General features: G+C 34.4%; 2 protein-coding genes across 4 annotated transcripts; one reads left to right on the forward strand and one right to left on the reverse strand.

Moving 5' to 3' along the window:
* Positions 1-5,198: 5,198 nt before the first annotated feature.
* Positions 5,199-29,768, reverse strand: LOC118197538 (uncharacterized). Of its 3 annotated transcripts, none has more exons than XM_035369059.2 (3): positions 27,311-29,768; positions 21,522-21,633; positions 5,199-5,762 (listed from the first exon to the last, which is right to left on the reverse strand). In XM_035369059.2, exon 1 carries the CDS (start codon positions 29,342-29,344, stop codon positions 27,644-27,646), a length of 1,701 nt encoding a protein of 566 aa, XP_035224950.1. In that variant the 5' UTR covers positions 29,345-29,768; the 3' UTR covers positions 5,199-5,762; positions 21,522-21,633; positions 27,311-27,643. The 3 variants fall into 3 exon arrangements, with proteins under 3 accessions (XP_035224950.1, XP_085666568.1, XP_035224949.1); XM_085810442.1 differs by having other exon boundaries at positions 5,199-7,297; XM_035369058.2 differs by having other exon boundaries at positions 5,199-9,262.
* Positions 29,769-30,313: 545 nt separating this feature from the next.
* Positions 30,314-47,557, forward strand: LOC118197540 (uncharacterized). Its single transcript, XM_085810443.1, has one exon. It carries the CDS (start codon positions 31,202-31,204, stop codon positions 32,252-32,254), a length of 1,053 nt encoding a protein of 350 aa, XP_085666569.1. The 5' UTR covers positions 30,314-31,201; the 3' UTR covers positions 32,255-47,557.
* The last annotated feature ends 24,532 nt before the right edge of the window (positions 47,558-72,089 follow it).

Raw genomic sequence — 72,089 nt, forward strand, 5'->3', positions numbered from 1 at the left:
TCCATCGTTAATATCTCCAATAGGAATCTTTCGGAGGATCAGTTAAAAGTATTAAAATATAATTTCAACTTTTCAAAGACATCTAAACCTTCAATTCCTCAAATCATCGCCCCTATAGAGAAAGCCTTTAAATTCTCCAAAATTTCGGAAACGCAGAAGGATACAATCCGCCACCTAATTACTCATAACGTTAATTTTAGCAATAAATCTTTGGGTTCTAATCTTAGCAAAAAGGAAAATGAGATCTTACGTGAAATTAATTCTGATACTAATATCATTATCTCTAAAGCTGATAAGGGCGGACAGATCGTTGTTATGGACAAACACACATATATTACTGGAGTCTCTAAATTGATAAATGAAGGCCCATACTGCTCGATCCCTAAAGATCCTTCAACTTCGGACCTCATGAAAGTAAAAAGTGCTATTAAATCTTCCCACATTCTGCCAACTCAGTTGAAGAAATCACTTATTCCGCCTATTACTAATTGCGCTAGATTTTATGCTCTTCCAAAAGTTCACAAAACCGGTATTCCTTTTCGACCAATTGTTTCCAACATAGGTACTGCTTCATATCCTTTGGCCAAATATTTAGTTTCCAGATTTTCTCCTCTACTTGATAACAATATTCACACTGTAAAAAATTCTGTTGAAGTCATTGATAAACTTAAAAATATTTCCCCACTTCGTTCCATTATGGTTTCATTTGATGTCAAATCATTGTTTACTAATGTTCCGGTCGAAAGAGCACTAAATTGTCTTGAAACTAGGCTTCGGGAATTTCACTTCACACATACTGAAATTAATGAGTTGGTTTCGCTTACTAAAGTTTCTCTAAGTCAAACCCACTTTGTTTTCCAAAATGCATATTTTCGTCAAGTTGAAGGATTGGCTATGGGTAATCCTCTCAGTCCGGTACTTGCTGACATTTATATGCACTATTTTGAGATGAAATTATTTGATAAATTATCTTTTCGTCTTTGGATTCGGTATGTTGACGACACTTTCGCACTTTTTGACGGTTATAAAGAGGATTTATCCGAGATTCTATCTATTATGAATTCAATTGATCCAGCCATCCAATTCACTCTTGAAATTGAATCCAACAATTCCCTCCCCTTCCTCGATATTCTTATAATCCGCAATGAAACCGATTTTAGCACCACTGTGTACCGTAAACCCTTTGCAGTTTGTTTACCACCCCATGCCAAGTCATGCCACCCTGTTAAGCAAAAAATGGCTTCTTTTTACTATTATGTTTTCCGCGCGCTAAAAGTTTGTTCCTCTGAATCTTTGCTTACCAATGAACTTAATTATTTGAGAGCAGTTGCGATTGACCGTGGATTTTCTCCCGTGATTATTGATAAAGCCGTCAAAAAATTTTCAGATTCCCATCAAAGAAGACATAGAACACTGTTAGAAATAATATCAATGACCTTGTCGTGCTTCCATTTTATCCTTCTGTTAGCTATAAAATTGCACGGATTCTCCAGAAATTCAATTTTCAAGTCGGTTTCTCCCCTATTAATAAAATTCACCCTTCGATTCTAAAAGATTGCGTTTCTGTCTTGAATTCTTGGGGAATTTATAGTATATCATGTCAGTGTGGTTTAAGATATATTGGCCAAACAAAAAGAGCGTTGAAATTTCGTATCAAGGAACATGAATCTTATGTCAAAAAAGGGGAAATTAACAAGTCTTCAATAGCGTATCATAGCTGGACTTTTAACCATAATTTTGATTTTGGGTCTGCAAAAATCATCCAAAAGGCTTCTTCCATAGGCGAATTGGATTTTCTTGAGGCTTTTCACATTCACAAAGATTTAGAAAGTTTAGTTAATGATTTGAAGTCCAATCCAGTCCTTCCTAATGCCTTTAAAATTCTACTGTCTTAATTCAATTATTTTTGCCGATAGATGGCGCTACCTCCTCGCACTTGGTACTACCAGAGGGTATAAAAATCCGTTCAGTGGTTGCTTTCCATTATTTGAAGTTCAGATTTTGAGCGTAATGTGCATTTGCCCCTCGCTCCCTATTTTAACTTCGCTAATATTTCTTTATGCTTGATCAGACAGACTGGCTCAGTAAAAGTAGGCGGCCAGTGCAACTCTGATTAAAAATCTAGTTATAACGACGTGCAGTGCTGATAAGCACCACGTGTTTCTGTGATTCCTATTTTCTTCTTTCTATGTATTTCTTTCTCCTGATGAGGAGGGACCTTTAGCTGCCCTCGAAATCGATTGAGTGTTTCATTATACCTACGCTAAATATAAGGTTGTTTTTCACGGTTTTGATACAAATAGAAGTTAATCATAATTCAGCTTTATGTCCTCTGTCTCCCGTCAAGGCATGACAGATGAAACTCAAGGTCAGTTTCGTTCATTGATTGGAGGAACATGTAAACAAGGTGTTCATACTATACTAATGGAAACAGACCTGTCATGTTTGGAGACTTTTGATGATTTTCCACCAAATTTGGCAACAAAAATTAGTCGCCAAAACCATCGCCAGCTTGGAATTCTTTTACAAATAAAATAATTTAAATTATAATGAATAATTTAAAAATCGCTTTTACACCACATCTGCTTTTTCTTGAGTATCTGAATACTGTCTTCATCATTTCTCGACTTTATAAGGGGAAAACAAATTCTCCAAACAAAATTTTTTGTTGGTTGCGCTCATGTGCGACTACTAAATTATTCCGGATGTTGAAAATTTGACTTGCCGATTTTACTCAGAAATAGCTATGTAATGACATTATTCCGAATAAGAAAGAAAAATGAATATGGAACCAGTAATTTTTCCTTGAAGAATTTTCAGTTATTGTCGAAATGTTAATTTTTTAGCAGAGGTGCTGTTAGTCTCAAACCTGACTTTTTTGGTCCATATCGCTTTTTAAATGTTGCCACCAAATGTTATTACCATGTATTATTTTTAAAGATACTGCACAGCGAATATATAAAAAAATAGATTTTTTATTTTAAACGAATGTTCTCCTCATTTGTAAAGAAATAAACAAATATTTTAAAAAATGTATGGTAACATTGAACACTTTATCAGGAATTCTAAAGATATCTGATATAAAACCCTCACGGACTGGAGGTAACGGCGTTCACCAAAGTCCTCATCTCCTTTCTTCTTGCTTAAAAGCAAGATTGCTAAAGATATAAAATATTTTAAGCATACATGCACTAGTTTGTTGGCATTTGGTGAACTGTAAGATATATAATTTTCCTTTTAATCTGCCTGTTACTAATGAACAAACTAAGTGATTTAAAATCAATAAATGCAGTTTTTTATATTTTTTATTAATTAACAGCTGGACCTGTGACATTACACTAGCTAGATTTATTAAAAGAATTGCAGTCAAAAGTCGTTAATCCGGACTCGTCGGGACTTCGGCGATTCCGGATTATAGATCATCAGTTTAAATCTGGTAAGATGGCATGCAGAAATTATAAAATTAAAAATATGAAACCGTAATTTATGAAATAAAGAACAATTATGATCTAAAGGGTATCAAAATTTCCAAAAAAATAAATAAAAAAAAAAAAAAAAGCTTAATATTTATTTGTTTACTTTATTAAACATTTCTTTCAATGTAAGTTGTTTAAGTTGCTTCGTTTTTATGTGATAATACTTTCTCTTTAATTCTATAAACAGACATAATTTCTTGTTCAATTACAAAGTTCCGCTGTTCAAGTCCTATAATTGCTGTGTAGAGAATACCGACTAATTTGTCAATCGAAATTTCTTCGTTTTCAATAAACTCTGTGTCACTTTCTTCGCTATCGGAAGCGAATTATAATGACGAGGAATCTGATTTAAATCATATCAAAGACGCAGTACATCTAGATGAAATACTACATTTAGAAAGGAATTATAAGCCAAATAAAATAAAAACATCTGCCCTGAAGATAAGGATAGTGCTGACAGATCAACTTCCAGTTCATTGCGCGCCGCTACGTTCCCCCCCCCCCCACACACAGACGCAGAGCAGCGTGAAATTGATAAACAGATTTCGGAATGGTTAGATAAACAAAGGATATGCCTTTATCCATTTTTTGCAGCAATTCCACTTTTTGTTTAATGGACTTCGAAACATACTTTCGCTTCGTAGATCCTTTACATATTAGTAAATATATATCAGAAATTCTATTTGACATAATCGAAAGTTCAAGCTTACTTTTATAAAATTGCTCTAACAGTCTGCAAAAAATAATAAGCCGGATCCAATTCGAAGATTAAGGAACAACGCAATCTGCAACATTAACTGAATTAGATAATTTTAGCTTAGCTTATACTGTACGTTATACATTAAACGCGCATTCGTAAACGTATTTTGCGCATGCGCACACGCATATTCGCAGCCGTAAAGTTCTTACGCGCATGCGTGCGCAGAAATTTTGTAGCTTTGAGGTTCGGATTATAGATCATTCCGGATTATGGGTGTCCGAATTAACGACTTTTGACTGTATGTATATTTTTCTTTTTTATAGTATTATTTTAAAGACTGATTAAACCAGCGACTAGTTATTTGAAAAGTGAAATGGACAACAAAAGTGAGGTTCAAGAATAATGGCTCTTCTGGTCTAAAATAATATGTGGCAACACTTAATGTGTCAGACATTTTACAGGTATACTGTTTTAAAAATGTTATGATTTTTGTTATTGAATTTTATGTGGCATAAGTGCAAAGAAAGTGATGATTAATGATAAAACAAAATAAAAAAACCGCATCAGCAGAAGTAAATTCAAGAGTAAGATAAAATGAGAGCATTAAAAACCTTAACAAATACTCTGGTGCGACATTAAAATTTGAATCTTTTCAGATTTTGTTTTGTTCTCCTCTTCTTTTTAAATTCATAAAAGATCAGTATAAGTTACAAGATTTGGTATTAATTTAGAAGTCAAACAACAAAAATCAGTGTTTGGTACTTTTCCAACAGAGCCATATCAGTTTGCAGTTTTTTGCTTGGGGTATTGGCTAAAGTGAAGTATAAGGGGCATGTCAAATTTGGCAATTTTTTTTGTTAGATTAGGATTTTAATTTGGTAACCTTATTCACTGAAGCCAGGCTTATTCATTTCTTTGATATTTTTTAAGCAAAAACAGATGGTGTATATGAGGAGCAAAGCAGTATTGTATCATAATATATATATATATAATGTTTAATAAGTGCAATGCCAAACTAATGCAATTATCTTTTTATTATTATTATTATTATTATTATTTTACGAAATCAGATTGCTATATACATTTGGATAATAACATTTATACAACATATAAATAATACAGTATGTGTAATGTTTAATATATCATACAATACTTATTTAACAATTCAGATCTGGATTTGAAGCTGAACATTTGTTTTCTTTTGATATATTGCCGATATTTACCGAGTTATGACGATTATCAGTAATTTGTTGATTGTTGACAAATTTGCAGTGATTTCTTCAGACATATTTAAAACCATAATTAACTATATTATATTATGACAAACCATTATTTTAACATGCTTCATAAAACTAACCTTCTACACTGAAATTTGTGCAAAATAATGATTTTTTTAACATTCTTGATATAATTACAAACAATTCAATTTTAATTTAAATAATAAAACTATTAAATTAATGATTATGATAAAATTTTTGGCAGCACTGTTCATCACGTGTAAAGGAAAATACCAGATTTCATCTTATTTGCACCACTATCTGGAATTGCAACATATCTTTAGGGGCCCCAGAAGTTGCATGAAAAAGCTAAATGGAAAGAGAATTAAAAAAATTTAAACATAACAATGTATGTGAGAAATGAAAGTAAGTTATAAAGAAGGAAATGACCTTCTGCAACTACCCCAATTATGTTTTCATTGCTCCATAAGTGTGCATTTTGAGAATCTGTGTAGCTGAATAGGTGGAACCATGTCTCATGACTGAATAAAGTGTTCTCCAATATTCCGTAATAAATTGCTGAAACCAATCATAGTCAGTTCCATTAAATTCATGAACAACTGTAAACTAGTAGTGATAACTTTCTTCACAGATCTTTGATATATACTTCATGATATTCCATTTTCCTGCAGGAAAAGTCAAAGGTCTTTGGGAGGAGAGACAAAAAATAAGTTTCTTACATTACACACTTTTTATACTGACAGTTGTGAGTGTCTCCTGCAGTTCTGATCGAATGCTGTTCCACTGGTCTCTAACTTCCTAACTAAATTTTATAAGCCACGTTTAGATGGTCTTTGTCGGCTACTACTGTTCCAAAAATATTCATTGACATGTCTTAATGGAACTACAAATACAGTATTATCTCACAAGATGCAGAGTAAAAAACCTCCCCCCCCTTTTTTTTCCTTTCTTCAAATCTGGCAGCTATGCCTTAACCATAGTTAAAAATGTGTAATGAATCAAAAGCAAATTCTCTTGCATCCAAACCTTAAAATTAGAGGTATCAAATTGATTTCTGTGTCAGAACATCTGTAAGAAGACTGTATGTACTCTACTGTGCATATGTATACTCAAAAAGAAAAAATGCTTAAGCATAAAATTATAGCAGTCATGTGCGAGAAACGGGTGGTTATCGATACACACAAGCAATTCATTCATTGTCTACACTGGTTATCAAAATTAAAGGATAATGACAGAAATTAAATGTAACTGATGCGTAATGAAAAATTATTAAAAGACTTTTTTTTTTTCTTTTCTTCAAATCTGGCAGCTATGCCTTAACCATAGTTAAAAATGTGTAATGAATCAAAAGCAAATTCTCTTGCATCCAAACCTTAAAATTAGAGGTATCAAATTGATTTCTGTGTCAGAACATCTGTAAGAAGACTGTATGTACTCTACTGTGCATATGTATACTCAAAAAGAAAAAAATGCTTAAGCATAAAATTATAGCAGTCATGTGCGAGAAAAGGGTGGTTACCGATACACACAAGCAATTCATTCATTGTCTACACTGGTTATCAAAATTAAAGGATAATGACAGAAATTAAATGTAACTGATGCTTAATGAAAAATTATTAAAAGAAATTTGTACAAAAGCATTAGTTAACATAAATTACAATGTTTGACAGTTGATTATTTGCAAAATATTGAAATTAGAAAATGATGGAAAAATTAAGCCACCTCTTATAGAAAATTTGTTTCTTTAATATGGTGTATGGTCACCTCGAAGAGCTATACATACCTCACATCTTGATTTTAGAGACTTTATCAAAATGTTGAATCAAGTCTTGTGGAATTGCATGTCACTCTTCTAAAAGTGCACTTTTCAGTTCCTGCAGCATCTGGAGAAGAATTTAGCACCCTAAGTCACCCCACACATGCTCAATTGGGTTAAAGATGGCCAATTCATTCAAGTGATATTCAAGTGCAAAATGGAAAAATAACATCAGTGTGTCACCATTAGCAACAATCTAGATTTCTATTCCATTGGAATTTATGTGGTATTGATTGCCTCAGCTGGCACAAATGTTTTTTGTAATGTAGTAATAATCCTAAAAGTAACGTGATAAACTACATGTTGCATTGTATTATTTACCTTTTTTTTATATATATATAACTGTTCTTCGGAAAACAATATTAGTGGTATACCTTAGTGAAAGTCGTGAAATTTTCAGAATGTGTCAGACAATTATGCAGATAATAATCCTTCAGTTAAGTAACATCTTCATAGGTGTTCTCTTCATTGTATTTCAAATTCTGGCAGTTTTTATAAGAAAATCTGTAATGTATTGTGTTAAAAATATGCATCTGTACAATTAACCAGTAAAAAAAAAAAGAAACTGTGGTAAAATTTCTGAAGGAATATATTTTATCACAAAATCACTAAAGATAATACTTATGAGATGCTTTGGTGCATGATTCTGAGGCTTGTGTGACGACAAGTTTGTGCAATATTCCAATTTCTAAGTGAAAACAAACTGCTGTGTACATTTAGAAAAAAATTACTTTTTACTTCAGAAAAAAATTACTGAAGGATTTTGAGAAAAATGTAAGCATTTTCTTTTTTATGGTGGTCAGTTTAAAAAGGAGGTATTCCTCTTCCCCCCCCCCCCAAAAAACAGGTACATCTGGAATGGTAAATTTGATTCTTTAAATTTTGATTTTCCTGCTGTAATCCTTACTCAAACTTTATACTACTGAGAAAGAACTGTATTTTAATGAAATAATTTTCAATATTGTATAAGTACCGTATTTGACGGCATATAAGACGCAAACTTATTTAGACGGCCACACACAAGGAAAACAGTTTTCAATAGCGTGGTTTCTTTTAGTTCTCACGTTTTGTAAAAGCCAAATAAACAATTATTGAATACAATTACCTTCACGTATAAGACTGTGTCCTTCACGTATAAGACGCAGGTAACTTTTTTGAGACCAAATTTAGGAAAAAAAGTGCGTCTTATATGCCGTTAAATACGGTATGTATCAAAATTTTTTCATAACAGCCACTGTACTTTGATCTAGCTAAAATTAAGTACTATTTAGTCCAAAATGTTCTATGCATTTTACACCCAAAGAAACACACTAATCACAAAAACAGAAATTTAATTTTTTTAACATACGTCATATAAACACAGATATAAATAAGTAGCATGATTTACAAAGCATTAGTAAATATTTGCATAAATGCCCTGTAATATTCTAATATATTTGCACATCCCTCAGTAAAAATAATTTTGTATGTGTTCAAATATTGTTATATTTATCAAATATTAAAAACAGTAATTATGTATCCATTTACAAAAATTTATTTTTTCTCTGAAGTGACACTATTTATGTACTCAAAGTAGTGTACTCAAAGAATTATTATGACATTGTTCACATAAGCATAGTTATTTATGGGTATTTTTGCTAATTTGTAACATAATTTTAAACACAATTCCGCATTACATTACAATACATGACATATAATGCATTTCTGAAAAACTGAACTGTATTAACACATTCCTGATAGAGGCAAATAATAGTTATACAATGTAATCTAAAACCATTTTCTAGTTTGTACAATCTACTTTTCTGAAAGTTTTGATTTATAAAACATTTTCATATACAGTACAAAGCTTGAGATCCAGAAATGTTGATACTTTGGCAATTCTGTATTTCACAAATTTCTCGATTTTAGTTGAAATCTAATAAAATGACATATAGGCATTGCAATACTGGAGCTTCACTTATTGTTTAGGTCAGATAGAAGAATGCTAGCCTTTCAGTGTGGCTGGCACCAAAGCTGATGCAGATGCATCGTGCTGCAAAAAATTTAGAATTTAGAGAAGCATCAAGCAGCAAAATTTAAGAATGGCAAAATTTTTAAAATTTAGAGAGGTGCTGGGCAACAGGAATATAAGATCTTCAGAGGGTGATCACTGGGTGAAAGAAACAGTAGGTGCAAAAGTGTGATCCTGGCCAACATGAATACATTATTGGCTACTGTGAGACTCCCTAGTAAGCAGCTGTTCAAGAAAACTTGCATTATGGCAAACATGCCTTCCTTTTGTTGAAAATTACATTCTTCGTTCCCAGGTTTTGTAAGAAGGGGAGGATTTATTTGTTCTTCATTTATTTACTTATTTATTGCCTTGTGTTCCAGTGGTTTCGATATTAGATCATTCTTGATTTCGGATTCTGTACTATTCTGCATATAATTACTTATTTTGATCTATCTATCTAATTTTATATGCCACATTTATTAAAAAAATAAAACTCCCTGTGTTTTACTATATTTATGTTCTAAAACTTGGTAAGGTCTTACAAATGGGTATTTTGGTGTAAGAAATTGCAGAATACAAGGAATAAGTTTAATTATCATATGCTAAACTTCAAGAAACTGGACATTTGCTTAGCAATATCTAATCTGACAAGACAAACTAATTATCTTAAAAAACAGTACATTACTGAAGAATCATGGGAAGGGGATTGATTAGCATTATCACACCCATTCAAAGAATAAATTCGTTTTTCTTTAAAAAGATGACATTAAGCATTAATTACAATTATTAAATATGTGTTTCATTCTTTTCACTTTTATTGCATGTTACTAGTTATGGTTTTGAACCTTTCCTTCAAGATACATACCTTCCTCTAAAAAACATATTCATAATTATAAATATAAGCATTTTCATGACACAATTTGATCTCCTAAGACGGATATGTAAATACTTTTAACTGTCAACCCAAAAGATCTTTTTGAATGCATTCGGGAAGAAGGGCCATCATGGTTCTTGTGTGATGCCTCTACTGGTTGCCAGGGGGTGAGGGGAGAGTACAACTCAACTTGATAGAAATTTTTAAAATATACTATATATAAGTTACAAAAAAATATATTACACTTCAAAACAGCATTTTATGCACTTAATGTCATATTTTTAGTTTATATAAGCCTCTGATAGTGAACGCGGTGTCACAATTGCCTTGGATGCGGGTCAACCAATAACATATACATGTACATTTCAAGGAATAGGAAGGGAAAAAAGGTATCGATGATTAATCAAATGTTTTTTTTAATTTTCAGTTTTTCACCTGTTTTTATTTTTATTATAAACAATGTGATGTAAACACAAGTATTAATATAGATACTGAATATGAAATAAATATAATTAATATATACACAGTATGTTCCAGCATATAACATGCACTGGTGTATAATGTGCACCTATAACTGCAAGCTACATTTTTTAATTTTTAGGTACATTCACCATATAAAATGCACTTTTTTCTTTATGAAGAAACCTGAAAGATTCATGAGCAATGCTGTTATTTTTTGAAGTCTTTTTGAAAATTTCTCCCGTGCTTTCGAATAATGGTGTGCTGAACTGACAAGCGATAAGGGGAACAATGCTGTTGCATTTCTATATGGGTTCGTGGATTTGGAGTAATTAACGACAACACTTGATGATGAATGAAAACACAATTTATTAGCCAGTATTACTCAGGACAACTCCAATAACACATTTATAGTCGTCAATAAACTACGACACACACGCTGAAACAATCAACAACACAGACTTCAAGCTATAATGGTGCAGACAGCTTCATGGCAAAACACCAGAGTACAGCTCCCGACTTGGTTTGGTAGTTCTTGTAACTCTACGCACTCTTGAGGCTCTCTACGCTACAACTCACGATGCACTTGCTAGACTCTGATGACAAACTTGACACTAGACTGACAATCAACTTGATAGACTACGACAATAGATTCGCAATTGACTCGATAGACTATGAGACATTAATACTACTATGTGTACCAGCAAGGTTTATAAAGCTTTTGCATTGTGTTTGAGAACATTATGGGCCAAACTGGTTAAGAATTCATTCTAGAATGTCCTCCATCTGTGCACCGCATATCACAAATTTTGTCGCCAAATGTGCAATTTCATACCAAATATGGCAACCCTGCCTTCCCTTGACATTTTCTGGCAATCCTAAACCAGCCTTGCAGGGAAGCTGTTTACCGCAGCTGGACATTTTGTAACAATATGTATGTGGAGGAAATGTATGAGGTAATAAATAATTGTGTGATAAAGACCGGCTGTATTCGATGCAGGTGTGCACGAGAATGTTATTCTGGGGGTTTTCAAAACAAGGGGGACGTAATTTAGGGTATGAATGCACTTCCAACCCAAAAGAATTCATGGAGTAGGGAGCCCAATGTTTCTCTTTCTGTAGTGATTTGAAACTATGATTTTGAAGTGAACATCAAAGGCTTTAGTAAATTGCATTTGCTTTAGTTGAAATACAGCTGATTTAGTGTTCCTTTCAGTAATAAATACTGCTCCTGTAAAATAAAACAAACACAGTACTGGTTTCAAATGCAAAGTCATTCAATTTGCAAAAGAAAATAGAAATCTTGCTGCAGGATGTGTGGTGGTGCTGAAAGTTCCATGTATGAGTGGAAGAAAAATTACATCATAATAATTAACCTTCTGATTGGCCTGGGTTTTTGGATCTGTCATGAAGACTTGTATTCAAAGAGCCTTTAGCCTTAGTAAATATACATATTTAGCTATTTTAGTCTCTATTTTCATTAACTTACATTCATCAAGATGGCATTTATATTATTAATGAAAGTAAGAAAGTGAACTATCTTAAATTATAAGCTAATATATAACAAGTGACAAAAAATCTCATGACTGGATAAAGCCAGCTATGACACTTCGAAGGTTAATACACCAAAGAATAAATGTGCTTTGTGTAAAATAGTAATGAAATGACCTATTCTAGAAGAAAGTGCTGTGAACTGCTTCCTAGAAAATCACCAGAATGGATTAAAAAAATGCAAGAAAGAATACAAATGAAAGCAAAAACTTCAAGCAACTTTGAGTTGGTGTAGTCAATTTATGGCATGGAATAACTTAGTTCTACGATTAAAAAACCAAAAGTTTTGCAAAGGCCTCCAAAAGATTTGGACAACAGATTCATGTTTGATATGATAGGAAATAAAGCTACTAATATGAAAGGACAAAAATAGTTCACATAAAAACAACAGGAAAAATCGCACCTCAATGTTATCATGAAAAATCTCACCTCACCTTACTGCTTTTCTGCTTAGCAAATGGTACAAAATTAATACCCAAGGTTTTTTTTATGAAAGACGATGCTGAAATGTAATTTTTCAAATGGTGTTTTCATTCATGTTTATGAGAAAAGATGGCTGGACAAAAATGATGTAAAATGGACAAACTGCAGATAAGAAGTGTTTGGTAAAAGTGTCCTGTTGAATTAAAAGAATCCACAAAGTCTTAGTTTGGGATATGCTCAGATTCTATATACCAGATAATACAAAGAAATTGCTGAAAGAATGTTATACAGACATGGATAATATATATAATGGTTATACAGACAGTTATTTCAAATGGATTAATGCAATTAGTTCAGCTTTTAGATGTGTGTATCAATAAACCACTGGAAAAATTTAAAACAACAGTGCAATACATGGATGTTAGGAGGTGAAAAAACATTTAGGAAAGGAGGCCAAATGCATCATGCCAATCTAGAAATAGTGTGTAAGTGGATAATAAAAGTATGGAAAGAAATTAAACTTGACATAAATGTAATATATCTAACAGTCTAGATGGACTGGAAGATGATTATTTATGTGTTGATCAGAGTAATAGTGATGGTGAAAAGGAACCACCCTTGTAAGGCCTACCAGAAAAAAACAAAAAAGTATTAAAAAGGGCATTGTAGTGATACCTATGTTTTTTTCTGAATATAATTCCCATTGTCAGGTAGATCTTAATGATTTCTAGCCTCAGCCAGATACAGAATACAAATTTATTATAGTGTACCAAGCTCATCTCACTGATTTTTTTTTTTTTTTTTTTTTTATGTATTTGCAATAAAAGTTTTTTAAGGGCAGCCTTTCATTATTTTTCAAAACAATATTTGTATTTTTGAGGAATGAGCATGTTTTAAATAATAGCCTTGTTATGACCTTTTTTTTTTTTTTTTATAATTTTCCTAAAGGGCTTTTATCATTCTATAGAATGCCTAGGTACTAAGTACAGTACAAAGTCTGTAATCCGGATTCGTCGGGACTTCGGCGATTCCGGATTATAGATCATCAATTTAAATCTGGTAAGATGGCATGCAGAAATTATATAATTAAAAATATCAAACTGTAATTTATGAAATAAAGATCAATTATGATCTAAAGGATAGCAAATTTTACAAAAAAAAAAAAAAGCTTAATATTTATTTGTTTACTTTATTAAACATTTCTTTCAACGCACGCATGCGTAAAGCATACATTACGCACATACGTACTGTATGCACATTCTTTACACGCATGTGTAAAGTTTGTGACTTTGAGGTCCGGATTATAGATCATTCCGGATAATGGACGTCCGAATTATGGACTTTGTACTGTATACAGTCAAGTCTTTAATCCGGACTCGTTGGGACTTCAGCGATTCCGGATTATCGATTTTTCCGGATTATAGATGATCAGTTTAAATCTGGTAAGATGGCATGAAGAAATTATAAAATTAAAAATATGAAACCGTAATTTATGAAATAAAGAGCAATTATGATCTAAAGGGTATCAAAATTTACAAAAAAAGCTTAATATTTATTTGTTTACTTTATTAAGTATTTCTTTCAACGCGCCCATGCATAAAGCTTACATTACGCATAGTCGAAATTAGAAAATTGCAACCAGGAAACTATTTGATGTGTATTCGTGATATTTATAATGAATTTGATTTAAATCATATCAGAGTACATCGAGATGAAATACTACATTTAGTAATGAACTATAAGTCAAATTAAAAAAAAAATCTGCCCTGAAGATAAGGATAGTGCTGACATATCAACTTCCAGTTCATTGCGTGCCGCGGCGTTCCCCTCCAACGCAGAGCAGCGTGAAATTGATAAACAGATTTCGGAATGGTTAGAGAAACAAAGGATTATGCCTTTATCCATTTTTTGCAGCAATTCCACTTTTTGTTTGATGGACATCGAAACATTCTTTTGTTTTGTAGATCCTTTGGCAGTATCCAGCATCGGAAATTCTATTTGACATAATCAAAAGTTCAAGCTTACTTTAATAAAATTGCTCTAACAGTCTGCAAAAAATAATAAGCCGGAACCGATTCAAAGATTAAGGAACAACGCAATCTGCAACATTAACTGAAATAGATAATTTTAGCTTATACCGTCCGTTATACATTAAACGCGCATGCGTAAACGTATTATGCGCATGTGCACACGCCTATGCACAGTCGTAAAGGTCTTGCGCGCATGCGCCAACACGACGCATGGGCAGAAAGTTTGTAGCTTTGAGGTCCGAATTAATGACTTTTGACTGTATAACAATTCTCACATTCCATACTTTACTAAAAATTTACGTTTTTCTCTTCACGTTCATACAGGTTCGTGGATTTGGAGTGAATAACGACTACAGCACTTGATGCAGAATGGAAACACAATTTATTAGCCAGTACTATTCAAGACAGCTCCAATACACATTTACAGTCATCGAAGAACTACTATAAACATGCTGAAATAAACAGCGACAAAGCTTTCATGCTATCAAGCTATAACGGTGAAGACAGCTTCATGGCAAAGCACCAGACTACAGCTCCCAAGCCTGCTCGGTCATTCTCGAAACTCTACGTACTCTAGAGACTCTCCACACTGCAACTCGCGATGCACTCGATGATACATTAGAGCAGTGGTTGTCAACCCTTAAAACTTCGCGGACCACTAATATTAATTTTAAATATATATATATATAAATGCATTAATACAATAATAATCAACAAACTTTTATTTTATTAATGTGAAATGCACCCATTAAAGGTGACAAGGTTATAGAGTAATTATTTTTTTAAATGAAAAATTTAAGTATTATGTATTTTTAGTGTGATATTTATTCGTTTGAAATAGGTTTGTAGATTTTGGATTCCAATGACGTCACTGAAAGACAGATAGCCGCATTTATTTCATGCTGAGACCGGTACTGAGTTTCAATTGCTGTTACAGATGGTGTGTATTTGGTGTATTTAATTATGGCAAAGCACACTAGGGTTATCTGCCTAAGAGGAGGGATGCCTTCGTGGAGGACTTTCTAAGGGAAACTGGCTTGTATACACGTTACACATGGGGAAAACCACGAAAACGCCCATGCAGCCAGCCCGTTCGCGGGATTCGAACCTCGGACCGAACTACCAGTGTTCGGCGACTTTACCGCTCGGCCGCTGGTGGGCCGCTGTTACAGATGAAAATGGCTTTTTGCACAAATATGCTGTTGAAAAATTAAATTCAAATTTTCATTGCTTTTTCACTCAGTAATGGGTATCCATTACAGACCTTAAATCTGAGGAATTTACAATGATTAAATGCATTAAATTATTTTCATATTATGCAATGTTTAACATCATATTAATACGCAAAAACAATATTCAGCTTTCCGATAAATGTAATTCTAATTTTCATTTGTTAATATAATTTTCGAATCATTTGGTGTTCAGCAGCATGCGTTTATGGAAATTTAGACTATGCCCCTGATTATGAGTAACAACTAAAACGCTGTTAACATCTCACTGATACACATATTTCGTTCACATTAAAAAATTATATGAAAAGTTAAAAAATCTTACCTTCTTGTACAAAAAGCTTCACATTTCCATATCACTGAAAAGGAACTTCGCAAGAACAAACTTCCTTTTCATGAAATTTTGCTTAAGCTGCCTAGGTACTAAGTATACACAAGCAATATCAATAAACTGAAAGTGTTATGCCACCAATTTTTAATTATTGTAAACATAACAATTATTGCTTACTCGGCAATCGCGCCATCAATCAACAGTTGTCATAAAATTCCATTAAGTTGCCTATTGACACAGGAAAAAAATGTGTTATTAATGACTACAATAGCATATGTTTGTAATTCAAAAGGAAAGAGAATTCCAGTTTGTGCTATTATTGATAAAGCATACCCATGGATGCCAACTCTTGCTTTCAAATGCCACTAGATACACCTGCAGAAGTAGCTAAATTCAGGAGGAATTTTGCTAAAAGTAGTAACTAAAATTTAAAAAAAAAAGTCTAATGCATATTTCATAATAAGTTTTCTTACTCATCATTTTTTAAACTGAATCTTCATAGAAATTTAAATAATGTTGCAATTTTTTGATGGACCATCAAAAAGTTTTCACAGACCACCGGTTGGTGACCACTGCACTAGAGTACAGCTCCTGACTCAGTTCGGTCGTTCTCGGAGCTCAACACACTCAGAGACGAAACTCGACGACGCACTAACTCATTATACGCTAACAGATTCTCTCAATGCACTTGACGACCAACTCGGCACTAGACTACAGAATACTTGCTCACCGACTCTTAGCTGACTCGATTCGGCACTGCACTGACTGACTATCAACTTGCTAGATGAGACACTGACTCTCTGCATACCAGCAGGGTTTATATAGCTTTTGGCTTGTGTTTGAGGACATTCTGGGCTAAACTAGTAAGAATTTGTTCTAGAAGGTTCTTCATCCGTCTATGGCATATCGCCAATTTTGTCGCCAAATGGGCGTTTTCTTGCCAATTTCTGGAAACTCAAAACCTGCCTTGCAAAGCTATCTTACTGTAGTTAGACATTTTGTAACGATTCGATAGAATGCCTAGGTACTAAGTGTATAATAATTCTTGCATTCCATACTTTACTAAAAATGCCTAGGTATTCTATAGAATGCTGGCATTTCATACATTCCTGGTGACATATTTAATGTGAGAAGAGAAATATTTAATGTTCATCTCTGAGTATTTCACAAATTAATCTACAGCTCAACTGCAGATATCCTAAATGCAAAATGTAAATTTCCATCAGTTTGTGATTGATATTTATTTTTTATGCACTTCACTAACAAAAGCATTCTTTTAAATACATTGATCGAAATAAAAATAAATATTTTTTGACACAATACAGAAAGTCAGTTGCTTGCATATAAAATTGGGTAGGAAAGAAAAGATTACACAGGATTTCATAATGGGCCAGATTAAGCAATTAAAATGGTTGCATTCAGTCCATGGGCTGGCTTTTGCCTACCCATATCATAAGATGCTCTTATTATGTGTTCCAGATTTTGGAAGAATTGGATATTACACTTGCCTTCAATAGCCCTTGTTTAGAATAGAGAAAGGTGGGCATGAAGATAAATTTTTTTGCATCTTTAATAACTGAAATATAGATGATTTTGTGGCGATGGTTTATGCCACAATACTCCAAACTAGTCATAAGGTTCATTTAAAAGAAGGCCAAAAACTTTAATAAACTATAAAATTAAGTTCATTTAAAATTAAAAAGTAAAATACAAAACTAAATACATGATGATAAGCCAACGTCAAATGTCAACCATGAACAAGCAGGAACAATGAAGTACAAAAGAAAGTGAGTCGCTCTGTGAAAGGTTCAAGGTTTTATATTTGCACTGCAATGAGTGTGCATGGGTACTGCATGCAAATGTTAAAATACAAATATTTGGTACTTTTTCATTTTGCCGGCGCAGGCGATAAAGTCGCCAAAAATTGTACAACCGATGCCAAACAGAATATCCTTGAGGTAACCTTCTATGCTTCCTTTTCAAAACAAGTCACAGCCATTCCTTATAAGATTGATTGTTTCTTTCAATACTGTTATACAATTAAGTAGAATTTTTACCAGATAGTTCAATTTTATGCCCTAAGGCTATTCGTGGTAATTAAGTCAATTAGGATGCAATCACATCGCTAACCTGAAGGCAAAAATATAGAAAAGGCAAAATCAAAGGTTAAATTCATCAATTCTAATGAGAATACACTAGCGAAGTAAATTTCTGAGTACGCTATTTGTACGAACTGAAATAATTCTTCAATTTAAACATGTATTCCATAAGATTTAACTTGAAATTAATATAGATAATTAATGAAAGAATTAGATTTTTGTAGTGTAGTTTATGTGAGATGAGATCACTTGGGGTCGCATGATATGATCTGGTGAATCAGGATGTTGTACCATGAGAGGATAGTAAATTCTTAAATTAATGTCTTTTTACAAATTCATTGTCTTTATTTATTGTCCTTTTACAAAATTTTAAATGATATTATGATAAATGTTTATGCCTTCAAAATAAAAATTCTTGGAACTAACATTTGTTAATAAATTTTATGTATATACTGTGTGTTGTAGCCAATAAAGTCTGCTTGGCGAGATTTGTGTCGGCGAAACGGAAAAGTACCACATACAGTCCAAAGTCGTTAATCCGGACCTCAAAGCTACAAACTTTCTATGCATTCGTGAGTGCATTAATGCGTTCACGCATGTGCATATGCATGCACGCATAATACGTTTACGCATGCGCGTTTAATGCATAACGGATGGTATAAGCTAAGCTAAAATTATCTAATTATCTATTTCAATTAATGTTGCAGACTGCGTTGTTCCATAATCTTTGAATTGGATCTGCCTTATTATTTTTTGCAGGCTGTTAGAGCAATTTTATAAAAGTAAGCTTGAACTTTCGATTATGTCAAATAGAATTTTCGGCGCTGGGGCTGCCAAAGGATCTGCAAAGCAAAAGCATGTTTCGATGTCTATTAATCAAAAAGTGGAACTGCTGACTGCTGCAAAAAATGGATAAAGGCATGAAGAAAGTGACAGAGAGGTTATTTGTTTCTCTAACTATTCCAAAATCTGTTTATCAATTTCACGCTGCTCTGCGGAAGGGGGCGAAACGCCGCAACGCACAATGAACTGGAAGTTGATCTGTCAGCACTATCCTCATCTTCAGAGCAGATGTTTTTATTTTATTTGGCTTATAATTCCTCATTAAATGTAGTGTTTCATCTTGATGTACTCCGATATAATTTAAATCAATTTCCTCGTCATTATAAATATCATGAATACACATCAAATAGTTTTCTGGTTGCAATTTTCTAATTTTGACTATGCGTAATGTATGCTTTATGCATGCGTGCGTTGAAAGAAATGCTTAATAAAGTAAACAAATAAATATTAAGCTTTTTTCTTTGTAAATTTTGATATCCTTTAGATCATAATTGCTCTTTATTTCATAAATTATGGTTTCATATTTTTAATTTTATAATTTCTGCATGCCATCTTACCAGATTTAAACTGATGATTTATAATGCGGAAAAACCATACTTTTGACTGTATTCTTGTCAGAATGTAAATATTCCACCACAATTTTAAGAATTAATAACTCTTCAGTTAAAATTTGCAAAACTTCTGGGTAAAAATATGAAAAAATATATAAATGTTTCATTCAAAAATATCCATAAAATTCTTTAGGTACTGATGTATTATCTGCTTCATAGTCCAACAAATTCACCAATCACTGGCGACTAATTTTTTGTATGAACGTGAGAAACATAGCCATTTTAAAAAATGGTGCCGTGCTTAAAATTACATAAAACAGTAATGAAGTAATAAAATTAAAAATGCAAGAAACACATAACAAAACAGTAAAAATTATATTAAGGAAACATCCATAACAATACACTCAAAATTCCATAACACAGTACCAAATTATCTGAATTAAAATTGCAACAACACCCATAATATAACACTTAACTTTCTATTTTTTGGTCTTCTGTTTATATGCACAGCAATCTGTTTTGACTTAGGAAAAACATCAGAGAATTGCAGAATTAAGAAAAAAAGGTTAAAGAATTGCACAAATTAACTTCATGGAATGTGCATTCCTACACTCTTAGCAAGCAAAATGACATATTTCTGAAAAAAATGTAACACTTTCTTTTTTATTTGCAGGCAAACTCCACAGGGGCTTATGATTCATTAGAAAGGGGGTAATCTCCACTATTCCCAACAAACAGAAATCAGCAATATAACCTTCAAATTTTAAAATTGTGCACATTATTAAGTTTAAGGCAAAAAGTGTAATTGTTTGTTTATAAGAATTGCTAGAATACAACAAAAAGAATGCATGCAAAAAAGGGAATGTTGCTTGAGTGAAGGATTATTATGGGCATGGTTGTCTGTTTGTCTGAAGAATCATTATGTTTTTGTTGCGGGGAAAGTACTGATCATTTTGAGTAATGATTCAAAGCATTGTGCCTTTAGCAACTTTGTGACAAACTACTGCATTCCTACAGAAATTTCAACTCCGTTTCTTCTATTATAGGAAAATCCTACAGGCACAAATTTTAATATCAAATTTAGGGGAAAAATAGTCATACTTTTTCTAGACCAGCCACTGAAACTTGAACTACAACAAAAAAAAAAAAAAAAAAAAAAAAAAAAAATGACGTTTCTTGACTGAAGGATTGTTATAAGAATGATAGCCTGAAGAACTGTTATGTGCATGGTTGCCAGAGTCTGCCATATTCTGAAAATATGGCAACTTCTGTTAAGCTGGTTGTGATAATACATAAATACCAAAAATTGTTAGTGGTCCAGAAATTAGATCATTTTGGATATCGGATGTCCAGATTTCAGACTCTATGCTGTATTTCCGATTTTCCCAGTCTAAACATAATAAACTCATTTGAAATTATGAGTAATTAAATAATTTTACATGTTTAATATAAAATACAATGCCTAGTAAAAAAATTAGTTAATTACTCATACTGTGAAACTACTAAAAGTTATTAAACATTGTGAGTAATCAAAATAAGTAATTACATGTTGTTTTTGGGTTCCCACTGATATTCAAATTTTAATTTCCATAATCAACTGGAACATTTTTCCTGATCAAACATAATAATATCATTATTTGACAAAGTATGAGTAATTAAATAATTTTATGGGTTTAATACAAAATACAATAGCAAAGAACATCATAAAAAGCTTATGACAGTAAAAAAAATGAAAGAAATAATGATATAATACATACATTCAAACTATTAAAAACAGCAGGGGCATTTAACGCAACAAGCTTGACACAATTAGGTGATGTTTTGCAGAAGAAAAACAGTTATCATTTATAATTCAATTAAATTTTAATTAAATATAATTCCCTAAAATCACTCAATAAAGCTACTTACAGGCAGGTTTTTATTTCTTTTCTACAGATCGATATTTCATGATGCTTGCTTTAAAAAGGTCAGATTTAAAGCAGTTGCTCCCTTTGATAATTTTGTAGCAAAAACTGTATTTCTGAAAAAATTTTATCACAATTTCTATTATTCTATAATAATTCTAAAGGCACATTCTTTAACTGCATAGAGAAAAAAAATATTAGGACTTGTCAATAAAAACCAACAAACAGAATAAATTTAGAATTGTAAAACAATAAAAAGAACACATACAAAATAACAGTGTTGCTTATTAAAACTGAAAAATGGTGCATAGTTGCCAGTGTTTGCCATATTCCCAAAATTTGGCAACTTTACCGCATCAAGTAGTGTTAAAAAAATACCAAACTAGGAAAAAATTCATCAAATGGTAAAAAGAAATTTATATCTCTTTATGTCATACATAATAACTTTGGTGTTTCAAAATAAAACTGAATAGCTTAGAATTACAGTGGATTGAAAAAATACTGACACTTAATGATTATGAACGCCCCCATGAAAAGTTGTCAACTCAATGATAACTTTGTGAATAGATGAAAAACATTTGTTTGACTACTTTACAGCTCACAGAACTAATTTGTTCATAAACTATAATAATAAGAAAGAAATATTTAATGACAACAAGAAATTTTAGAAGGGAAAAAACTACATATGTAACATTTAAATGTTTACAGCCTGTGATATTTTTTGCTTAAACATAATATGTCTTTACATGTCTATTAAAAAATATTTTCCAGAAATGGAATGTTACCAAATATTTTTAAATTATGAGGTCAGGATAGTCAGAAAATACAAACTGTTTAATTATTAGGGTTATTTATTATAGTATAAACTGCTGGCCATCAAAAATGCAACACCATGAAGGAAGTACCCAAACAGCATCAAACTTGCATCATTTGTATACCGAGATGGAATATGCAAAGGATTATGATTTCAGCATGTGCATACATCATGGGGACTGCAGCGGTCCTTACAATTCATACATAAAAAGAAGAAAGATTGCTATTTTGAAAAACATGAATTGTTTTCTTGCAAGATTTTTTGTGTGAACAGCTTTAGTATATCTCAGTGAAAACATGAGCATCATTTGAACACATTTGCGAGTTTGACCACACACAGACTGCAAAATCATCTTTCTGGGAAATCGGTCATCGTGTCAGATTAACCAAGTAACAATCATTTGAAAATGGAATCGATGGATGCAGGAGAGAACAAGTGATAGACAGGAGCAATTGCCTCATCACACCACTCCATGTGAAGACAGGCATATTGTATGCATGGTTCTGATGGAGTGCACTGCCACATCCACAACCATTCACAATGAATGCAGTGCGTGACAAAACAGTTGGTGTCTGCACAAACAATTCAATGTCATTTACAGTATAATGGACTGTCTGCTAGCCATCCATTCCTTTGTGTACCTTTGAACCACAGGCATTTGTGTTTGTAGTGGTGCACTGAATGGCAAAGATGAACATCCAAATGGCATTACGTTTTCAGACGAATCATGCTTCTGCCTGGTTGGATTACAGTTTGGAGATACCGTGTAGAGAGAATGCTCGACTATTATGTTATGCATCATCATACTGGTCCTGCATACAGTGTTATGGTGTGAGACAGTCTCGCACCCTCCCTACTACGCATTATTGGTAGACTTACCACCCAACGCTATATCTCTGATGTTTCACAGCACGTTTTCCTTCCTTACCTTCAGAGCTTGCCTGCAGCCACATTTCAACAGGGCAATGTGTAACCACATGTTGCACACAATGTTCAAGCTTTCTTCTTAGCCCACCATATTGCATTCTTATCCTGTCCTGCCAATTTTCCAAATCTACTACCTATCGAACATGTCTGGACAATGATTGAAGTATATTATTGACCTATGAAAGCAAATAAATAAATAAAATATTACCACAGGTTGGAAATATGGTGGAACTTTACTAAGGTTCCACTGATAGGAAATAACACAATTAATGTGAAAGGAAAATAGTTAACATAGAAACAAAAAGGTCACGAAAAGTCTCATTTCATCACAGTTCTTTCCTGCTTAGTGGACAGTACAAAATTAAAACCCACATAGTTATTTTTAACAGAAAGACGATGCCAAAATGTAATTTCCCAAACAATGTTTTCATTCCTGTTCACAAGAAAGGATGGATGGATGAAACTGGTGTAAAATTGTGGATAGTCTTTTAGTTTGGGACACGTTCACTTAACACATAATATGAAGAAATTGGTATAAGAATTTAACATAGAGATGGTAGTTATTCCAGGTGGATTAATGCCATTAGTTCAGTCTTTGGATGTGTGTATTAACAACCCGTTCGAAGGAAATTTAAAACACAGCAGATTACATGGATGTTAAGAGGCTGAAAAAACACAAAAGTAAGCCAAATACATCATGCCAGTCTAAAAATAGTATGCAAGTGGATAATAAAAGCATGAAATGAAATTAAACCCAGCATAATTCAAAATTAATTTGAAAAATGGAATATATCTAACAACCTAGATGGAATGAAAGATGATTATTTATTTATGGATCAGAGGAACAGTTTTGGTGAATATGCAACAGAGTTTGATGATATAACAGAAGACGAATATAATGAACTTTTGATGTTATCGAATAATGAAATTTTAAGTTCATAAAAGTATGTCATTTCTTTTAAATAAGCATCATTTAGGTACATGTAGAAATCTAATTTTTTTATGTTCAACCATTTTTATATCTGGTATGCAAATGTAAATTTTGATCTTACTTTTTATAGTAAAACTGCACATTGTATGCCGGATATATGGTAATTTGATACTAAAAAATAAAAGCCACAATACATTTTTATTTCGCCGCTGCAAGCGGTAAAGCCACAAATGATACAACTGATGCCAAATGGTATATCCCAGCTGGTAACCTTTTACCGCCACATTTTCAAGTCGCGGCCATTTTTTATCAATCATGTCTTTTCCCTAATACGTTAAAAATGGATGTAAAATCAATGAAAATTTGGAATTTGCCCAGAACAGAGGAAGGATGTGCCAAATTCCTTCAAGGTGTTTTGCTTAAAATTGCTTCTTGTGATAATAATCATGAAATGAAATTGTATTTCAGAGACGAAATTCAGTGGCACTGCAACCTTTCAATTTGTGGCACTGAAAGAAGTATCCGGAATGGCATATGGTAAATTATCAAAATTGAGTTTCTTGAAGTGTGTGAGGTTTATTTATGATTGGAGCAAAGCATTCAGTTAAATGGTGTGAAAATCGGTCAGCTGGAAATCAGTCACGGAATAGTTGTGGACTGGAATAATTACACACTTTGTGTGGATTCTTTGCTTAAACATTGACAGAAAATAAGAGGACCTGGTATGATGAAAATAGGAGGACCAAAGTGGATGAAGCACAAAAACAATACGAGATGGATTCTATGACGACAATGAATCTTTGGTGGAGCTTGCTGTGAAACAAAGGAATGCTTCCTCGTGAAGCTGCTAAATTGATCTATGAGCATTACATTACAAGCAGTTAAGGAAAATATCGAAAAAGGAACTAAAATATATTCAGATTCATAGAAACGATACGGCACTGAAAAACTGCATGAGGAAGGTTTTGAATATTTCAAAGTGAACTATAAATACAAGTTTTCGATCCGGAAACTGGAATACACACAAAAAAAATAAAAAAGACTATGGGTTATGCCAAATGGCAAAATAAGGAACACAGAGGAACAGCACATCATCATCTGAAAAATTATCTCATGGAATTGATGTGGAGAAAGGAAATGAAAGACCCATTTGAAGAAGTTTTAAACAATATTAAAATGTTTATGCTTCTAAAGTAAAAAAATTTTAGCACTAACAGTTGTTAAATTTTTTTTATGTGTATACTGTGTGTTGCTGCTGCTTAAAATCTGCTTGGGCAAAATGGAAAAGTACCAAAGCCACTGTTCCATTTCAATTCTCAGGATTTGTGGTTAATACAAATATTTATAAAGCTGTTCAGTCCATCTGTAAAAAACACATAACATAATGCCACTTACTTAGAAACAGAGTTAACAGACCATAAAATTTTGGTAATAATGTGGTACGCAATCTACCACTTTTCTAAAACACTACTTTTAAATTCAAACATTTGATAAATTGGTGAGAAAAAGAAATGATAAAAATAACAACTAAGTTTAGTGCTGCCATTTGATTTGTTAATCACATAAACATGATCTTTCTGATTTACTGGCGTAGAGTTCTTACAAAATGGGGCACGGCTTAACAGCGTGCAAACCCTGAACATTTGCTTACTTTTAATAAAATACACCTTTTGTTATTAATGAGCTATGTTACAAACGTTGAACGTACAGCCAAAGTATAGCGGTATGCGAGCGCCACTTAGTGATGAATTTCACGAAACCCACTGGAAACTGGGAAGAGTTTCGTCTTGTCTGACAGGCCTTTAGTATAAGTTTGCCTTGATTTAGGTGATTGGCCACTTTGCCAAGACAATACTAACACTCCACTAAGTTTCATTAAAGAAAACTATGAAAAATTACAGAATAGTCTGAAAATCTAGTAATTTAAATCTGGATCTTCTGGGCTGGGATAAAATCAGGCTCTGAAGATTCAAAAACTAACCAATCATATTCTCAATCTTTCCAGTATTATTAGCAACATATGCCAGTCTTTCCAGTATATCTTTCTGCATTACAAATATCATATATATTAATGACAGCCACATTCTGAACTGCTGATAATGCACTATGGAAGCATACTGCTCCAAAGAAGGAAAGCACATTGTTCTATTCAAGTTATAAACCTAGTTTCTATTTAAAATTATTTCTCAACAGTTTATAAGACACATAAAATGGATAAATATTCTTATTTAAAAATATACTCCTTTCTGATTATCCAAACTTTCCTCAGAAAGTTGGTTTGAACTGGTGAAAATGTTTGTCTCAACAAGTTTTATTCTATTCGTAAATAATAATATAAATGGAGCAACATAAAAATAAAAAGTGTTAAAGGAAAGTAATAAAAATCTATATAGCTATTTTACTGTTCAACACAGTGTTGGTTAAGTAATGTATGTGCATTTAAACATACCTATGCCATATGTTGAAACTAGAGTACAGATATCAAAGTACTTAAAATAGTAAAACGCACATACAGTACGAATTCCAAAATTGGAATGGACAAGATTCTGGATTTTGGCAATTTCTAGATTTCAGATCATCAGTATTGGCATTTACGTATAATCCAGGGAAATGGCCAAGTAGGGCAGCAAAAATGGATGATCACGTTCTTTAAATTGTGCAACAACAATTGGCAATCATTACCAGAATTTCTGCCAACGATCAACGAGATAAAATGCAAGTACCGAAAATTTTTATTTATGGTTCACCTGCTTCCTTTTATTGAGTATTATATTTTCTATTTCTATACTCAGGGGAATAGTTTATTTTATTGTATTTAAATTATTATTATGTATTTAAATTATTATTATTATTTTATTTATTATGTACTTTTTTAGACTGGTGGTCCAGATGTCTGGATATTGGAAAGTTTTTAGACTTTGTGCTGTAATTTTCTACTGCTGTTTTAAAAAAAATTCAAGTTTACATAACACAGGAAACATTAATTTTTTATCATTCACCAAGTACAGCATTTCTTAGCAAAATGTTATCTAACCTGCATTTTCTAAGTATAAAAAATTTCATATATATTATAAGCAATAGGTTTCTTTATACATATGGACATTAATATGCAAATTTTTACCTATCTTCTCTGCAAAGTTGCTCAACACCAACGTCTCATTCTGTAGTTTCTTTACCAATTTTCCATTTGAGATCTTGTGTTTCTCACTTTGGGAGATACTCGTGCACTTTTCGACACCAGTGTCTTATCCCTTAGACGATACCTTTACCTTCAATCAATTTTATACCAATATTCTGCTCTCTATCAATATCTTGCTTGTGTCCTTGCATTATAGGCTTGTTCTACACTGTCCAGTTTTTCTACCAGTATTTTGCTTATAGATTAGAAAACATAAATCTCAATTAAGTGTATCAAGCTCAGGAAGGTACACTTATATTGTTTACATATACGGTCTTATTCTGCACTAATATCTTGTCCATAAATAAATTCTCCTACAATGCCTTGCCTTTTACCCACATCTTCTTCAAGTTTCTTATTAATAACTAATCCGTCTTCATTATTTGAGTAAGTATAGTCTTGTTCCACACTAATAGCTTGTATTCTGGCTAACTTCCCATCAATAACTTGTTGGTTTTTCTCACCATCTTGTTTTTGATTAATATTTATGCCATGCTCCTTACATAACATTTTCTGATTGCCTTGTTTACATTTCTTACTTTCATGTGTACACATATGTTTCTTTAATTGATATTTTCCTGCAAACGCTTTGTTACATACACTACATATAAAAGGCTTTTCACCACTGTGGATAAGTATATGTCTTTTTAAATCATTTTTAGCAGCAAAGGTAGTGCTGCATATGCTGCACTGGTGAGGTTTCTCACCAGTGTGTATATGAATATGCTTCCTTAAATTGCACTTTAATGCAAATGCCCTACCACATACCTCACATACATGAGATTTCTCACCTGTATGTGTGAGAAGATGCATCATTAAATCATTTTTTCCAGCAAATGCCCTGCCACATACCTCACATGCATGTGGTTTCTCTCCTGTATGGGTGAGAATGTGTCTATTTAAGTCACTCTTGCCTGTAAATGATCTGCGACACACATCACATACATGAGGTTTTTCACCTGTATGTATAAGGATATGTTTTCTTAAATTACTTTTTAGAGCAAATGCTTTGCCACAGATATCACACTTGTGGGATTTCTCTCCTGTGTGAGTGAGACGGTGATAAACTAAATCATTGTGCTTAGCAAATGCCTTGGTGCATATTTCACACTTAAATGGCTTCTCACCTGTATGAATCCGTATATGCATTTTTAAGTCACTCCTATTCGAAAATGATTTGTCACACGTGCTACATCCATGAGGTTTCTCCCCCGTGTGTATGCGTATATGCTTTACTAAATTATTCTTTGCTGAAAATGCTTTGTTACATGTTTCACAAACAAAAGGTTTTTCCCCCGTATGGCTACGTGTATGTGAAATAAAGTGAAGTTTGTCTCGAAACGTCCTGGGGCACACGGTGCACATATATGGCTTGAGATCAGTGTGGGTACGCATATGCTGATTTAGGTACTGTTTTCCACTGCACTGCTTTTGACATACATCACATACAAATGATTTTTTTTCTTTAGGAACTAGTACATCACTGTTTACATTCTTTTTGCTTTGAGCTGAAACTTTACATGCATCACATCGATGAGGTTTTTCAGTTGAATATATATCAAGACATTTATGACACATCTCGCATACAGAAGGTTTCATATCTGCAAGAACTAGTACATCACTATTTACATCCTTTTTGTTTTGAATTGAAACTTTACATGTATCACATATATGAGGTTTTTCAACTGAATATATAGCAATACATTTATGGCAAATTTCACATACAAAAGGTTTTATTTCTTTGACATCACTACTTAAACTATTTTCACTAGGAACATCACTATTAAAATCTTTTGCACTAGGAACATTATTGCTTAAACAATTTGCATTAGGAACATCGCTACTTAAATCACTTGCACTTGGAAGAGACATATTACACGTAACAGATATATTCTGCTTTTGAATCATTTGTACGTCACCACATACATTAAATTTCTCTTTAACAAGAAATACCGGTAGCACCGAGGGAACTTGCATTCTTGCTTAGAAGATGTTAATTACTCCGATCCTCATATAATTTAACTCATAAATTATGTAATTCTTGGTGATACATGTTTACTTTCAAATACACTGAATGAAAACAAAATGTATATATATATATATTACATGTAAGCTTTATTCTCTGAGGAGGTAGAAATTCTCCATTGATATCCTTCCCAGCAGACGTAACATCAGCAATTTACTTTTTCCAGGACAGCAAGTTTGGTACGCCATAAACACATTTAAAAAATGGCGCCTCACAATTTCCTATTCGAAAAATATATTTTCAACAGAATTTTTTTCCCTCATTCACATTTTTTGAAATATAACCACAGAGACATCGAGATCGATATTTCTTTAAATGTAATTCTTGCGCTAATTTGTTAACAATATTTACCTTTAAGATTTTTTATGTTGCCATACACAAACTGCAAAATAAGCCACATAAATATATTGTGGGCAAAAATAAAAAATATAATTTTATGAATGATACAGCTTCAAACTACAGTTTATTGATCAAGCTGTTCATAAAACATCATATGTTTCAGTTCATAAAACACTTTTTATACAAATCAAATTTCTGTTGTCAGTTCTAAGAAAGTCTTATCTATGAAGAGTTCAATAACTTACTAATCAAACTTTTGAAAGCTTTCAGGTTCACAGGATATTGAGCATCATGAAAAATTTATCTACTTTACTCAGTATCTCGTATTTAGAACTGACATCCTTCTTATAATTATTTGTAACTTGTACTGGTACCTAGTGCTTCTTTGAACCAATTTCAACGAAATTTTTCTTATGATTAACAACAGATACTTAATTAGAGGAAAAAACATTACTTTTTTAAAACAAAAAAGAAATAAGAAACAGTCAGATTCATAATACTTAATTTTAATCGCACCCAATATATTTTAAGGATATATAGTAGAATATACTTTACAGATTAGGTTCCGTGGTGCAATTCTATAATGGCAACATTAAGAAATAATCTGAGAAATAAAATTAGTTGAATGTGGGGAGTTTCATTATATGATATCTTATCTTGTTATCTTTTGTCTTCGGTTTCGATACTTTTTTGAATGCAGAAAACAATTTCTGTTTAAGTGCTTATTTTCAGAACTAATTAAATTCTTAATGAAGGAAAGCTTCTCTTTTTTCAGCAGAGTTTCAGATATAGTTTCCTGCTGTTGTAAACACACCGATATGAGAAAAAGTGAAGCCTTCTTTTTTTGTGCAAGTCATTAAAATAAAATCTTGAACTTTAATTTAACTTAAGTGGGCTTGTTGAAAGACTGCAGAAACATTTTTTACCGTTTCAGGCTCGATGTTTAAATGAGAACTGAAATGACAAGACTGAATTAGAAACGATACAAATATTATAAACTTTTATGCATACCAATCTAATTCCGAACGGGAAGTAATGTAGAATTCCTTACATTGAATAGAGCAAAATAGCGCACATGTCCGAGTGGGAGAATGCTGTTAGAATATTTGACTTAGGAGATCATGTGCAAGAAGTACAGCTGTGTCGTAGAAAATGCATGCGATGTGAAAAATTCAAAATGCTAAAATAATTTAATTATATTTAAAAAAAAAACAGTGTTAACACGGGTGTTAAAGAACAATAATTAATTTTTAAGTTTGTGAATGGAAATAATAGTTGTACAGAATAAAAACTGTGTATGTGATTCGAGCATTAAGATAATTGAAAATAAGACTTGCATTCCTCTTGACATGAATTAAGTTCTTATCAGTTCAAAACATGTAGCAACACATTTGTATTAAAAGAGAAGTTTAATGTAATGTGTTGATACATGCATAATTCAAAAGCCTGATATAGCTTCTACTTGTAACATGTCTGCTCCAAGTGAAGAAAGTTCAAGTAGTGATGAAAAGAAGCGCTATACATGCAATATATGTCAGAAATGTTTTGACGCACATTCAACTGAAAAGCCTGGCATATGTGATACATGTAGCAAACTGATTCAAGGCAGAAGCAATGTAAACAATGAAATGTGGGTTAATACAGAAAAAAAGCCTTATACGTGTGATATATGCCTAAAAGCATGTAGTGCAAAGCAGTATTTAGATATACATATGCGTACGCACACAGATATCAAACCATATGTGTGTAGTTTTTGTCCGAAGGTGTATCGAGATAAGTATCACTTTATAGCACACAAACAGAGCCATGCAGATGAGAAACCTTTCATTTGTGAGACATGCAACAAATCATTTTCGGCGAAGAATAATTTAGTGAAGCACATTCGCATACATACAGGTGAAAAACCTCATGCATGTTATGTCTGCAACAAGTCGTTTTCGAACAGGAGTGATTTAAAAACGCATGTTCGAATTCACACAGGTGATAAGCCATTCAAGTGTGAAATATGCAACAAGGCATTTGTCAAGCGCAGAGATTTGATGTACCACCGTCTAACTCACACAGGTGAAAAACCTTACACTTGTGATATATGTCATAAATCATTTGCAGGCAAGAGTCATTTAACAAGGCATGTTCTTACGCACACAGGTGAGAGGCCACATTCGTGTGAAATTTGTGGCAAGTCATTCGCAGCAAAAAATGATTTGAAGATGCACATTCTATTGCACACAGGGGAGAAGTCTCAGATATGTGAGGTATGTAACAAGGCATTTGCCCTAAAATCGAATTTAAGACAACACATTCGCACACACACAGGTGAGAAACCTCATGTATGTGGGATATGCAATGCATGTTTTCCTAGGAAAAGAAATTTAAACAGGCATATGGTTATCCATACTCGTGAGAAATCTCATAAGTGCGATATATGTAATGAATCATTTTTACACAAACATCAATTAAGGAAACACATGAAAACTCACACAAAGGAGAAGCCACGTGCACAGAAAGATACTTGCTTATGAAGTTGACCATTTGTAGATTTGGCACTGAATCTGCTACAAAGTAGTCACCTTCTAAAGTTACATACTTTATCCAGAATTGTTACCACTACTGGAAGCATGCCTAGAATTCTTTTTCTGACATCAGAAGGTATTGTCTTCTTGTTTTTTCTTAAATTGTTTCAGTATCATCTTCAAGTGGGACTTGATTTTTGGAAAAAGGAAAAATTCACAAGGTTCACATTCAGAGAATACAGTTACTTTTCAAGTTGGGGAATTTCATCTTTTCCGAAAACTGCTGAACGAGCTGAGTGGTATGGGCCTTTGTATTGCCAAGGTGGAGTTGACATTGACCCGAGTAATGGAATTATAGCCTTTTCTGATGAACAGCATGCCTAAAACATCACGGCGATTCGCAGTAGTACTTCTTCATTAATATCTAATGAGGTGGAATATATTAATGATTAACATTATTCCCTGTAGTCAAAGAAAACCATCAGCTTTGTCTTCGCATTGTATCAAGTTCATTTGTACTGTCTTGTGTCTGGAACAAGTTGACGTCTTTTATTGGAAAGACTGAAACTTAGTTTCGGGGTCACACTCAAAACCCACAATTTTTCAGTTGTTAATTCAGAAGACAAACAACAAAAATCAGCGTTATATTTACAAAATTTTCACAGGACTAGTTTCGATGGTTTTACCGAACCACCATGAGGATGGTGAGGATGGTGGTTCGGTAAAACCATCGAAACTAGTCCTGTGAAAATTTTGTAAATATAATGCTGATTTTTGTTGTTTGTCTTCTGAATTAGTATTTATTCGGCATGTTATTGTGTCTTAATCTTCAGTTGTTATTAACATTTAAAAAGATTCTTGGCCCAGTCAAGCAAATTTTATGCACCTGAATCATTGTTTTCTTTTTAGTCTTCAAAAGGAACTTTTTGCATAAACTTTGCAGACATGCATAAAAATCTGCGGTAAAAATGCATGGAGCTAAATTATAATTAACATTAAGCCCTTTATATATTTCACAGATTGTGATTTGATGATGTGTCTGCATAGCTGAGCACATATTTTTGACTTTTTTTCCAGTTTTGCTGTTTACGTGTCTGCAGAGAAGTTTGAAACTTTCATATCCCTCTTTCAAACATTTCTATCACTCAGCAGTGTGTATGGTTCCTACACTTCTTCCTATACACATTATGCAACTTTCAATCAAGTTTGTCTGTAAGTATTAGCAAGCTTTTGGCAAAAATTGATGCAAATTTTTTGTTTGGCCTTTTCTGCCATGATGAATGCAATAACTAGATACTTCACACATTTATTCAAAGTACTGTTCTAAACAAGCAAAGTAAGCTAGTAGATTATAACTTAGGATATGTGCATGGTATCATCCAACAACAATTTTTGCAATGTGACTTTTTGGTTCTCACAAGCTTTTGCTTCAAACACGTGACTCGTACATTAATAATTTCAGTTACCTTATAGTCTGGATTTAACAAGTATACTGTGTCCAGTGATTGAATCGACTAACCTTTTTATACAAGTACTTTTAAAGTTTTTAAAAGCCAGAATTTTTTATATTTAGTTTCACCATCCTTTTCAAAAATCTCATTCTATTTCCAATAACAGGTACTTGCAAATTATCCTGCTGACCTTGAAAGTTGGCAGAGATCCTGCAAGAGTTGCACAACTTGTTTTAAAGGATTCAAAAATAACTATGGATTTAATATGAAAAAACACTTTAATTGCAGATATTCACAAAAATTTAGAAGCAGTTATTCTTACCAAAATGATAGAGCTTATTTTTAAAACATAAAACTTAAACATAATTGAGTTATAGCTGGTATTACTCAAACAACCTCCCACCTCGCAATTTGTAGGATACCTATAAGTTGCAACAAAAGTTATAAATCAAGTCTATTGGGAATTTTAACACTCAAACAGCTCTAGTAACAAAATCTGGGATTTTGGATGATTAATCATCATCTTCACTGGAATCTGAAGCATTAGCTGCAGGGCATAGAGGCACTTTCATCCCTTCGAGCATCTTGGGCAATGAATGGTAACTTTTCCAAACTGCAGATTTCTAACGGATAAAGTCTTTGGAATGGTCTCAACTTCTCTCCATCAGCTGTTCTCACTCTAGCAACTCTTGAGTGCCCATCCAAGTTTTGTTTTAATAGCTACCAAATTATTATAAATGGGCTCAATTCTCCCATTTAATAATGTGCCAAGATAATCTGCTCCTATTAATAAACCTATTTCAGGCACATATTCTCCTGTATCACTTAAGGGTATATTTTTCTTTTTCAAAATTGGATGAATATCAGGATCCTCTACACGTGGAATCGCACCACGTATCTTCTTTTCGTCCAAAACTGAAATAGTATACTTGAAATTTAAACACAAGCTTTGTAATGTAATTGTTCACTTCCACGCCTATCGAATTAATTTCCACCTTTTCGTTGCCCTGCGTTGGCAACATGCTTTTGAGATTTGTCGTTCGTAGAATTCGGTCGCTAAAAGCATAGCTGGCCTGTAACGGTTGTAATTCTTATTTTATAGCTTATCTGTATTGATGAATTATTACTAAATGTTTACGTATGAATGTTTTATTATTAAATGTATTCAGTTTGGTTTAAATATACTGAGAGTCATTGAATTTATTAAGGATATTTAAAATCGAAACTACGTCATCCATTTCTCCTGTATCACTTAAGGGTATATTTTTCTTTTTCAAAATTGGATGAATATCAGGATCCTCTACACGTAGAATCGCACCACGTATCTTCTTTTTATCCAAAACTGAAATAGTATACTTGAAATTTAAACACAAGCTTTGTAATGTAATTGTTCACTTCCACGCCTATCGAATTAATTTCCACCTTTTCATTGCCCTGCGTTGGCAACACGCTTTTGAGATTTGTCGTTCGTAGAATTCGGTCGCTAAAAGCGTAGCTGGCCTGTAACGGTTGTAATTCTTATTTTATAGCTTATCTGTATTGATGAATTATTACTAAATGTTTACGTATGAATGTTTTATTATTAAATGTATTCAGTTTGGTTTAAATATACTGAGAGTCGTTGAATTTATTAAGAATATTTAAAATCGAAACTACGTCATCCATTTCTCCTGTATATTCTCCTGTATCACTTAAGGGTATATTTTTCTTTTTCAAAATTGGATGAATATCAGGATCCTCTACACGTGGAATCGCACCACGTATCTTCTTTTCGTCCAAAACTGAAATAGTATACTTGAAATTTAAACGCAAGCTTTGTAATGTAATTGTTCACTTCTACGCCTGTCGAATTAATTTCCACCTTTTCGTTGCCCTGCGTTGGCAACACGCTTTTGAGATTTGTCGTTCGTAGAATTCAGTCGCTAAAAGCGTAGCTGGCCTGTAACGGTTGTAATTCTTATTTTATAGCTTATCTGTATTGATGAATTATTACTAAATGTTTACGTATGAATGTTTTATTATTAAATGTATTCAGTTTGGTTTAAATAGACTGAGAGTCGTTGAATTTATTAAGGATATTTAAAATCGAAACTACGTCATCCATTTCAGCACCATTCTAACACAGGAACATAAACAGTAATAGTGTAGACATTATGGGACTCTTGTTTAGTTTCACTGCCTCCCAAAAGTCCATTACTCATCATTTCTTGATCTACAAGTTTCTATCCTAGTTTCTCCGCAATATCTTTTCGTATGAAAGATCTCTGAGCACCAGTATCAAATAATCTGCAAGCGATTCTGAACTTGTCATCATTAATGATTTTCATCAATACAGTTAACAATAATGTTGGAGAATTTTTTGGTGACAAAAGAACCTATGCATCCGATTCAGATTGTTTGTCTTGTTTTGATTGATTTGTATTTGAACACATAATGCTGTGGTGTTTTTTCTTGCATATTCACTTTAAATAAGCTTTGCAGATCTTAGAATTGTGTCCTGGTTTTATAGAGACGAAACAAGCTCCCCTTTCCTTCAATGTTTCCCTTTTCGCCTCCGATGACATCTCGGCAGCCTTAAAACATTTTGAGGTATTATGAAATGACTTATTACAAAATAAACAGTGTTTGCCATTTTTTTCAACTCTTTCCTTTTCATTAGATACAATACAAGCTGCAGTGGGAATTTTTTCTTTCGTTTTCAATTTTTCAAATTGATCATTCGCAAACCCTGACTGAGCAAGTTGTAACTGCTCTTCACTTTTGACTTCCATACGAAGAAATTCTAATAAATTTCCTAACATGTTCATCTTGTCTTTATTTTCTACACGGTTATGTGTGCATTGCCACTCCTTGATAAGAACTTCTGGCAGAGCTGATTCTACTAAAGGATATAACATTGCTTCATATTTTTCAGACGTTACCCCTAAAGTCTCTAATGCTCGCAGCCGAGTCTCTAATTTATCATAAAGAATTCGCAAAGTAAAAATTTCGCCACTTCTCGCTTGCATTAAAACTAGATTTAAAAGTTCACAAACATAAATTTGAATTAATAGTTAATCTTTAGCAAAACGAGATTTCAGCTGTTCAATAGCATTATAATAGTTTTCGCCAAATGGTGGAAAACTTGCAACTAAATCTCTAGCCAATGAACCTTCTTCAGTTGCTTGTAAAAGATACTGAAATTTCTCATCTGCATCAGTGTTATCATCATCATGAATCTTTTTAAATTGTCCCCAGAATCCTAGCCAGTTTTTAATATTACCATCAAAACGTTTCAATTCTAACTTAGGAAGATGGAAATTTCGCTTGGTTTCATTTACTACACTGGAAATATCGCCCTTTCAGTGGTTGATAACATTAAATCAACTTTTGTTTTCATAGCAACCCACTGATTTCTATAGCTTTCCGTTAAATCCATATCATTAGAAAATTCATCTTCATTAAAATTTTCCATTTCTAGCCATTTTACTTTAACTTTTTCATCTAACTGAAATAATCTGTCAGCTTTATCATTAAATATATTAAATACAGATATCAAATCAATCTTACTTACTGTTTCATCTTTTAGAACAGTGTCCACGTCTTTCAAAGAAGTTGTGAAATATCGCCGTAATTGTGTTCTTTCCGGTTTTAAATTATCCATAGTCCTGTCCCACGGATGCCAGTATTTTAAAGGATTCAAAAATAAGGTGAATCTTCGGATTATGGTAACTTGGCGATTTTTTGGCAACCAACCCTTGTACAGCAACCTGCTAGTTTTTTTTTTTTTTTTTTTTATGCCATTTTGTTTTCATGAAGTAAAGGCATGTTTTTGTTTTTACTCAACATTTTTTCAACAATCTGCTAGCCGAATTACGTTTATGCTAGAACTTTTATGGAACAAAAGTGCTTAATCATGACGAAGATTAGGTGCAAAATTGTTTCTAAGTGCTTATTAGGTAAAATCATGATCGGAAGTTTACGGAAAGTAGTGGAACAAACATGCACAGAAATTTGTTTTTACAAGCCAAATTTATATATGAAACATGTAAATAATTTTCCTCATAAAATAGAAAAATTTGCACGAAAATGCAGGAAAATTTTTTGAATCTTTGAAGTCGGTAAAAAGGACATGTATGAAATTACCTGATCGCTAAAAAGTATGTATACTATGCAAGCTTTTATATCTTCAGCTTGCATATAAGCTTTCCAAGGATGAACATTTGCACATATAAAATAAATAAAATATGCAAGAAATTACATTAATTTTCTTTTCCCTCTAAATTATCTATTATAAAAGTCGCCACAAAATAATCTGTGACTGGAACTGTGTACTTCTCAGATTATTGCTAAAGTCCTAGCTAGTAACCTTTATCACCTTACCAAATTTTCAAAAGATAAGACTGCATGCACTTTTGCAGAAAGAGACATCTTCATCCTGAGCCTGAGCTTCATCTTGAAGGATCATTAATTCCAGTAGTACGGGAAGTGAAGTTTCTGGGAGTAATGTTTGATTCAAAATTAACATTCATGCCACATGTAATGTACCTGAGGAAGAAGTGTTTCAAAGTGCTAAATCTTTTAAAAGTACTGGCAAACACCTCCTGGGGGGCAGAGTGTAGCTCCCTACTTCACATCTACAGAGCGCTGATCCGCTCAAGGATAGATTATGGCTTAGTGGTTTACAGATCAGCCCGTCCTTCTGTTTTATTACAACTAGATCCTGTTTGTCGTCAGGCTCTACGGATTAGCTCTGGAGCCTTTAGAACATCTCCCGTACAGAGTCTCTATGTCTACTGCTTCGAACCATCCCTTCAGTTGAGACGGGAGCAATTCTGTCTTGCTCATTATTCCAAAATTTTATCCATACGCCCTCCTTTGCTTGATGACTGCTACAAGCGCCTCTTTGCTGCGCAACCTTTATGTGTGCCACCTTTCCATATAAGAGCTCAGTGACTGATAGAAAAATACCACATGTCCGATGTAAAGGTCAAGACCATATAGCATTTTGAAATTCCATCCTGGGAGAGTGCAAATATCCAACCTCTTAATGCTTTTCATCACCTTAACAAGAGGAATACTAATGATATCATATACAAACAGTTATTTCTTAATCATAGACAAAAATACAGCAAGTACATTCCTGTATATACGGATGGCTCTAAAGAAAGTAATCATGTTGGAGCATCTTTTACGATTGGTAATTATATGAAGGGCGTCCATGTAAGTAACTTTTGCTCCATCTTAATTTCTGAATTGACTGCTGTATATGAAGCACTTTCCTTCATATCTGGACATTTTCATCCCATCATTTCAATATCTTTTTACTTGCCTCGATTTTAAAAGTGTGCTGCATATAAAATATAGCTTTTACATAAAGAGAAAAAAAAAGAATTTTTTTTTCTCTTTATGTAAAAGCTATATTTTATATGTTGAAAAAGGAATCCTGTGTTTGGTGCATATGGCCTATTGAGCTTTGTGCCATAAATCTACTACCACCACCACCACCACCTTCATATCTGGACTACAGAAATGAAAGTTTATTATATATACGGACTCATTCAGTGCACTGAAAGCTTTAGAAACATTTTGCGACACCCAAACTACTGTTGTCGTTGAAATTCTGAAGTTAAACTTTGAGAACTGTGGATATGACATTCTTTACTGCTGGGTTCCGGGGCATGTAGGGATAAAAGGTAATGGGTTGGCAGACATCACAGCAAAGTCTGCTGTCGAAATGTCTAGTTACCTCATTCCTTGTAAAGATGTGAACATTGTCATCAAACAGAAGATCCTATGTATGTGGCAGCTATTTTGGGATGCTCAGCTTAATAACAAGCTGAGAAGAATAAAAATGAGAATTGAACATTGGGAAGCAAATGGAAATCGGAGAGAGAAAATGCTTTTAACTCACCTCAGAATTGGTCATTCACGAGTGACACATAACTACCTTTTAAAGGCAGACAGAGAACCTATTTGTTGCAGATGTAATTCTATACTCTCCATGTGTCACATTTTAACAGAGTGCCCTTATTTTAGTAAACTTCGTGAGAAATATTTTAATAGTTCTGAGGTAACTCTTCAACATCTCATCGGTCAAGATTTTAATACTAATATATTCCTTTATGTAAGAGATACTGGGTTTTATCATTTATTTTGAAATAGTTTTATTGTCTACTGTCATGCATGAATTTCGCCTATTTTAACAGTTGAATCATTTGGATTTTACTTTACATGTCAGCCTTCATCACTTTATTCTATCTGTTGATTTCATCAGTGAGCTTGTTTTAAATATATTTCTTTTAATATTTGTACCTGTAATTCATCTGTATATTGAAATTTCACCCCTGTATTCGGTGCATATGATCTTCAAGGTTTTGCTCCAGAAATCACTATCGCCTTACCAAAATGTTGTCAAACTACCTGTTACCATATTCCAAAGATTAGGCGAAAATAACTGTGGATTTAATATGAAAAAACACTTTAATTGCAGATATTCACAAAAATTTAGAAGCAGTTATTCTTACCAAAATGCTAATTTTTAAAACATAAAACTTAAACAGAGTTGAGTTGTAGCTGGTATGACTCAAACAACTTGTTCCTGCAGAATTCTGAAGAAACTGACTCCTCCTTAGTTAATAAATAATCACATATGACTCTTTATTTACTTACTAGCTGTTACCAGGCATGCGTTCCGATGCTACTTAAAGGAAAGAAAGTGTTTCTCGACTATTACAAATACTACTATGGTGACTATTACAAATTCACTATCAAAAAGCAAAGAAAATGTGTGTGATGCAATAGCACACATGTTAATACAGGAAAAATTAAATATTTTACTGAAATATAACACACTTTAAAATATTTAAATTTGGACAGTGGTGGCACATTTCTCTTAAATAGCCAAGTTTATGTATTGAATTTGAGACAAATTAACATAATTGTGTTTTCCTGAGTGGCAAAACAATTTCTATATATCGCTGCATTTCTTGATTAAATTTCAAACATATATGTATGTTATGCCTTGCAGAGTATCAATGCAAAGCTTTTAAATCGCTGACCTTGTTAATCAAAAGTTCATTAAATTAATGGGTACTATTCCTTTTGAGGACCGTAAAAAAATTGCAGCGAAAATGTATTTAGCGCATGTGCAAAAGCGCCAAATCTAGCATATGCACTGATTTCAGATTATGTAAGTTTATATAGTTCTATATTTCTTAAGATGCCATTGAAATACTAGTTCAATTTTTAAATCCTTTTTTGATATCCTATGGATTTAGCAATTTAGGAATTGCCCATGACAAAAAGTCGGCAATAGAATTTTGGTAAAGTGCAGAATCACACACTGCTTGACACGTTTTTAAGAATTGCACATACTCGGTATCCATGTGCACATCGATCTATTTTCACTTAAAAAAAAAAATCCCAGAATTGCACAAAAATGGCACTGCGCACACCCTTGACTTTATCTATGTACACATCAACCTATTTTCACTTAAATGGTAAAAGAAAATAGACAAAAATTCAATTGTTTTTACCCTTGTAAAAAGCGGCAAACAAATAAGTGAGTGATTCTGCACTTTACCAAGATTTTTTTTCAAAGAAAAGTCATCAATCATTATAGAAAATTACATTTGAACAACCAACGAGATGAAATTGTGATTTAGTGATGCAGGCATCCATTCAGTTGTGTTTAGCAATTTTTATATAAATTATAATAATGATCTGAAATACAGTCAAAAGTCGTTAATTCGGACACCCATAATCCCGACCTCAAAGCTAAAAACTTTCTGCGCATGCGCCACGTTGACACATGCGCATAGGCGTGTACCCGTGCGCATAAGACCTTTTATGTCTGCGCATATGCGTGTGCGCAAGTGCAGAATACGTTTTCGTGTGCGCGTTTTATGTATAACGGATGGTATAAGCTAAAATTATCTAATTATCTATTTCAGTTAATGTTGATGATTGCGTTGTTCCTTAATTTTCGAATTGGATCCGGCTTATTATTTTTTGCAGACTGTAAGACTAATAGGTACTTTTCCGTTTCGCCGGCGCAAAGCTCGCCAAGCAGACTTTATTGGCGACAACATACAGTATACACATAAAAAATGTTAACAAATGTTAGTTTTGAGAATTTTTTATTTTGAAGGCATAAACATTTTAATATCGTTTAAAATCCTGAAAAAAGCCAATAAATAAAGACAAATTTGTAAAAAGACATTAATTTAAAAATTTACTATGATTTCATGGTTCACCGGTTCGTATCACATGACCCCAAGCGAACTCATCTCACGTAAACTGCACTACAAAAATCTAATTCTCTCAGTAATTATCTACATTAATTTCAAGTTAAATCTTAATTTGAAATACAAGTTTAAATGCAAGAATTATTTCAATTCGGTACAAATAGCTTACTCAGAAATTATGTAAAACCACAGTGCTTTACTTCGCTAGTGCATTCTCATTAGAATGGATGAATTTAACCCTTGACTGTTCTTTATTTTCGCCTTCGGGTGAGCGATGTGATTGCATTCTAATTGACTTAATTACCGCGCAGGGCATCAAATTCCGCCTTAGGTTATAAATTTGAACTATCTGGTAAAAATTCTATGTAATTGCATGCCAGTATTGAAAGAAACAATCAATCTGATAAGAAATGGCTGCAACTTGTTTTGAAAATGAAGCGTAAAAGGTTACCAGCGAAGACATTTCGTTTGGCATCAGTTGTACCATTATTGGCGACTTTATCATCTGCGCCGGCAAAACGGAAAAGTACCGACTAATACTATAAAAGTAAACTTGAACTTTCGATTATGTCAAATAGAATTTCCGATTCTGGAGCTCCCAAAGGATCGTACAAAACGAAAGTATGTTTTGATGTCCATCAAATAAAAATTGGAATTGCTGCAAAAAATGGATAAAGACATGAAGAATGTGACAGAGAGGTTAGTGAAAACGAAAAATTTCAATTGACAAGTTAGTCGGTATTCTCGGCACAGCAATTAACGGGACTTGAACAGCGGAACTTTGTAACTGAACAAGAAATTATGTCTGTTTATAAAATTAAAGAGAAAGTATTACAGTCAAAAGTCGTTAATCCGGACTCGTCGGGACTTCGGCGATTCCGGATTATCGATTTTTCCGGATTATAGATCATCAGTTTAAATCTCGTAAGATGGCATGCAGAAATTCTAAAATTAAAAATATGAAAGAGTAATTTATGAAATAAAGAACAATTATGATCTAAAGGGTATCAAAATTTGCAAAAAGAAAAAACTTAATATTTATTTGTTTACTTTATTAAACATTTCTTTCAATGTAAGTTGTTTAAGTTTTGCTTCGTTTCATGTGATAATACTTTCTCTTTAATTCTATTAAACAGACATAATTTCTTGTTCAGTTACAAAGTTCCGCTGTTCAAGTCCTATAATTGCTGTGTCAAGAACACCGACTAATTTGTCAATCGAAATTTTTTCGTTTTCAACAACCTCTGTTACTTTTCTTCGCTATCGGAAGCGAATTATAATGACGAGGAACTTGTTTTAAATCATATCAAAGACGGAGCATATCGAGATGAAATACTACATTTGGTAAGGAATTATAAGCCAAATAAAAACATCTGCGCAAGATAAGGATAGTGCTGACAAATCAACTTCCAATTCATTACGCGCAGCGTTCCCCCCGCTGAGCAGCGTGAAATTGATAAACAGATTTCGGATTTCAAAACATACTTTCGCTTTAGATCCTTTACATGTTAACAAATATATATCGGAAATTCTATTTGATATAATTGAAAGTTTAAGCTTACTTTTATAAAATTGCTCTTACAGTCTGCAAAAAATAATAAGCCGGATCCAATTCGAAAATTAAGGAACAACACAATCATCAACATTAACTGAAATAGATAATTAGATAATTTTAGCTTATACGTCCATTATACATAAAACGCGCACGCGAAAACGTATTCTGCACTTGCGCACAGTCGTAAAAGGTCTTACGCGCACACGTAAACGCCTATGTGCATGTGTCAACGCGGTGCATGCGCAGAAAGTTTTTAGTTTTGAGGTCCGGATTATAGATCATTCTGAATTATGGGTGTCCGAATTAACGACTTTTGACTGTATCACATAAAACGAAGCAACTTAAACAACTTACATTGAGAGAAATGTTTAATAAAGTAAACAAATAAATATTAAGCTTTTTTTTTTGTAAATTTTGATACCCTTTAGATCATAATTGGTTTTTTATTTCATAAATTACGGTTTCATATTTTTGATTTTAGAATTTGTGCATGCCATCTTACGAGATTTAAACTGATGATCTATAATCCGGAAAAATCGATAATCCGGAATCGCCGAAGTCCCAACGAGTCCGGATTAACGACTTTTGACTGTAGTTATTTACTCTTATGCTTCCATTCAGTCATGTTTAGCCTTTTTTTATACAAATTATAATAACAAAAAAGTATTATATGAAATTAACCTTTCATCTAAATTAAAACATCAATCTTAAATAGTTATTTACTATTCCTGTCTTGTATTAGGGTTGCCGCAATTATTTTTTGCAGCACTGGCATCAACAATAGTTTGGCGATTTTTTACTGCCCTCAAAACCGAATAGTACCAATTAATGTAAAATATGTATATAAAGAGTGTGGATCATATGGGTTGGTTTTTGAGAAATCTTATGTAGACAGTGACCTGTTGTTTTGAAGGTCGAGTGTGGGAAGTTGCATAAAGATCGATTTGTATAAATGATGAAAAAAACGTTCATTTTTACATACATAGATATAATTGACAGATACAAATTCAACACACACAAAAAGAAAAGAAAGAAAAAACCTGTAAATGTTAATTAAAACTTTTAGATTAATTGTAAAGCAATTTATTGAAATCTGTAAATAACCAAGTAAAATCCAGATTTTACTTGAAGCCCTGTTTAGAATGCTATAAGCATGAACTTCCAGGAGGTAATTGTTTCAGTTTATTACTGTTTGTTGTCCATAACCTGTTATTCTTTTCCTAATTCAGCAGATGTTAGTTCTTTCAACCAGCTATAAATGAAATGGAGTGCAAGCACAAATGTACACAGCCCTCGAACCACTTTCCTTTTGGAATGGATATCCTCTTATAAAAATATTTCATATTGCATTGTTACCAGTTTTCAAATAGAATACCGTATTGGGTTCGTTAATACACTTTTTTTTGTTGTGATAACTTTGAAAATAATTGGTTGCTTGCTGTACTGTAGAAGTCAGACCCCCAAAATTTTAGTCAATAATTTTTAAAATGCAAGAATAAAGTACAGCAATATCAGTGAATTTATGGCATTATGCATGAAAACAAAAGGTGGCTAGGGAAAGTGCAGAATCACTCGCTGCTTAGTGCATTTTTAAGAATTGCACAAACTAGGTATCCATGTACACATCGACCTATTTTCACTTAAAAAAAAAAAATCCCAGAATTGCACAAAAATGGTATTGCACACTTCCTTGATTTTATTCATGTAAACATCAACCTATTTTCACATAAAAAGTCAAAGAAAATTGACAAAAATCCAATTCTTCTTACTCTTGTAAAAAGCGCCAAACAAATAAGTGGGCAATTCTGCATTCACCCGGTAGCTTATAAAAAATCTGTTGGAGTTACATCACGAGAAAGTGTACATGTTATGATGTCAATGCATATCCATAATTGATTCTAAATCATACTGCTTGGTGACTTTTTTCTTTATATAAAATCTATAGTATATTTTATAGGTTTAAAAACGAATCCTGTGTTTGGCGCATATGGCCTGTAGAGCTTTGCGCCATAAATCTAATAATTTTTAATGAAAAAGTACCATTTTTTTCTGGACAGTTCTCGTAGATTGTAACATATTGCATTTGCCTTCACTTTAATAAAAATTCAGCTTATTAAAATATGTATTAACATCATTTCACAGTTTAATATAATGTGTGTTTGATATAATTTATGTATTTTTAAATGTATGTGTTTTAAGTCAAAATATTATTTAAATGTCGTGGATAAGCCATTTCACCGTGGCTGTTTTGCGGTCAAGACATATTTTCTTTAAATGACTATATTATATATTGCTGTATTATTCTCGTATTCAGTTTATTTAGTTTAATAATTATGTTTACCTTTGTATACTTAATAAAGGTTGCCTGTAATATATATACAGTCAAAAGTCGTTAATCCAGACAGCCATAACCGGAATAATCTATAAACCGGACCTCAAAGCTACAAACGTTCTGCGCATGCGTCAACGCATAATGCATTCACGCATGCGCATACACGTTTATGCATGCGTGTAATACTTTTATGCGTGCACATGTGCATAATACGATTACGCATGCGCGTTTAATGTATAACAGACGGTATAAGCTAAGCTAAAATTATCTAATTATCTATTTCAGTTAAAGTTGCAGGTTGCGTTGTTCCTTAATCTTCGAATTGGACCTGGCTTATTATTTTTTGCAGATAGTTAGAGCAATTTTATAAAAGTAAGCTTGAACTTTCGATTATGTCAAATAGAATTTCCGATGCTGGAGCTGCCAAAGGATCTCCTTTGTTTCTCTAACCATTCTGAAATTTGTTTATCAATTTTACGCTGCTGTGTGTGGGGGGGGGGATGTTGCGACGCGCAGTAATGAACTGGAAGTTGATCTGACAGGGCAGATGTTTTTATTTCATTCGGCTTATAATTCCTTACCAAATGTAGTATTTCATCTCAATGTACTCCGTCTTTCATATGATTGAAATCAAATTCCTCATCATTATAAATATCACAAATACACGTCAAATAGTTTTCTAGTTGCAATTTTCTAATTTTGACTATGCGTAACTTATGCTTTATGCACGCGCGCATTGAAAGAAATATTTAATAAAGTAAACAAATAAATATTAAGCTTGTAAATTTTGATACCCTTTGGATCATAATTGCTCTTTATTTCATAAATTATGGTTTCATATTTTTAATTTTATAATTTCTGCATGCCATCTTACCAGATTTAAACTGATGATCTATAATCCGGAATTGCCGAAGTCCGAACGAGTCCGGATTAAAGACTTTTGACTGAAGTTGTTTACAAGTCTGAGATATAAAGAAATTATAAATAGTTTAGCATTATTTTGTGATATTGCTGTTGAATTGAATTTTATGGTTTAAATGCAAAGAACATAATATTTAATAAATAAATTTAACTCACAAAATATTAAAAAATGCCCCTTTGGGCGTAATGTAAAATCTGACAAGTTTCAGAATTTTTTTCCCTTTTTTTAAATTTATTTTGCATTTATTTTATCGTATTTTATTTTAAATATAAGTGATTGTATTAACTTCATATTCAGAATTTTTAATTTTGCATTAAGATTTCGATGGGTTTTTCTGTTCTAATGTTTAAACTGAAGGCAATTCTATTTTATATGGGAAAAGGATGTGCAGGCTTAGTGTAGCATGATTGTGAAAATGGCTGTTTCTTTTAAGAAAAATCTAAATTTTGTTTTTTGTTTGTTAAACTGGAATGAAATATGGTATTTATGTATTAGCACAACCATGTAAGTGCAGTCAGAGTATTTTTTAAGAAAATTTTATTTGTATTGTTACACAATAGGAAAACTATGAAAACTGCCCCAGTACATCTATTTGGATGCAACTAGTACACCTATTTGGATATGAACTCGGATTACATTATTTGTATTTAGCAGTTTAATCTCTTGGCTGTTACTGGGTCTTAAAACTAAAGATTTTGTTAATCACTAAATGAAATTGCAATTTACTACTAATGGAACACCGAAAATTTTCTGCAGAAAAATGGTTCATGCATTCCTAGTTATTAATACCAACTAATAAATTGATAACTATTCAATTTACTGTATTTCTTTGCTTATCCCCCCCTTTTTGTTAATTTTACTGTCCAGAATTTGAGAGGGAAAAATTATGTGAATAATTAAATAATCCAAATGATGTAACAGTGGATTCATAACAAATGAATCCACTGTTACATCATTTGGATGTAACAGTTCACTTTACATTTGGATTACTGTTACACTGTTGGAGTACTGATACATCATTCATCATAACAAATGAATCCACTGTTACACCATTTGGATGTAACAGTTCACTTTACATTTGGATTACTGATACATCATTCATCATAACAAATGAATCCACTGTTACATCCAAGTGATGCAACAGTTCACTTTACATTTGGATTACTGTTACACTGTTGGATTACTTTTCATTTTTTATAACAAATGAAAAGTAGTCATTGATAAATTACAGGTAACTATCACTACATTATTTCTTTAAAAGAACCTACATTCCAATACAAATACATAGTAATTGACTACACTTATTTTTCTTAAAGGTTATTTTTTATCGACGGACCAGCTTCACTGCTTCGTTTTTAATTATTTTATTTAGAAAAACATCATATACAAATATTTACAGTGAAGCAAAATACAATTTAATTGTGAGCTTCGGTTACAAGTAATTGCTCACGTCAGACCGGTTATATTTCTTCTTCAAGTCTGTTGCCTCAATCGTAGGAGGCGATAATTTGGCGAGATTCGTTGGCGTAAAATGCGCCAACATCCCGCCCGGCCTTGCTATGTTCACATGCAAGAACTTAACATTTAATTATGAAATACCAGTATTAAAGTTTCAGTTATTCATGTAAACAATAAAATATGTATAGAAAAATATAAAATAAGTGAACAAAACATGAATACAAAATTATTGAGAAAAATAATTTTCAATATAATTACTAACAACTGAGTAACATAATTCACAACTAGCTAAACTTCAATAGGCAATACAGCTATTTTATTAATTGTCCTTTTAAAGTCCCCTGTTTTGGTACGAACTTTTCACGGACTTTTCCATCAGAACCGTGGTACAATGATGTTATTCGCCCTAAAAGCCAATTGTTAATTGGCAGAAAATCTTCTTTAATCAAAACCATTTGGCCGATCATCAGATCATTTTTTTCAACCATCCATTTTGATCTAGATTGTAAAGTATTCAAGTAATCAGACTTCCATCTTTTCCAAATAAGTTGTATAGTTTTTGTAGTTTTTTGCCAACGACTTAAGCGGTTTTCCTTTAAATCCGTTAAAAACGGCTCAGAAATTGCTGTTATAGGTCGCCCTATCAAGAAATGACCTGGCGTCAGAACTTCGAAACTTTCTGAATCACTAGAAAGAGGAGTAAGCGGTCGCGAATTTAATATTCCTTCTATTTGAATGACAATCGTTTCGAATTCTTCGTAAGTGAAATGAAAATTGCCAATCGTACGTTTAAGATGGTACTTCACCGATTTTATCCCAGCTTCCCAAAGTCCACCGAAGTGAGGCGATTTGGGTGGAATAAAATTCCAATCTATATTTTCTTGCGAAAAATGATTAGCTAATTCTTTGTCTGGGAAATTAATGAGCTTATAAAATTTTTTCAATTTTGAATTCTCTCCAACAAAGTTAGTAGCATTGTCAGTATAAATTTTGAAACATTTGCCACGTCTACTTGTAAAACGTTTAAGTGTTGCAATTAAAGCATCAGAAGTCAAATCTGTTAATGTCTCAAGATGGATGGCTTTTGTTGCGAAACATATAAAAATACAAATATACAATTTATTCAGAATACCTTTACGTTGATTTTTAAATTTCACTAAATAAGGGCCACATAAATCAATACCTGTAATAGAAAATGGAGCTGAAACATTAACTCTTTCACTAGGCAAATTACCCATAATTTGTGAAGAAAGAGTGGGCTTACATTTAAAGCACGTTACACATTGATGTACTGTTTTACGTGCGAGACTACGGCCACCTAAAGGCCAAAATTTCAAGCGCACTGCATTTAGCAGACCTTGTGGTCCAACATGAAATAATTTCCTGTGTAAACTTTCAAAATAAATTTTACTTAATCTTGAACCCTTAGGTAAAATAGGAGGATGTCTTTGAGAATATGGCACTGAAGCATTCTTCAGCCTTCCTCCTACACGTACTATTCCTTTGTCATCAAAAAACGGAAATAAATTCGAAATATTACTTGGCAGTTTCTTTCCTTCAAGGAGAACTCGTTGTTCATGCTTAATCAACACTTCTTCGGCTTCTCTTACCTCCTCCACTGACAGTGGTCCTGTGTTTTTTACTTTATTCCTGCAATTCAAAATAAACCTGAAAATATAAGACAAAACATGGTTAATTTTATAATAATTGTTTGAAAGTTCTAAGAGGTCGTCCACAATAAAATGTTGAGAGCTGTCATTTAGCAGGGCTGTCTCTTTACAAGTCTCATCTTCAAAAGGAAATTTCCTTTCTCGCCGCAAAGTTTCTTTTTCGACTTGTTCTATGGTTTCAATCTCAGGAATAAATGGTTGCAAGTTCTTGAAACTGTCAGGCTGCATCAAGAATTCTGGACCTGTCCACCATCTAGAATCTGTCACCAAGGAATCAGCATTCATTCCACGTGAGAGAAGATCGGCAGGATTTTCTTTACCTGCACAGTGATGCCAAGAGTTGGGATCTGTCAAGCTGGTGATTTCGTTCACTCGGTTTGCCACAAATTGCTTCCATCGGGTTTTTGCACCCTTTATCCAAAAAAGTGCAATCTTGGAATCTGTCCAATGGTATTCAACAGAAGATCTTTGCAGATTCACGATTCTCTTTACCTTAGAACTAAGACGAGCTGCAACTAGAGCACCCAATAGTTCTAATCTTGGTAAGGTTACACCGTTTAATGGAGCCACACGACTTTTTGAAGTTAGGAGTTTCACCGATATTCCACTGAGTGTCTTCACCTTCAAATATATGGCAGCACCATATGCCTTTTTACTTGCGTCGCAAAAACTGTGTATTTCAACAGTATCTTCCTTTGATGCAGAATCATTAACCAACCTAGGTATTTTCAAATTTTTTAAGTGATGAAGTTCAGCACACCACTTCTTCCATTCCTTTTCAATTTCCTTTGGTAAAGGTTCATCCCACTGAATTTTTTTCATTCCAGAGATCTTGGATGAGGCATTTAACTCGAATGGTGAAAGGCGAAATTAATCCTAAAGGATCAAATATCTTCCCTATTGCTTGAAGTAAGAAGCGTTTCGTATTTTTGTCCATAGAAAGAAATTCCAAAATATTTTTAGTATCCATAGTTAAATAATCTTCGTGCGTCTTCCAAGAAAGTCCCAAGATTTTAGTTTGGTGTGCGCCCAAGCTGAGAGTAGCGTCTGCAGGATAGGTATCGAATTCTTCATTCTTCCATTGCTCCATTAATTCAGCATTATTGCTAATCCACTTCCTGAGGACCATTCCAGCCTCTTCCATAATTTTCTTGGCATTTTTAGATACTTCAAGTGCTTCTTCAAAATCCTCGCTTCCAGAAATGAGATCATCTACATAAAAACACTGGTCTAAAATTTGAACTGTTTCGGGAAAATCTTCCTTGTATTTTTTAATATGATGTCTAATAGTAGCTGCTAACAGGAATGGGCTCGAACTGACCCCGAAATTTACTCTATTGAAACGGTAAATCTGTAAATTGGGCCTTTTATCAACACTTGGATCATCACTACTCCAAAGAAAACGAACTGCATCCTTATGTTCATCAGAGAGGCATATCTGCAGAAAAGCTTGTTTAACATCTGAACAAAATGCAATTTTGTTCAATCTGAAATTAATTAGTAAATCCAAAAGATTTGGATTTAAGTTAATCCCTGGCCACAAGCAGTCATTTAAAGAAAGTTCATTATTTTGATGACTACCCGCATCAAAGACGATCCTAGTTTTCGACGTTAAACTACTTTCTTTTCGCACAGCCTGATGAGGCAAATAATATATAGGCCTATTTAAAGGATTTTCTTTTGTATCAGGATTTACGATGCTGATTATGCCTTCTTTTAAATAATCACAAATAATTTCACGGTATTGTTGATGTAACTCAGGATCATGACTAAATCTTCACAAATTCTGAAAACGCTGCCGCGCCAAGGAATAATTATCAGATAATTCTTCATAATGTTTCCTAAAAGGTAGTTGTACTACATAACGTCCATTTTTAAATTCAACGGTGTCATTAAAAATTTCCATTGCCTGATCCTTTTCATGCAAAACTGGATCATCACGAATACCAAGTCCCTCTAAATCAAAGAAAAGTTTTAAAGTATTTTGAAGAGAGTCATTTTGCACAAGAAAACAATGTCCCTGATAAGAAGGTTGTATTTCGTTAAGCTTCCCGCATGCGATCCATCCGAATTCAGACTCTTTAAACAATAAATCATCATTTATTTTATACGTATTATTTTTCAAAACCTTAAAAAATAAATCAGCACTTATAAGGGCATGTACCTCTGAAGCTTCATAAAATGATTTATCAGCTAAATTTAAAAATTGTGGAATTTCTACTTTCGAAATATCTAACGTAGTACAGGGAGTTAGTCCTGTTATCTTATTTACAATCAAGAATTCAACTGGTTCATTAAAGGTACATTCTTCATTTGAAATAAATGTATTCACTTTCCATTTAATATTTTGAATTGATCCATTAAGACCTGTAACAGGCATTTTAATTTTCTCCCTTTTTATTCCTAAGCATTCACTTATTTTATCTGTAAGAACACATATATTAGATGCGCTGTCTAAAATCGCACGGATTTTTATTCTTCGATTATTGGCGTCACGGACATAAATCTCTGCAGTAGAAAAAAGTACACTTTTTCTTTTTTGTTTATTCTTGTTACTTAAAACACTCAACGCTTTCAATTCTGAGTCACCTTTTCCAGCGGCGGCATCGAGCTCACTTTTGTTTTGTCTAAGTGGCGTCACCGAGCGACAAGGAGTCTTCGAATGACCTTCATTATCCATGCATATTAATTTATTGTGTTTTCCCCCGCAAGCGCATTTAAATTTCGAGAGACACTGACTTTTCTTATGATTTTGCTTTAGACATAATTCGCAGAGTTTATGTGAACGAATTAATTTTAATCTTTCATGAACACTTAACTTTAAGAATGTATCGCAAAGGAAAATAGGATGAAGGCTCCTACACACAACACAGTTTTTACTTTTATTTTCATTTGTCAAAAGAACCTTCGATTTATGGAAAGGAGTGGAATTCTTGTTTATATTAACCCTACTTCCGGGTGTAATATTTCTATTTATAGATAACAAAACTGATTCACGCTTTTCCAAAAATCTAATAAACTCGTCAAATGTTGGAACTACTTTCGATTTGTGAGATAATTCAAAATTTTTTCTAGATTCTTTATCTAGTTTTTGAAGAAGAATATTTATTAGAAAAACATCACATAACTTGTTCTGTTCATATTTTAATACTTTCAAAGCGCGTAAATTCTTTTGTATACAATCAATCATACTTCTGATATCTTTCGCATTTTCGGATTGAATCTTTTCAAAATTTAAAATATTCTGCACATGAATGTCAACAATCAGACGTTCATTATCATAGCGAGATTCTAAAGCATTGTACAAAGATTCAAAATTATCAAAGTTACTACCTAAATGCTTAGCATCATTAGTAAGAGAAGATCTTAGATAATACAATTTCTGTGAATGACTCAGCTGAACATTATTTGTAATTAAATCATCAAATTGAGTTTTAAATGAACTAAATTCTTCATATTTTCCTGAAAATTCAGGCAAAACTAACGCTGGGATTTTAGTTTTGATTTGAAAATTTTCATCTACATGACTTTCAGCAACATTTACTGCTTTTGCAGAATTTAACTTATTGTAAGAATTAATGAGAATTTCAATTCTTACCTCCAATTTTTCCAGACGATCATCACATTGGTTTAAGTCGTCATCAATTTTGGTCAGATCATCATCTTTCATTTCACTTTGTGCGTAGCACGCACTTCGTAGTTCATCAACTTTCTTTTGAAGAGCTTGAATGTTCTTTAGTTTAAGTTCAACTAAGTCCACATCATTATTTGCAGTTTGCACAAAAGTTTCGAATCTAGTTATTTTCCCCTTTAGGGATGCTTTGCTTTTCATTAATAAATCCATACCGCCGAAGTAGGCTCCGGCTCGACGGACCAGATGACTACACTTATTTTTCTTAAAGGTTATTTTTTATCGACGGACCAGCTTCACTGCTTCGTTTTTAATTATTTTATTTAGAAAAACATCATATACAAATATTTACAGTGAAGCAAAATACAATTTAATTGTGAGCTTCGGTTACAAGTAATTGCTCACGTCAGACCGGTTATATTTCTTCTTCAAGTCTGTTGCCTCAATCGTAGGAGGCGATAATTTGGCGAGATTCGTTGGCGTAAAATGCGCCAACAGTAATATTTACATTAAAATATCTAATAAGATATTATTTTTACTTTCCTGTAACTTGGATCCTCCTCTGTTCTTAGTTTTGTCTCTGCTACAGCTTAAGCCACCAATCATCTATAAATAATAGCAAAATCATTGAATGTCAGTTTATGTGTGCTTTGCTGTGACTGGTTTGTTCTTGTATTAAGCTGGTATAAAGTTCAACAATTAGAAGAAAAAGGTTTGCAGTGACCTTTACAGGCAGTTTGCAAGGGCTTGCCTTTATTAGTAAGATGAAAGCAATCATTACATGGATTGAATCCATTTTAAAATTTAGGGGAGATCGTTTTGTGAATATATCGAGGAAGGAGGAGATTGTGCAAATATTTATAAAATCTTTAGAACCTGGTGCTAAAAGCTGGGAGGCAATTATACAAGGAAATGCAGTATTTCCTACTCGTGTCAAGAGCTTATATTGGTAATATTCTATCAGCTCTGAATGAATTACTGTGCACCTGTTGAAATACTTATTTGCATTCTCTGTGAGCATCTGCATTTACCGCTGTTCTTTTGTATTTATTTGAGCCCTCAGGGGGCTCACTTTTGTGAGTACGGGTGTGGCAATCCCGAGGTACCCTAGCCCTTCAGGGGATCATCTTCTTGGTGAGACGGGTGTCACGATCCTGGAGCCCCAGTGATCTATCCTCTTTTCCGTCTCCTCTCCTCTTGGCTGGTACTTTTTCCCTTCCCTTCTCCCTCGTGGTTTCTCTCTACGGAGTTTGGGGCTCGTCACGAGAGACTGGAACAGACCTTGTCTCTAGTTCTCGAGTGGCGAGAAAACTGCCCACGTATTTGCCGTGCGTGGAGACCCGTGTCGCTGGAAAGGAGGGTCCTGGTAGTTGAGGGGCGAGGTACTGTCCCCAACACACTACTTTGGCCTCTGCTTCAGCTAAACGGGAGGCACCTTAGTCGTCCTCACGGGTGTCAATCGGCTGGTCACTAGTCCTTGTGTCAGTGGCTTGGGGTCAAGCTCTCGGGAGTACCTGCTTTCGGGAAAGCCGACTGTGGGGCTTCAGTTTGCGTATAGGTCCGGCTAGCCCTAACACAGGAATCTGTGTTCCCTTGTTGGGCTCCGTGGTGGGCGGGGCCTTCGGACCCGAATCTTTTCTATTTTCAATATGGCAAATACACATATTTTTTTATTAAAAAACTTTGAAGTCACTCCAGTCTCTCAACCTAGTTCTGAAACATCTACTACTAAACCAATCATTCAACCTAGTTCTGAAACATCTCCTACTAAACCAGTCACTCAACCTAGTTCTGAAACATCTACTAATAAACCAATCATTCAACCTAGTTCTGAAACGTCTCCTACTAAACCAGTCACTCAACCTGTCGCTCAACCTAGTTCTGAAAATTCTGCAAAAAAATTACGGACAGATGCAAATAAAAAAAATCATAACAATAGTCCCCGTTTCCTAGTAATCACTAGTCCTTCTGGCGAAGTGCATAAGATGTCTCCTTTCGTAATAAACAAATACATCCAGTCTTGTATTGGTGAGCCGAGAAACATAAAGCGTCTCCGCTCCGGAGACTTGCTTATTGATACAAACTCAGCCACCCAGTCTGCTTCTTTACTTCAGATTACTCAACTTGGGCAAGCCAATGTCACTGTAACACCCCATAAGTCACTGAATTATTGTCGTGGTGTAATCTCAGAATTCGACCTTCTGTATGTTTCTGAAGAAGAGATCGCTTCTGAGTTATCCGAACAAAATGTCTGCGGTGTAAGGCGGATCAAGATGCGTAAGGAAGGTAAGTTGATAGACACGAAACACGTGATCCTTACCTTCAACACGCCTGATCTGCCTAAGAATATTAAGGCCGGATATCTAAATATTCCTGTAAGACCTTATATTCCAAACCCTATGCGATGTTTCCAATGCCAGCGTTTCGGCCATTCTAAGACGTCTTGTCGTGGCAGCCTCACATGCGCCCGATGCTCACAGATTGGCCACGATTCTGATAATTGTACCGCTGCGCCTTCGTGTATAAATTGCAAGGGTGACCACCCAGCATTTTCTCGCTTGTGCCCAAAATGGAAATCAGAAAAAGAAATCCAGACTACAAAAGTTACTAGGAACATCTCTTACGCCGAAGCCAGAAGACTAGTCCACAGCACACAGCTTCGACCAAATTCATCATACGCCAGTGCTGTTAAATCATATCGTACAGTTGCCACCCAAACATCAATAGGCACACAGACCCTACCAAATAAAACCCAACCGTCTACATCCAACAAAAAAAAAAGAAAATGCAACCCATATAGTACAAAAGAAAGAAACAGTTATTCAAAGTAAGCCGAAAACTGCCACACAAAAAATATCAAATAAAAATAGAAGTCGCAGCAATAGCTCTCTTGATGACATGATTTCTGAATTTGCGGATTCAGACTTTATGGAAGTGGAAGAGGGTCTGAAATTTCCCAGGCATCTACTTCCACGAAAAACAAAAGAACAGCACAGGAAAAACAAAAACCATTCATAATGGCCACCCTCGTGTCATGGAACTGTCGCGGTTTCCACCGAAATTTGCTTGACATCAAATCTATAATAAATGTGTACCATCCTGTGTGCTTCGCAATACAGGAAACAAATCTGAAACCAGAACACCATGCAAAACTTCGGAGGTTTTCTTTCGTCAGGAAGGATAACCTTGCAGGTGAGCGTGCCAGTGGAGGAGTAGGTCTCCTCTCCTCACTGGATTATCCCTCAAATGTACTTCCTTTGACGACATCCCTCCAAGTTGTCGCTACTCAAGTAAATTTTGATATTGTTGTTTCATTTGTTTCTTTGTATTTGCCTCCAAATGAGCACATTTATCAGCAAGATTTAAATAATCTAATAGAGCAGCTGCCTGAGCCTTTTATCATAATAGGAGATTTTAACGGCCATAGTCCACTCTGGGGAAGTAAAGATACAAATTGCCGAGGAAGACAAATAGAGCAGATGATCGAAGATCATAGCCTTTGTCTCCTAAATAATGGGCAAGATACGTACTTCCATGAGCCTTCAAGGACATTCCACGCTCTCGATCTTGCCATCTGTTCACCATCTCTGTTGCCATTTTGCACTTTTAGTGTCGGAAATGACCTGTACAACAGCGATCATTATCCTATTTTTGTGTCTCTTGCACGAAGAGGAGCAAACCCCGTGTCGAGAGTCCCTCGTTTTATCCTGGACAGGGCAGACTGGGAACTCTTCTCTTCCTCCGCAGAGCTCACAGAGCAAATGGTAGAAGATGTGCATATCGATGACGCTGTGGAAGCTGTTACTAATACTATTATTCAGGCAGCTATGCTTTCGATTCCTAAAACATCAGGAAAAACACTAAAATATTCGAAACCGTGGTGGAATCGCGACTGTCATGAAGCACTGAAAAAACAGAAAAAAGCATGGGGTATTTTTCGTAGATATCCTACTCTGCGAAACCTCATAGCCTTTAAAAGAGCCAAAGCAAATGCACGGAAAGTAAGAAGGCAGAGCCAGAGGGATTCCTGGATTTCATATGTGTCCTCAATAACATCCTCTACGCTTAGTAAGCGGGTTTGGGAAAGAGTTCGAAAAGCATGTGGAATGTATAAAGACCACTCACTTTCCTTTCTGGAAAAAGATGGCCGAGTGATTAGCTCCATAGAAGAAATTGCAAATACAATTGGTGAGACATTTGCTGCCGTTTCTTCCAGCCGAAATTACTCACCTGCATTTCTTTCTATCAAGCAACGCTCTGAGAAAAATCCCATCGCTTTCAACTCTTCCAACTTTGAGCCGTACAATAGCGACTTTACTATGGTTGAATTAAGGAGAGCTTTTTTGCAGACACATAGGTCTTGTCCGGGTCTGGATGGCGTGTATTATGAAATGCTAAAGCATCTGTCCTATAAGTCACTGAGTGCCCTTCTCACACTTTACAATAGAGTGTGGAAGGAGCGTACATTTCCCAGTGCATGGAGGAGAGCTGTTGTCATTCCTATTGCGAAGCCAGGGAAAGACCCGAGGAATCCCTCGAACTATCGGCCAATTGCCCTTACCAGCTGTGTTTGCAAACTGTTTGAAAAGATGGTAAACAGCCGCCTAGTCTACTTCTTGGAAAAGAATAATATTATATCGCTTTATCAGAGCGGTTTTCGAAAGGGGAGAACGACCGTAGACAATATGCTTCTATTAGAGACATCTATTCGAAAAGCCTTTGTCAGAAGAAGTCACCTTGTCTCAATATTCTTCGACATTGAGAAAGCTTATGATAAGGCATGGAGATACGGTATACTCCGGGATCTTCACGAGAGTGGCTTGCGCGGCAACCTACCAATTTTCATACAGAATTTCTTGAACGCTAGAACTTTTCAAGTAAGGATTGGCTCTGTTTTTTCGGATGTTTTTCAACAGGAAGAGGGTGTGCCTCAAGGCTGTGTGCTTAGTGTAACGCTGTTCAGTTTAAAAATAAATTCTGTATTAAAAGAACTTCCTCATACCATCTTGGGATCACTATATGTAGATGATTTACAGATTAGCTGTCGAGGAGCAGACATGAGATACATAGAGAGGCAATTGCAGATGGCTCTGAATAAGATCCAAGAATGGTCAGACAAACAGGGATTTACTTTTTCGAAACAGAAAACTGTGTGCGTGCACTTTTGTAGGAAGCGAGGTCTCCATCCTGAACCTGAGTTATATCTAAATGGTACAATTATTCCAGTTGCGCCCGAAGTAAAATTTTTAGGAGTGACGTTCGACGAAAAATTGACTTTCCTTTCTCATGTTTTAAACCTGAGAAAGAAGTGTCTCAAAACACTAAATATTTTAAAAGTGTTGGCGAACACCTCTTGGGGTGCAGAGCGTTGCTCCATGCTTCGCATTTACAGAACGCTGATCCGCTCTAGACTGGACTATGGCTCAGCTGTTTATGGATCCGCTCGCTCATCTGTTTTGTTAAAACTGGATCCTGTTCACCATCAGGGTTTGCGGATTTGTTCAGGAGCTTTCAGGACTTCTCCTGTACAGAGCCTATTTGTTGACTCTAACGAACCATCACTTTATCTGAGGCGTGAGCAATTGTCCCTTTTACAATATTTTAATATCTTATCCCAACCTGAACATCCCAATAAGCTGTGCTTACTTGATAATGAGTGTAACACTTTATTTGAAACACGTCCATCCTGCGTTCCTACCTTTCCTTTAAGACTTCGCCCTATCATTGAGGAACTTTCCCCTCTCTGATATGCGCCCCCAAGCAGTACAGAACTTTGAAATCCCACCTTGGGAAAATTCACGGATTCAGCTTCTTGATGTTTTCAAACATCACGTGAAGGCAAGCACTAACGAGATCGTTTATAGACAACTCTTTGCTGAGCACAGGCACAAATATAGCAGTTATTATCCGATATACACAGATGGATCAAAGACAAATGATCATGTTGGGATGGCTTTTGTATTTGAAAATTACATAGAGGGCAGATGCCTGCACCATGCTTTCTCAGTCCTAACATCTGAACTGACTGCTATATATTATGGTCTTTTGTATATCTCAAAGCTCTGCCACAAAAAGTTCATAGTTTACACAGACTCGTATAGTGCTCTTAAATCCTTGGAAGCTTTTCCCAACACTCAGAATCCTGTGGTAGTGGATGTTCTCAAAATTCATATAAATTTAACGATTCGAGGTTATGAAGTCCTGTACTGCTGGGTTCCTGGACATGCTGGAATAAAAGGAAATGAGCTTGCAGATATCGCAGCCAAATCTGCTGTTGAACTGTCCAGTCGCCTTATCCCTTTTAGAGATATCTGCAATGTCATCAAGGGAAAGGTCCGAAAAAAATGGCAGCAATTTTGGGATGTTCAGCATCACAACAAGTTGAGAAACGTCAAGCCTAGAATTGAGCATTGGGATATTGTTGGAAATCGTAAGGAGGACGTTCTTTTGACTCGCCTCAGAATTGGTCACACTCGAGTCACACATAACTATCTTCTCAAAGCTGAAAATGAGCCTGTTTGTTTTAATTGTAATGTTTGTTTATCTGTTCCTCATATTTTAATTGAGTGTCCATGTTTTAATAGTCTTCGCCAGAAATATTTTAATAGCTGTGACTTACCTCTCGACCGTTTAATCGGAAGAGAGGTGAATTGTAATTTATTTTATTATTTAAAAGAGATTGGCTTTTATTACCAAATGTAATTTGTTTTGAAGACTGTGTCTTGAATTTTAATATGTGCTTTTTAACTTGTGTTTATATGACTTCATCCTCTGGATTTGGTACATTTATCTACTTGTTTTTATTGATTGAATTTTAATGTCATCAATTGTAATCATCCCATCTTGTGTTTGGCGCGTCATAACCATCTCTGGTTTTTGCGCCATAATCACTCACTCACTCACTCACTCTGTATTTATTTGAATTTAATAAAATTGGCATTCCTTCTTATGAAGTTTTACAGAGTTGTGTTCCTGTTTGTGTTCAAATTTTGCATGAACATCTGCTGCAAATTGATGCTCTAGCTGAAAAATACCAAAAGTTATATTATCTGTTAATATTTTTGAACAGGATTGTTTGTGTCTTCATCTTATGCTGAAACAAATTTATAGATTCCTTTAATGTTAATAAAACGGATTCAGAGCTGCAAATAACATTCAGTAACATTTTAATAGACATGCTGTTTCAATTTGCCTTCTTCAATAGTTAATAACTTGACTAAAAGCACATGTATCTGAGCTGAAGATGTCACTAATTAGATCAGAAAATACAGTGGAACTCCAGGTATCTGAACTAGCATGATTTAGAGAACTTTTGAAAATGTTAAGTATTATTTGCATAGATGAAAATATGTGACAAAATTGTTCTATACTAGCTGAACCAGAGATACAGATTTTGACAAGAGATAAAGAACATTGATATGATCATAATTCACATATGAAAGTATGACTAGAAATAGGTAGGTGGTGCTCTTCGCCAACAGTCCAGTCATAACAATCTGTGTGAATTTTTACTTAATGCTGATGCAAAATCAAAGCTGTATGTATAGTGCAGCATTGTGCAAAATATCCTGTTTCTTCTATCAGGGTTTGTACGGTCCTTAAGTTTTTTGGAATCAATTTTTGGTCCTTAAAAGTCCTTAATTTTGGCCAAAATCGGCAGAAGGTCCTTAATTTTATGGGTTATGATTTGTTCCTATTTCTAATATAAATGGTGGGATACTCGAGTTTCTGAGCAAGAAGTGAAATAATTATTTCGAAATTATTTTACTTTTTCTAATGAAGAGCTCTTAAACAACTTTTCGCTTTTGGGGATGTAAATTCTTTTATTGAACGGCTCTAAATTTGGCGACTTATCAACATTTTGGCGATTTTTAAGATCAGTTTCTATAGAAAATTTTAATTTCCATGATTTGGGAATTTTACGACGATTTTTTTAAGCATTCTAACATTGATAAATATCATTAAAATAATGGTAATGTATTGAAATTATGTTTAAAAAACATATTAATTAAAAATATCTTCTTTTTAATTTTTTCATTATAAGAGTTTTCTCATGTAATTGTCTCAGTGTTCAGAATTCTCAGAATATGCATCAGTTTTCTCTATAAAATTAATTTCGCACTTTTTCCATCTGATTTTTTAAAAAAATATTTCTGGCTGTTTGCTGTTACAAAATTGGTAGGCGTAATTTTTCTTCCGGACATTAGACATTGCAACCAGACATTGCAACAAGTTTAGAAGGATTTGAAAGCAAGATTTATAGACCCAACATTCCAGAAGATTTTAGAAAATTGTGACAAAATGAAAAATGTCTCTATGGTATTAACACGTAATGGATGTATTTTGCACAAAGTTTGCAATGAATTTCTTACTTTTTGGAGACATCTGGAAGAACAATGAAAACATAATATTTGAATGCTTCACTTCTCTGATACTAAAATCTTTTTCTTAACATGCTTATCTTCCCTTTATTTTCTCTACTTTTCATTAGACACAAGTATGAACAAATTTTAAAAATGCTTCTAATCTTATCACATGAACAGGCATTATAGAAAGGAATTTTTTTATTAATAAAGAAATTGAAAACTGGCAATTTAAAAGAGTCATCTAATATGTCTTAATGCATCATACACAGGCCTGACGCTAGGCATTTTCGCACCTGGTGCAATCACGTGGAATATTAAACTTATCTCTGTAGATCCTAAATTTTGCGGACTAGTGCCTTTCTAAATTCTGCTTCCAGTGCCTGCTCTAAATTCTAAAAGATTTTGCCATTTCTACATTTTGTTGCTCGGTGTGTCACTAAATTCTAAAAATTCTGCTACACTAGCTCTGTAACTGACCCTTACCATATATATTTCATATTTCTGCTAAATGTTCATATTACTAAAGAAATAAAATTAGCAGCTTTTTCTATACATTCTAAATGCATTTAATTTTTTTAGAATAACAGAAATCTTTAATTAAATCCAAAATTTCTAAAATGAAAAGGAAGCGTGTTGAAGCGAGAAACTGAGTACATACAGAGAAAGAAAAGTATTCTTCAAATATATATATATAGGTATTATTATGTAAATTACCCAGTTGTTTATAATTTCAGCCTTTACTATAATTTCTCGTTTCTATTTCCTCTCAGAATGCAAATCCCTTAGGCAGTTTTTAAACTGAGGTCTTTGGTGTGTAAGACAAAATGTGTTTTTAATCTCCGCTTGCTCGTTGCATTAATTCCTGCCAGCTCTGATAATTTGCAACTTTTTGTCTTCGCATTATCGCTGCTGACTTTTGAATTTGTTATAACAATAGAGTTACTGAGCCAGCTTAAATTAAAATTAAATTGTATAGTCTTTGACCACTAGTCCACACCTTTTTGTTTGAATTTGATTGTTCTTGTTTAATTACATCACTACAAACTGCAATTGAATTGGTTAGCATAAGAACATGCCTTTAAGTTCTTTTTAAATAAGAGGCTTATTTAAATGTTTGTCTGACTTTGTAGTTACTTTGAGACATAGCGATAACTTGCTTCACGCCTGTCGGGAGTTTTTGGACTATTTAACTTTTACCAGATCAGTTAAACCCTCATAGGTACATTGTGGAGAAGTTGACAACTTAGGAGATAAAGTACGCAGAAACTAGTCAGAATATTGGTTTGTGTATTCACACAGATTTTTAATTGTTAGGAAAGATGTTTAAAGAGAAGAAAATTGATATAAATTAAGCCAAAATGTCTGGGAAGGCTTCAAATTAAAAAGATGCATAAATATTTTGTTGACTGTTGTTGCTACAAGACATAAATGTTTTGTAGCTTTTAATGTATAATTATCCTAACATCGTTTAAGAATCAATGGCATAAATTGCATGTATTTTAAAGTGTGAAATTTTATTAGATTGTGATTTTAATAGGGACTTTTAACAATATTGTTAAAAAATAAGTAAATTATTTATTATTAATAATATTTTAATTGAATTTATTAATTTGCTATTTGCTCATAGGTCCTTAATTTTTTTCAGTAATGGTCCTTAAAAGTCCTTAATTTCCATGTGCAGAAATGTATACGAACCCTGTTCTATGTTGTTATGAAATTGTGTGAAAAGAGAGTATTGTTTTCCTTCTTTTACTTTACGAATATATTATGTTATGTTAGAAGCATTCAGGGGCGTAGCTAGAGGGGGACATTTGTCCCCGGGCGCAGAATCCAAGGGGCGCCAAACTGATGTTACGACATTTTAGAATTAAATGTTTTCCATCCTTGGCAAGCAATAGAAGGCGCGAAATCTTCAGTTGTCCCTGGGCGCTGAAAACCCTAGCTACGACTCTGAAAGCATGTGAAAATATTGCAAGTTTGTCATGTGATAGACTACACTTATGTGGAACGTTGTACACACCAGGGTCCCTAGGTGCGAGACCTTAGCTCTAATCGAACAGAGCTGTATTTTTGTAATCAATACCGAAAACATAAACTAAATCCAAAATAATAACCTTTTTTTTTTTAAAAAAAAAGAGAATAAATTAACAAAAATAATATGTGAACTGAAACAATGAGTAAAATGAACTTTCAGATTAAGAGACATAGTAGAGCTGTTGAACAAGAAATCTGTCTAACTGGTGTGATTGCTGAAAACATGTACCAATAATTAACAAGTAAGATAGATACGAGAATTTTAGTGCTTTAAGTGAGGTAATATGAGACAAGACTTACAATAAATTAAGGTATGGATGAACTCACAATATATAATCATATGAGTTTAAAGTAGATATGCAGAGAAACTAAGTGAAATATGAGCATACACATTACAGCAGACATATGCATAACTAGCAGACAAAATTACAAACAGTAATTAATCATTATTCGTGTTTAGAATTGGCATTCGTCTGTTACAGTTCAGAGGGTCTTTGACATCGTAGACACAGATTTTGATAACAGGATTATTTATCAATTTTTGATTTTTCATAAGTTTTTAGCAAGCCGGTAATAACAAGTTCTTAATAGTCCGACTTTCAGTTCCTGGTGAATTCTGTTGTTACATACGTAGCATGGCATATTCGCCATGCTTATGTTTCGCCATGCTACGTATGTAACAACAGATCTGGCTATTTGGAGTTTCTTTCTGTTAGTACAACAAGAGGAAGCCCATACAGGGACTCGTACATGCATAACAGCAATGAATATGATGATATGTAAATGAGTAGCTTGTTGCCAATAGATAGAATGCTGTTTCGAGCAATTAAGGCGAAGAGTTGTGCTTTATATGCTCGAAAATTCTTTATAATAGATGTAATGTGCGGGGTCTACGTGAGAGAATTATTGAGGATCACACCGAGATAAGGGACCTGCTTGGCCCAAGGAATATATGTACCATAAAATTTTAGATTTTTAATTTTTTTTCTTCTTTTTTAGTGAACAGGATGACTTGGGTCTTGTCCACATTTACTAATATCTTCCATTTTTCTAGCTAAGTCTCAAGTGTTTGGATGTGCTGTTGCAAGCGTTGGATGACTTGACTAACAAATGCACTTTGTGTCAGGATCGCTGTATCATTTGCATACATTGCGAATGTGATATTCGGTGTGGTGGAAAGTCGTTCATGTAAATATTTAAGAGGATGTGCCCTTTGTGGTACGCCTACAAGAATCGTGCAACTGGTGGAATATGTACCAGATACCAGAGCTTAATTTCTAAGATTAGAAGTGCCGGAGCCCTATGGAAGACCGTCAGCAAAGAGGAACAAGAGTAAAGAAATAAATAAAATGACCATTAAACTCATTAATAATTTTAAAATTAAATAGTTAATTATTATAAAATTAATTACTAGGTATTTAATTAATGCTTATAAATTGTTATTTAATCTATAATTTAATTGATAATTATTAGATAATTATTATTTATTGAAATAATTAAAAGATTGAAGTAATTAAATAATTAAAATTAAATAAAATGTAAAGTGAAATTTTATAACCAATTTTTAATATAATTTTATTGTTAAAATAAAATTTTCGAGATAAAATTTCTACTGAAATTGTTATTCAGTTATATAAAAGAAGTGCTGCAGCCTTCTTATTCAGGCCTCCGGTGCGTTCCGGCTAGAATTATGATTTATTACAAAAACTAAGAAGCACCGGAGCCGAAATCCGTTGGGCTCCTTCCCAATTTAAGCTCTGATCGTAGGGGGGTAGTTCTTTTATCATCACAAAAATTAAATATACTTGAAGTATAGCTGATGAAAATTCCAGAGCGAAACAGAATTAGGGTATGAGTGGGTGGAAACAAAAAATGTGGGGAATCTTGGTGAGAGAGAACGTTTTCTTTGACCGCGGCTCTCTGCTGATATAATTATAAGCATCAAGCAGATGTATGTCAGGAGTAAAATGAGTGCTGAATCTGACTCCTATAGGATGAAAGTAAAGTTGCTGGTTACGCTTCCCCCATTAGTGGATACTGTGGGAAGACGATGTATAGGACGTGCTTGAGCAGTTTATCTCTATTTCACTCTTATTGTACTACCTGTCACTTAACGCACATTTAAGAACACAAATTTTCCTTCCTGCGAGGATAACTAACAGCAAGCATCGATAACAATACACGAATATACGATGGCATGGCGAGAAATTTACGCGTTCCTAAACAAACTCCCCCAAATTTATTGCCCTTCTTAAAGGGAAAGGTTTCCGCATGTAAGTAAGTGGACTTTACTTGAACGTCTCACGTTCTCATGAGTTCGTATTTCTATGGAAAGTCTGCTTATTATTAAATTAAAACGTTAAGAATTCTAATTTTTTTCCTTTAAATAGTGGTTCAGTTTTATAAAAAGAAGTACCGGAGCTCATATAATTTAGGGATCCGGTGCGCTCCGGCTAAAATTGTAATTTATCTTAAAAATTGAGAAGTACCGGAGCCGGGCTCCGGTGGGCTCCGGCGCAATTTAAGCACTGCCAGATACATGAACGACGAAGTGATTAGCTGTCAGGTAGGATTTAATTATGTTTCTGATATAATCTGGGAAACTCAGATTGTGTATTTTGTATGTTAATGCATACAGCCACACATGGTCAAAACTCTTAGCAATATCCAAGAAGATTCCTCCGGTGATTTTCTTGATCTGAAGTCCTTCAATTATCATCTCCTTACACTCTGTACAATTGATTTGTTGTATAAAGAGTTTTCTAAATTTGAACCAGTTTGGAATAATAATATTTCTTTCATCCAAGTGAGAGTTAATTCTTCTGAGCAGTATATCCTCGACGATCTTACTGAGCGATGAAAGTAGAGTGATTGGTCTGTAGGACTCTGGAGCTGTAGCAGGCTTCTTGGGCTTGAGGATTGGAGTGCTGATAGCCAGTTTCCAAGTATTGGGGGAGTATCTCCTCTGGAATATAATATTAATAATTTTCGTGAATATGAATGTCGTCTTTGTCGGGAAGTTCTTTATCATTGTATTGGTAATTTTGTCGAAACCAAGAGTTTTCTTTTTCTTCAGCTGCTTGATGTAACTAAAGACTTCCGACGGTAAAACTGGAATAATGTTGTCAGTGGAGTCTGAGTGTAAATTGGAGTGCAAGTTAGAACCCAAGTGTTCTGTTGTTTCGTGAATGTTGTTTGCGCGAAATTGAGATTCCAGATGTTGGGCTAAAAGTTCTGCTTCTTCAGTATCTGTGTAATGGATTTTTTGGAGCCCTTTAAGGGGCGGAATTTTATTATGGCATTTCATACAGCTTTTCACAGCGAGCTATAGTCAGTGGAGAACGAGAAAAGGTATTTCGTCCAATCGAGTTGCGCTGTGCTTATTTATATGAAACTTGACAGCATTTTTCAGTTAATTTAACCTCTGCTTGTCTACAGGATGTCGTATGCACTGAAAATACCTCCTTGCTGCATTGCGTTGTTTGATAAGCTGCTGGAGCTCTTTAGATGTAGAGCGTCTTTTATTTGGCACTTCCTTTTATTTGCTTCCCTCAGGGGGCTCACTTTTGTGAGTACGGGTGTGGCAATCCCGAGGTACCCTAGCCCTTCAGGGGATCATCTTCTTGGTGAGACGGGTGTCACGATCCTGGAGCCCCAGTGATCTATCCTCTTTTCCGTCTCCTCTCCTCTTGGCTGGATCTTTTTCCCTTCTCTTCTCCCTTGTGGTTTCTCTCTACGGAGTTTGGGGCTCGTCACGAGAGGCTGGAACAGACCTTGTTTCTAGTTTTCAAGTGGGGAGAAAACTGCCCACGTGTTTGCCGTGCGTGGAGACCCGTGTCGCTGGAAAGGAGGGTCCTGGTAGTTGAGGGGCGAGGTACTGTCCCCAACACACTGCTTTGGCCTCTGCTTCAGCTAAACGGGAGGCACCTTAGTCGTCCTCACGGGTGTCAATCGGCTGGTCACTAGTCCTTGTGTCAGTGGCTTGGGGTCAAGCTCTCGGGAGTACCTGCTTTCGGGAAAGCCGACTGTGGGGCTTCAGTTTGCGTATAGGTCCGGCTAGCCCTAACACAGGAATCTGTGTTCCCTTGTTGGGCTCCGTGGTGGGCGGGGCCGTCGGACCCGAATCTTTATTCTTTCACTATGTCTTCTCATATTTACTTAATAAAAGATTTCGAGGTAACTCCAGTCACTCAAGTCAATCCTGTCACTCAAGTCACTCAAATCACTCCTGTCACTCAACCTAGTTCTGAAACTTCTACTCCTAAACCAGTCATTCAACCTATTTCTGAAACGTCTACTGCTAAACCACTCACTCAACCACTCACTCAACCTACTTCTGAAAAGTCTACTGCAAAAAAATTACGTACAGATACAAATGAAAAAAATCATAACAATATTCCCCGTTTCCTAGTCATCTCTAGTCCTTCTGGCGAAATGCATAAGATGTCTCCTTTCGTAATAAACAAATACATCCAGTCCTGTATTGGTGAGCCGAGAAATATAAAGCGTCTCCGCTCCGGAGACTTGCTTATTGATACAACCTCAGCCACCCAGTCTGCTTCTTTACTTCAGATAACTAAACTTGGGCAAGCGAATGTGACTGTAACACCACATAAGTCACTCAACTATTGTCGGGGTGTAATCTCAGAATTCGACCTTCTGTATGTTTCTGAAGAAGAGATCGCTTCTGAGCTCTCCGAACAAAATGTCTGCGGTGTAAGGCGGATCAAGATGCGTAAAGAAGGTAAGTTGATAGACACGAAACACGTGATCCTTACCTTCAACACGCCTGATCTGCCTAAGAATATTAAGGCCGGATATCTAAATATTCCTGTAAGACCTTATATTCCAAACCCTATGCGATGTTTCCAATGCCAGCGTTTCGGCCATTCTAAGACGTCTTGTCGTGGCAGCCTTACATGCGCCCGATGCTCACAGATTGGCCACGATTCTGAAAATTGTACCGCTGCGCCTCTTTGTATAAATTGCAAGGGTGAGCACCCAGCATTTTCACGCCTCTGCCCAAAATGCAAATTGGAAAAAGAAGTGCAGACTGCAAAGTTTACGAGGAACATCTCATATGCCGAAGCCAGAAGATTAGTCCAGAGCACACAGCTTCGACCAAATACATCATACGCCAGTGCTGTAAAATCATCTCGTACAGTCGCCACCCAAACATCAATAGGCACACAGACCCTAGCAAATAAAACCCATCCGTCTACATCCAACAAGCAAAAAGAAAATGCAACCCATATAGTACAAAAGAAAGAAACAGTTATTCAAAGTAAGCCCAAAACTTCTACACATAAAATATCCAATAAAATTAGAAGTCACAGCAATAGCTCTTTTGATGAGATGATTTCTGAATCTGCGGATTCAGACTTTATGGAAGTAGAAGAGGGTCTAGAAGTTCCCAGGCATCTACTTCCACGAAAAACAAAAGAACAGCACAGAAAAAACAAAAACCATTCATAATGGCCACCCTCATGTCATGGAACTGTCGCGGTTTCCACCGAAATTTCCTTGACATCAAATCTATAATAAATGTGTATCATCCTGTGTGCTTAGCAATACAGGAAACAAATTTGAAACCCGAACACCATGCAAAACTTCGGAGGTTTTCTTTCGTCAGGAAGGATAACATTGCAGGTGAGCGTGCCAGTGGAGGTGTAGGTCTCCTCTCCTCACTGGATTATCCCTCAAATGTACTTCCTTTGACGACATCCCTCCAAGTTGTCGCTATTCAAATAAATTTTGATATTATTGTTTCATTTGTTTCTTTGTATTTGCCTCCAAATGAGCACATTTATCAGCAAGATTTAAATAATCTAATAGAGCAGCTGCCTGAGCCTTTTATCATAATAGGAGATTTTAACGGCCATAGTCCACTCTGAGGAAGTAAAGATACAAATTGCCGAGGAAGACAAATAGAGCAGATGATCGAAGATCATAGCCTTTGTCTCCTAAATAATGGGCAAGATACGTACTTCCATGAGCCTTCAAGGACATTCCACGCTCTCGATCTTGCCATCTGTTCACCATCTCTGTTGCCATTTTGCACTTTTAGTGTCGGAAATGACCTGTACAACAGCGATCATTATCCTATTTTTGTGTCTCTTGCACGAAGAGGAGCAAACCCCGTGTCGAGAGTCCCTCGTTTTATCCTGGACAGGGCAGACTGGGAACTCTTCTCTTCCGTTGCAGAGCTGACAGAGGAAATGGTAGAAGGTGTGCATATCGATGACGCTGTTGAAGCTGTTACTAATACTATCATTCAGGCAGCTATGCTTTCGATTCCTAGAACATCAGGAAAAACACTAAAATATTCGAAACCGTGGTGGAATCGCGACTGTCATGAAGCACTGAAAAAACAGAAAAAAGCATGGGGTATTTTTCGTAGATATCCTACTCTGCGAAACCTCATAGCTTTTAAAAGAGCCAAAGCAAATGCACGGAAAGTAAGAAGGCAGAGCCAGAGGGATTCCTGGATTTCATATGTGTCCTCAATAACATCCTCTACGCCTAGTAAGCGGGTTTGGTAAAGAGTTCGAAAAGCATGCGGAATGTACAAAGACCACTCACTTTCCTTTCTGGAAAAAGATGGCCGAGTGATTAGCTCCATAGAAGAAATTGCAAATACAATTGGTGAGACATTTGCTGCCGTTTCTTCCAGCCGAAATTACTCACCTGCATTTCTTTCTATCAAGCAACGCTCTGAGAAAAATCCCATCGCTTTCAACTCTTCCAACTTTGAGCCGTACAATAGAGACTTTACTATGGTTGAACTAAAGAGAGCTTTGTTGCAGACACATAGGTCTTGTCCGGGTCTGGATGGCGTGTATTATGAAATGCTAAAGCATCTGTCCTGTAAGTCACTGAGTGCCCTTCTCACACTTTACAATAGAGTGTGGAAGGAGCGTACATTTCCCAGTGCATGGAGGAGAGCTATTGTCATTCCTATTGCGAAGCCAGGGAAAGACCCGAGGAATCCCTCGAACTATCGGCCAATTGCCCTTACCAGCTGTGTTTGCAAACTGTTTGAAAAGATGGTAAACAGCCGCCTAGTCTACTTCTTGGAAAAGAATAATATTATATCGCCTTATCAAAGTGGTTTTCGAAAGGGGAGAACAACCGTAGATAATATGCTCCTCTTAGAGACATCCATTCGAAAAGCTTTTGTAAGAAGAAATCACCTTGTCTCAATTTTCTTCGATATAGAGAAAGCCTATGATAAGGCATGGAGATACGGTATAATTCGCGATCTTCACGAGAGTGGCTTGCGCGGCAACCTACCAAATTTCATTCAGAATTTCCTGAACGCTAGAACTTTTCAAGTAAGGATTGGCTCTGTTTTGTCTGATGTTTTTGAACAAGAAGAGGGTGTGCCTCAAGGCTGTGTGCTCAGTGTAACTCTTTTCAGCCTAAAAATAAATTCTGTATTAAAACAACTTCCTCCCACCATTTCAGGTTCTTTATATGTTGATGATCTACAAATTAGCTGTAGAGGTGTGGATATGAGACATGTAGAGAGACAGCTCCAGATCGCTTTGAACAGGATCCAGGAATGGGCAAAAAGACAAGGATTTACGTTTTCGAAACAGAAGACTGTGTGCGTGCATTTTTGTAAAAAGCGAGGTCTCCATCCTGAGCCGGAATTATACCTCAATGGGTCTGTAATTCCAGTTGCACCTGAAGTAAAATTTTTAGGGGTGATGTTCGACCGAAAATTGACTTTCCTTCCTCATGTCTTAAACTTGAGAAAAAAGTGTACCAAAGTTCTAAATATCTTAAAAGTCCTGGCGAACACCTCCTGGGGTGCAGAGCGTTGCTCCATGCTTCGCATTTACAGAGCTCTAATTCGCTCTAAACTGGACTACGGCTCAGTTGTTTACGGATCTGCCCGGTCTTCAGTGTTGTTAAAACTAGATCCTGTTCATCATCAGGCTCTGCGGATTTGTTCTGGAGCCTTCAGGACATCTCCTGTGCAGAGCCTTTATGTTGACTGTCACGAGCCATCACTCCGTTTGAGGCGTGAGGAGTTGTCTCTTTTACGCTATTTTAATATTTTATCTCAACCTGACCATCCTTATAACTTGTGTATATGTGAAAATAGCTGTGACCTTTTATTTGAGGCACGTCCATCCTGTGTGCCTTCTTTTCCTGTTAGAGTTCGTCCCCTCATTGAAGAATTCTCCCT

The sequence above is a fragment of the Stegodyphus dumicola genome, chromosome 2 (genome assembly GCF_044657685.1).
Source record: "Stegodyphus dumicola isolate Sdum_Otavi_A_Nest chromosome 2, ASM4465768v1".
NCBI classification, from domain to species: Eukaryota; Metazoa; Arthropoda; class Arachnida; order Araneae; family Eresidae; genus Stegodyphus; species Stegodyphus dumicola.

Bases quoted from the DNA above. Each gene is read 5' to 3' on its own strand.
- LOC118197540 (XM_085810443.1), top strand. From the start codon at position 31,202: ATGTCTGCTCCAAGTGAAGAAAGTTCAAGTAGTGATGAAAAGAAGCGC.
- LOC118197538 (XM_035369059.2), bottom strand. From the start codon at position 29,344: ATGCAAGTTCCCTCGGTGCTACCGGTATTTCTTGTTAAAGAGAAATTT.